Below are 72,089 nucleotides of genomic sequence, written 5' to 3' on the forward strand. Positions count from 1 at the left end.
GGTGAATATAATCCTGTCCTGATCCTCGGCCGTTTACGGTCAAAGATGACACGGGAATTTCGACTCAGTGCTGGAGCAACTTGTGCTTGGCAAAGTGTGATTTTGCTTTTGCAACCGTACTACTGGGAAAGTGAGAAGTATTTTGTGCATCCCGTTTTACAGCCGGGAAGCTAAAACCGGGAACCATTTGCACGAGGGTTAGGTTCTAAATGGCGTGGTCCTGGTAGGTCCCTTTAAATAGTGAACGTCCCCTCAGCGTTTGCTTAGTGTACCGTTTTCTTTAATGCTCGGGTTTTCCAGATCCAAGCCCATGTTTTAAATCTAGTAGTTCATACAGTTCGGACTGATGTTTCCTATCTGGAGCCTTCCACACACGTTATTTCCAGCCTAGAGAGCACCAGGTTGGGAAGGGTGGTTTCGCTTTGGTCGCTCTTCTTCTTGGGCTGGTTTCATACCAGTTTGCTTGCTAAAATGTGGTTGATTAGTTTACTGGGTTCAGCTAAGCAATTGATGTCCATCTGCTTAAAAACTAACTCCCTACAAAATGGATATGAGCTTGCATTTTAAGCTGTAAACGTTACATGCACTAACTCGAAACTGCTGAACGGGGTTTTTAACATTGAAACTTCCAATTCTTGTATCAGTCGGCTGGGAATGGATCTAAGGTTGTATTGGTTGGAAGGCAAACTTGTACAAGTATCTGTTTGTCTTCCATATTAGCAGTCACCAAATGTTCCCATCACTAATGCAGGAGAAGCTCAATGGAATATATTTGTCCTCGAGGAGGAAGGTGAATCTGTGCTAGGAAATCCCCTTTCCAAGTTTGCAGTGAAGTATGAGAATATGAGAATAGCGGCTTTAGTCTACCTGATGGGGCTGTTGCAAAGGTTAGGTTAAGCCTATGGTGGAAAGTGCTTTGAATATTGTTTCTCCAACCTGTTGCCTTCCAGATGCAATGGAATTTCAGCTTCCAAAGTTCCCAGCAAGTCCATGTTGTTGTTTATTCGTTTAGTCGCTTCTGACTCTTCGTGACTTCATGGACCAGCCCACGCCAGAGCTTCCTGTGGGTCGTCAACACCCCCAGCTCCCCCAGGGACGATTCTGTCACCTCTAGAATATCATCCATCCACCTTGCCCTTGGTCGGCCCCTCTTCCTTTTGCCCTCCACTCTCCCTAGCATCAGCATCTTCTCCAGGGTGTCCTGTCTTCTCATTATGTGGCCAAAGTATTTCAGTTTTGCCTTTAATATCATTCCCTCAAGTGAGCAGTCTGGCTTTATTTCCTGGAGGATGGACTGGTTTGATCTTCTTGCAGTCCAAGGCACTCTCAGAATTTTCCTCCAACACCACAGTTCCAAGGCATCGATCTTCCTTCGCTCAGCCTTCCTTATGGTCCAGCTCTCGCAGCCATATGTTACTACGGGGAACACCATTGCTTTAACTATGCGGACCTTTGTTGTCAGTGTGATGTCTCTGCTCTTAACTATTTTATCGAGATTTGTCATTGCTCTTCTCCCAAGGATTAAGCGTCTTCTGATTTCCTGACTGCAGTCAGCATCTGCAGTAATCTTTGCACCTAGGAATACAAAGTCTTTCACTGCTTCTACATTTTCTCCCTCTATTTGCCAGTTATCAATCAAGCTAGTTGCCATAATCTTGGTTTTTTTTGAGGTTTAGCTGCAAGCCAGCTTTTGCACTTCCTTCTTTCACCTTCATCATAAGGCTCCTCGGTTCCTCTTTGCTTTCAGCCATCAAAGTGGTATCATCTGCATATCTGAGATTGTTAATGTTTCTTCCAGCGATTTTAACTCCAGCCTTGGATTCCTCAAGGCCAGCTTGTCGCATGATGTGTTCTGTGTACAAGTTGAATAGGTAGGGTGAGAGTATACAACCCTGCCGTACTCCTTTCCCAATCTTAAACCAGTCCGTTGTTCCATGGTCTGTTCTTACTGTTGCTACTTGGTCGTTATACAGATTCTTCAGGAGGCAGACAAGATGACTTGGTATCCCCATACCGCTAAGGACTTGCCACAATTTGTGATGGTCCACACAGTCAAAGGCTTTAGAATAGTCAATAAAACAGAAATAGATGTTTTTCTGAAACTCCCTGGCTTTTTCCATTATCCAGTGGATATTGGCAATTTGGTCCCTAGTTCCTCTGCCTTTTCTAAACCCAGCTTGTACATCTGGCAATTCTCGCTCCATGAATTGCTGAAGTCTGCCTTGCAGGATCTTGAGCATTACCTTACTGGCATGTGAAATGAGTGCCTCTGTTCGATAGTTTGAACATTCTTTAGTGTTTCCCTTTTTTGGTATGGGGATATAAGTTGATTTTTTCCAATCTGATGGCCATTCGTGTGTTTTCCAAATTTGCTAGCATATAGCATGCATTACCTTGACAGCGTCATCTCGCAAGATTTTGACCAATTCAGCTGGGATGCCGTCATCAATGCTTCTTAAGGCCCATTCAACCTCACTCTTCAGGATGTCTGGCTCTAGCTCACTGACCACACCATCAAAACTATCCCCGATATTGTTATCCTTCCTATACAGGTCTTCTGTATATTCTTGCCACCTTTTCTTGATCTCTTCTTCTTCTGTTAGGTCCTTGCCATCTTTGTTTTTGATCATACCCATTTTGGCCTGGAATTTACCTCCAATGTTTCTAATTTTCTGGAAGAGGTCTCTTGTCCTTCCTATTCTATTGTCTTCTTCCACTTCCGTGCATTGCTTGTTTAAAAATAATTCCTTATCTCTTCTGGCTAACCTCTGGAATTTTGCATTTAATTGGGCATATCTCCCCCTATTACTGTTGCCTTTTGCTTTCCTTCTTTCTTGGGCTACTTCTAGTGTCTCAGCAGACAGCCATTTTGCCTTCTTGGTTTTCTCTTTCTTTGGGATGTATTTGTTGCCTGAACAATGTTGCAAACTTCTGTCCATAGTTCTTCTGGGACGCTATCTACTAAGTCCAGTCCCTTAAATCTATTCTTCACCTCCACTGCATATTCCTTAGGAATATTAGTGAGCTCATATCTAGCCGATTTGTGGGTCTTCCCTAATCTCTTTAGTCGGATCCTAAATTGTACAATAAGAAGTTCGTGATCTGAACTACAGTCAGCTCCAGGTCTTGTTTTTACTGACTGTACAGATGTCCGCCACCTTTGGCTGCAAAGGGTGTAGTCAATCTGATTTCGGTGTTGTCCATCTGGTGAAGTCCATGTATAAAGCCATCTCTTAGGTTGTTGGAAAAGAGTGTTTGTTATGCAGAGTGAGTTGTCTTGGCAAAATTCTACCAGCCTATGTCCTGCTTCATTTTGTTAACCCAGGCCATGCTTACCTGTAATTCCAGGTGTCATTTGACTACCCACCTTAGCATTCCAGTCTCCTGTGATGAAAATAACATCTCTTTTAGGCGTGTTGTCCAGTAGGTGCTGCAGATCCTCATAGAACTGCTCTACTTCAGCTTCTTCAGCATCTGTGGTTGGGGCGTATATTTGGATCACTGTGATGTTAGATGGCTTGCCCTGAATCCGAATTGAGATCATTCTGTCGTTTTTTGGATTGTATCCAAGCACTGCTTTAGCCACTTTACTATTAATTATGAAGGCTACTCCATTTCTTCTGTGGTCCTCTTGTCCACAGTAGTAGATCTGGTGGTCATTTGATGTGAAGTGGCCCATTCCAGTCCATTTCAGTTCACTGATGCCCCAAATGTCTATCTTTAATCTTGACATCTCACCAATAACCACATCCAATTTGCCCTGGCTCATAGATCTTACATTCCAGGTTCCAATGGTGTGTTGATCCTTAGAACATCGGATTCGCCATTCACTACCAGCACCGTCGGCCGCTAGCCGTCCTTTCGGCTTTGAGCTAGCTGCGTCATCACGTCTGGGGCTAGTTGAACTCATCCTCTGTTCCTCCCCAGTAGCATTTTGACCATCTTCCGACCTGGGGGTCTCATCTTCCGATGGTATACTGACATATCTCTGGTTGTACTGATCCATTTAGTTTTCACGGCAAGAATACTGGGGTGGGTTGCCATTACCTTCCCCAGGGATCGCATTTAGTCTGACCTCTCTGTCATGACCTTCCCGTCTTGGGTGGCCCTTCACGGTTTAGCTCATGGCATCACTGAGGCGCTCAAGCTCCAGCACCACGACAAGGTAACGATCCTTTGCTGAAGAGCAAGTCCATAGCAATGCCAAAATCTCTGGAGGGCACTTGCTTAGTTTCCTAGAGATGCCTTAATCCACTGAATTAAGAAATAATGTTTATATTTCACAAATTAAAAATATGTTTATAATATGTGTTTGGAATTGGGGTATTCATCTTGTTTGTTTCTCTCCTGTACAAATGCCTGCAAAATACGAAGAATGTTCCTAAAATTCTGAGTGTCTGCGTATTGTTTTTATTTCAGATTATTCTGGATTTTCCTATGCAGAAATTATATTTGGCTGAAGCAGAGCAGAAGAGAAGGGGCAAAGCCCCCCTCCCTTAAAAAAAAAAAACTGGCTTTCAAATAAGGAACAAAGTCCATTTGCTAAAATATACAGAATGTAGCACAAGTCAGGCCCCATAAGCAACATATTATAAAAATTACATTAAATGTTTGAATTGCTTTTCATTTTTTTCTAAACACTTTCTTACTCTTTTGATTCATGACCTTTGCCAAGTACAGTAACATTTTCTCTGGGAAAAAAATTAATAAAACTTAAGTTGACTGCCTATGGGGCCTGACTTTCACCTTGTATATTGCTGATAACGTCGCTGTGTCTAGGGAAGAAAAGAATGAATCCAGACTGAATCATACTTAGAAGAGGCCCATTGAAGTCAATGGGACTTAAAGGCAATAATGCTTAGCTCAAGTCCCATTACTTTCTTCAGCAGGTCTCTCGAAGTATAATTAAGCCTGGGATCCAATTTACAGGGAATGTGGATTCTTGTACTTATTTTTAATAAAAGTTACTACTTAGATTAAATGTTCCTATGTCCCAAGGATTTCATTCCAGCAGATATATTGTCATATTCTCACATCATCTTCCTCCATGACATTGATGATCTAAAACATGTTTGATAATCTATGATTGACATTTATTTATTATTTCCATTTATATGGCCGCCCATCTCAAATTCATGACTCTGGGCGGCTAACAACACTTAAAAACACAGTTTTTAACTGGAGTTGACAGTTTAACAGGACATGAGCTGTGATGCATTGCTTCTCTTCATGATGCTATCTGAGATTAGACTAGATCAGTGTTTCTCGACCTTGGCAAGTTTAAGATGTGTTACTTCAGCTCCCAGAATTCCCCAGCCAGCATGCCCTCTCTCCTGGGGTCCTGGGGAGGTCTTAAAACCTGGCTTTGGTCCCAGGCATGGAGTTAATATATTCATGCATTTTGGGGGGCCCTGTTGTGATCTGTGTTCCTCTTAAGATCGTTTTAGTTTGGCCTATCGGGCTGCTTTTATGGTGTGATAGTTTTTATGGTTTTGGGGCTTTGCATGCTGCCCAGAGTCCATTGGAGTTGGGCAGCTATTACAAATTTGAATAAATAGAATATTAGGAAAGGCAAGTCAACAGCTGCCCCCCAATGCACACAGAACAGCAAAAAGCATCTTTCTTACCCTCTTTGGAGAGTCTTATAGAAATATTTCAAAGAGAATTTTGGGTAGCTGAGAATGAAGCCAGTGAATGGCCCAGGCTTCTTTTCTGCATTATGATTTGCATGTTTATTTGGGGAATGAAGAATCCTGAATCCCCAAGGAGAGAGAGTGAGTTGAGTTCCACTGACCAAGCAACTGAGCAGCTGTCCAGCCTCTTAGGTGGCTTTCCCCAGCAGAAACAGGCAAGAAAAGCTGACGGCTGGAACACTCTTGGCTTCCTCTGTTGGTGATCCCAGCCAAGAAAGAGGATTGGCATCCTCTGAAAACCCTCATCCTGGCATTTCGGGTGGAGTGGGCAAAAAGTATGCTGCTAGCCTGACACTCCAGCATCAAGTTTGTCTGGATGCTCTGATCCTGAATCACCTGCCATGTTGATCTGAGAGGAGTGAATTGCATGAATCAGACTCAGGGAGAAATGTCACCGAAAAATACTTGCTTCAAAATTAGGTCACGTTTCAACGCAGCGGGGACATAAAAACACCTGGGGTGTCCCTGCCCCGAGGAATGCTGGTTTACGCCTCTCTTAATGGCTTTGCTGGTTAGTTAGTGGAAAGTTAATTGGGGTGCCACCTTTATAGATCCTGGGATTTTTCTAGCTCACTGCGTTCTAAGCATTCTTTGTGGTAAGCATTTTAGTATACTTATTGGGCAATGTCTTCTTGACCAGTCCAAACTGTAGAGCAGACTTGCTTAATCTAGTATCTGCACACGCAGGCTGGAAATTATGGGAATCGTAGTCCAACCTACCAGGTGGACACCTGGTCAGGGAAGGCTGTTCTGCATCAAGTAATTGTCAGCTAGCATCCATGCAGTGAAGTTAACTTTCGTTCAATACTTTGTTGTGCAAATCATTTCAAGGGTAACAGGTCCTCCCTTTGGTCTAGAATAAGCTCCCTAACATCCTCTCGACCTCCTAGCAAACCTCCTTTTCTAGGAGGATACGTGGTGCATTCAAGGAAGGAGAAGAACAAAATGCTTGGAAAAGACAGTCCTTGGAACTTCTTTCCTGGTGATGATGATCATGTCTTTGCTTAGAGGAACTGTGCTTCCGGGGGCAATACACCAAACAACAGAGCAGTGTTTCTCAACCTTGGCAACTTTAAGAAGTGTGGACTTCAACTCCCAGAATTCCCCAGCCAGAATTCTGGGAGTTGAAGTCCACACTTCTTAAAGTTCCCAAGGTTGGGAAACACTGCAGTAGAGAGATGAAAAATATGAAGGAGCAACTTATGTAGTAAATCCTCCAAAGTAGCTCAGGAAGCCTTGATCTACTGTCTTAATCTGGACAGTCTCTTTTGGTAGAATTCTGAGTGCTGTAGTTTGAGACGCAGAATGTCCTAACAGTCAGGAACCACGCTGAGACGAGGAATAAGTCTCTAGTCTTTTATTTCTGCTACGTTAGACAGAAAAACCTAACAAACTGAAGCAGCGTGAGAAAACCCAGACAGATAAACCCCGAAAGTCAAGGTGGGTCTGTTCTGTGTCTCTTTGAATGGCTGCTCAACTCCTCACTGCTACGCATGCATTTTCCCCCCTGCTCACCATCAGTGCTCATGACACAGAAGCTCGAGATCTCAGAACTTCTACGAACGACATTTGTTGCTTGATTGACTGATTTATGGGACTTACAACTTAACCCAATCCCCAAGGACTCTGTGTGGCATACAACCTCAGAGAAAGAGAAAACAAACAAAAATAATGCACCGCTAAATCAGAACAATATCCAAACCAAAAATAACCCTAGAAGCCCAAGATTAAAACCCCAGAGAGGCGCCTACAGTCAGCCAGTGCTCAAAGTGCTTTGAAAGAAGACAGTTTTAACATGCCTGTGGAGCTGCAGCAAGGTGGGCAGTTCAAGTGCAGGTAGTCCTCGTTGAATGACCACTCGTTCAGTGACCGTTGGAAGTTACGATGACGCTGAATGAGGGGGACTTACGACAGATCCTTGTAATTGCGATTGTCACAACGTCCCGGATGTCACATGATTGTGATTTGGGTGCTTGGCAACCGGCTTGCAATTATGACAGTGCAGCATCCCTCAGTCACGTGATCAGCACTTGTGACCTTCCCTGCTGGCTTCCAACAAGCAAAATCAATGGGGAAGCTGGCAGGAGGTCGCAAATAACAATCATGTGAATGTGGGATGCCACGACTGTACAGGACTCGCCTAACAATGGCAACTGGGACGGCTGGAACTGCTGTCATAAGTCAGCGTGGTCACATGACATCACACTTTACGACTGTCGCTTTACAGCTGTGATGGAATTGCCAGTTCCAATTACCAGTGTTAAGTGAGGACTACCTGTACTTCTTGGGGGAAGAGTACAGGTAGTCCTTGTTTAGCGACTGCCTCATTTAGTGACTGTTTGCAGTTACATTAGTGATGACAAAGTAACTTTGCAACCAATCCTCATATTTATGACCATTGCAGGTCTGTAAAGCAAAGGAAAGCTGAAGTAAGATCATAAGCACAGTTACAGTTTCACTTAGCGACTGCTTCACTTAGCAACTGAGTTGCCAGTCCCAATTGTGGTTGCTAAACAAGGACTACCTGTATTCCTTTTGGCCCACAAACCTTTTGATAGTTGGGAACTTTCAGTAGGACCTTTCTTGATCGGAGTTGCCGATTCAATTCTGGCAAGGCATAGCCTGCTGAATCCTGTATGTAGAAGTTTGTAGCAGGGATACCATTTCTAATTACCATACCATTCCAAGAAATGTCATTAGCATTTCCAGAAGATCCTTCTGTATAGACATTGTAATACCTAAGGGCTGGTTCCTATGCTCACAGCTCATCAGAAAGGTGCCTTTGTTCCCCAGATCCATGTCCTACTTTTTCACGCCGTTCCTGAGGGGTTACCAGTGATCCAGGGGCTTTTTGCAAAGCACAGGAAGGAGAGGGGGTATAAGGCTTCTTATGTAACCCCCATCCCATTCCTTGCTCTCAGAATCCAACCCCATCGGTTTCTTTTCTGACACAAGTGTAATCCACAGTTCTCTCTTGTGGTGAATGAAGATGTAATTTCTATAATAGAGCCTTCTCCATCTAGTGCTATTAGAATGATATCAGCTATGTAAAGCTCTTGGTCTCCAGAGGCTGCAGGTATTCATCATTATCCTGAAATTATAAGATACAGGCAGAGCTATATGAGGACTAAACGGAAGCATAAACAATGCCACATTTATCCTCTCTGGCCTGTATGGGTAGAGTTTGGAATTCATGGCAAAGGTGATCAGAAGGTGATCTGACATGATGGACACCTGTCTAGCCATGGATCAGTGATCTGTGAATCAACAGCATGGAATATTCCTGACCAGAGAAGTCAGATGTAACATACAGATAAAAGGACATACTCACACAGTGCATGTACATGGTTAAATGAGGGTAATGATTTTTCGGTTTTTGGGGTTTCAGCATTTCAGGCACTTTGTAAGTAACAAGGCTTCAAGCACTGGTATTTATTTGGATGTCAGTTTGGGGCATGGTCCAGATTTCCTAGGAACACATTGTGGGTTCTTAATAGACATTAAACTTGTAACGGAGTTGTTCTTACCCTTCCACTCATCATTACCAAAAAAATTAGCACATATATTTCCTGCTTCCTTTTACCCGTTTTATTGCGTAATTGCCCTGTTATTTTGTGCAATCGCCCTGTTATTTTATCAGGGGCTCCAGTGACGTCTTTCTTTTATTTACAAGCAAGCCTTGTGCCTTTTCGTATCACTTACCTGTAAGTGAGCACTTACACGTACTGTTTCCAGGGAAATCCTTTAGGGAGGAAAACAGATCCCAAGAATGGCTGTTGAATGTTGTTTGATTGGTTGAACTGTGACTAAAATCTCACTGTGTGAAAGGTTATATGTTGGAGTTATGACATGTGGGGACTTTTTCTGATGATTAGGGAAACCAGTACTGTTCTCAGTGAAAGAGAAGATCTTTCAAAACCTATAGCACTGACGAGTTAAATGCCAACGTGGAGAGTTTTTTTTTTTATTCTATTCTATTTTGAATCTGGTCAAGCTGAGGTTGGATTATATGTAGCTGTGGAGATAACATTATTTTTGAGTACATCCAAAGCCAGAGACAGCATCTTTCAGCTTGGAGACTGGCAGCCATCCAGATTCTACGTGTGGCTAGGCTCCAGATGTCCAGCAAAAGGAGGGCTTGTCCTCCTTTTTGTCCTCATGTCCTCCGTCCCACAGGCATAGCCTTAAAATCAAATATTGTCAGGCTTCTTGAGTGTTTTGGGTTTGTTGTTTTTTTTAAAAAAAAAATTGGACTGTTTTCACAATAGTTGTCATTCAAACTTTAGTGTACTGCGATCGTTGTAAATTGTCTGCTTTTTTTTCCCTTGTCATTTGACAGACTCGACAGCCTATATTTATGACACTTAATTTATTTCTTGATTCCAGCAGTCGGCTTCAATCCAGCCCCTTCAGATTTATGATCATTGTAGTCTGTAGATCACATGACTCATCATAGATTTCTATGGTGAAATTTGAAAAGTGCGTTGTTGATTCTGTGTTATCGCTAGCATATGTTCTTGAAAGTAAAGATTTGTTGGAAAAATATTAAAATTGAAAAACCCATATTTCTGATGCTGGGAAAAGTAATTCCATATGCATGCAGGCCTAAGTACTTCTTTTTTTTTTGCAGTTTTTCACTGTAATTTTTGTCACAGTTGCCAAGAAAGTTAAACAGTTAGTGTGTCTTCCTTTCCCACCATTTGCCCTCCTTTCCGATCGTCCGTGTCCGCCTTTCCCTGTTCAGACATCTGGGAACTCTACCTGTGCTGAACTTGGCTTCACTGGGACGGTGGGTTCATGCATTTAACTTTGCCTAGGTTTTGACTCTGCAGTAGGAAATTCCAGTATGATGTTCCAGTTGCAGAAAGATGGATTCTTTTTTTAAATGGAACAAAGCCCATCAGTGTATAGCTAGAGAACATCCATGAGGAAAACCCAGTGGAGGATATTTAAATATTTTCTGGCTGTGGAGGAATCCTCTGGGCAAGATTTCAGGCAGCCCTCAGAAGCAAATGTGAGACTGAAAAACAATTTTTTGTGTGTGTATTTTGTTTCAGCATATAAAACCATCAGTAATGTGGGCAGCACAAAACTGAGCCTTTTGAGTGTTCAAAAATTAAGTTGGAATGTTTTCTGCTCTCTTTGTGGTTTAGAGAGAAAGAGAAAGTAGGGCTCCCAAAGGCCTTGCTTGGTATCAACTTGACGCAATCTGGTGAACAACATGAGAGTTTTTGAGCAACATCCCCCTTCCCCAGTTTCTCTGTGGCCACGGAAAGACGTGTTCAGCTGTCTCCCTTCCCGTTTCTGGTCCTTGAAGCTTCTTGCAGATGTGTGTTGGTCCTCCTCACATTTTGGACAAAGCTGTTTGGCCGTTCTTAGTCTCCACAGGAGGCTTGAGGCAGAATTGGTAAGCGTGCTTCCCCCTAATCCTGTGTGAGAGTGTTGGCCCAAAGGCTCCCCGCCAGCAGAAAGAAGATAAAAATCTTGGACCAGAAACTGCAGCTATGCACGCCACATTGCCTGGCAGCTTCAGTAGATCAGGTGTCACTTAACCTTGGGAGGAGTTACCCATATTCCCGGTCTCTTGTGTCACTGCCAGTTTTTCGTCCTTTCATCCAGAGATACATGTGATCCTGTTAAGCGAGCCAGGTGAGTCAAGGGGCACCTGGCCTTCAGCTTGAGGAAGGGTAGGCCTAGGTATTAGGTATAGATAGAGCAGTGCTTCTCAACCTCAGCAACTTTAAGCTGTGTGGATTTCAACTCCTAGAATTCCCCAGCCAGCCTGACAGGCTGGGAAATTCTGGGAGGTGAAGTCCACACAGCTTAAAATTGCTGAGGTTGAGAAACACTGAGATAGAATAACAAAAAGGAGAGGGATTTCAGAGAAAGATCCTTTGATCAGGTCTAAAGGTCCCAAGTAGGCAGATAAATTTGTGATGGTTGAGCCATCTTTCTGTCAGAAGCTCCCCTTTTCTCTTGAATTCTCTGTTTCTTTTTCTGATTCCAGCGCCACGTGATTTTAGGACAATTGGACGGTTCTCCAGAAAAGAGGCTGTTTTCTCAGAATTCTCTTCTTTGCGTACTGATAACAAACTTGAAAGCAGTAGATTGGAGAAATCCTGGCTTGACCTACACTTTTAAATATAAAATCTGAAAATAAATGTGTTTCTACAGCCAAGTTGTTCTAATTTTTTTCAAAAAAAAAAAAAAAACCCAGGATCATTATCTACAGAGATAACAAAGGCGTTAGGGGATTTCCAGTGTTCTAATTGTCTAAAATAATGCAATCCTTGTTTTTCCAGGTTTTTAAGGGAGCCTATTGTGAATAGGAAGGTTTCTTCTGATTGTTGACTGGGAAGTGATTTTAGTTGACATGTCAGTTTTGGATTCCTGTAAGTTCCCCTCTCCTTCCCAGCTTTGTACTGAAACTATGTCAAAAATCTGCAGAGAAAAAAAATGTAAATTAGAAACAATGTAAAGGGAAAGCTAACTCTGTGATATCATTGTACAGAACTGTTGTAGAAAATTTTTGAAGTTTCCTATGGCAATTTTTTTAGCCAGCAGTTTGACTTGCTGCAGTGCACCTTGCCAAGAAATTGCTTATGAATAATAAGCACTTCAAACACAAGAAAAACTCTCTGATTCTCATAGTGAAGCAGGCATAGTGAAGCATGAAGCAGTGGTGGTTATGACTTAGGCTGACCATAGGTCCCATTTTGAACGGGACAGTCCTGTTTTTTTAACATTTCCAGATTGTCCTGTCGTTTTAATATAAATGTCCATTTTGTCCCGTTTTCTTAAAGACCTTACTTAAAAATTTGAAAGTTCCCGCAAACCTGTCAGAATGCAGTCTGACTTTGAGTGGAAGGAGGGGGAGCTCAGCAGAAATGGTGGGAAAAAAGCCACAGAGCTCAATCCGGCAGGAAACCTAAAAAGAAAAAAAAAGGATCAGCTGATAGGCGGTGATCAAAGGGTGATCTGACTGGCTCCTGCCTTGAAAGAGCGGGAAGAAAAGAACTTAAAAGCACAGCCAGAGGAGGAACGGCTTGTCGGGGACAACCGTTCACTAGACTCTCCAGCCCAGCCTTGCCTCTCGCAAATGAAGGAATCCGAAGATTCCCAGCCCGAGAAAACCAGAGAAGTTTCTGCCTGTTGATCCAGCCCATTGCCCAGCCCTGCCCCGTTTTGCCATCCCAATGTCCCATTTTTGTCTCAAGGAAATATGGTCAGCCTGTTATGACTCCGATCGTGTTTACAGATCAGTCCAATCTGAGCTGTTGCTTTAGTCTGCAGTAAATGTTTTTGTAGCGCTTCAATTGCTGGGATATCACATTTTCTCAGCACTTGAAGAACATAATACCTATTTGCTAGGAAATTGTTACCCACCTCCCCAGCAATTGCAAATATTGCTAACAGGGCTACAGTGTGTTTTGTGGCAGCTGGACTATCATGGGCACTGATTGGCTAGTGCCCACAATGGGGCATATCATCCCAAACACTCCTGCCTTATAGTCTGTGCTATTTTATGCAGTAGCTCCAGTTTTTCCCCGTGAGAGAAGGTTCCTGCACTAAATTACTGTAAAAGGAAGGGTAGCTAGAATGACAGGCACATTTCAGCCAATGAATGAAGGAAGTCCCAGGATTTCTTTGGGATTACTTGGATCATGAGCCAGTATTGTTCCAACCGGCCATCGCAGCTATTGGTGGAAGAAGTGAGTTTTTCAAGCACGTGAAATAAGCGTAGTAGGGTGAAGACCAAACCAGAGTCTCCCCAGGTTGGTGCTGCTGCAGCAGGATAGCTTAAAGACAAAGAATTGCAGAATTACATCTTCTGCCACATCAGATGTCTTGTTTCCCCTCCCCCCCAGTCAGTAGGTGATAGTTTGATCACCCCAGTGCTTGCTGGCCCTCTGCATGCAAAGTGCTGCTGAAGATATGGGTTCTGGCATTCAAGTAGTAACACTGGAAGACTGAAAGACCAGGTTAGGGACAGGTTGGCATGGAGAAAATCTATCTAGGTGGTCGCAAGGAGTTGACAGCAACTTGATGGCACATAATCAATTCAAGTAGTTGCTACTCTTCGTCATAAGGGATGAGAATCTGTAGCTCTACAACCTTTGCTGAACTGCTGTTCCCAGCAGTTCCAATCAGAATTGCCCATGGTGAAAGATGCTGCGGGGTGTAGTTCTGCAACACCAGGAAAGCCACTGATTCCCCACCCCCTTTGCCTTAGATTTCAATGAACATGTTCTGCTTTAGCATTATTGATACTGTTAGCACTGAAATGTGTTTTTGATTATCTGCTGGAAAAGGGCATGAGCCATGTTAAAGTCCCTTCAACACCAGTGGTTGCTTAAGGACTGGTTGACACGCAGGTCCCCTTCAATTCAGTGGTACTTAAGCATATGTAACTCTGGATCATGCCAAGATGCCATTGCTTTAAATGAGACTTATACCCTGATCGCCCATTGGCCTTCGCCAACCTTTTGCTTTCCAGATGTGTTGGACTTTAGCTCCCCTAGTTTCCAGCCAGATTTGACCTTGGTAACTGGGAATAATAGGAGCTGAAGTTTAGTACATCTGGAAAACAACTTTTGGGAAGAGCTGGTATCGATGCTTGTTTGAAACGCTTACGCTTTCAGTGGACATGCTCCAATTATACAGGGTAGAATTCTGGCCTTAAAATATGCTAGTTTGCATTTTATGATTACTGTAAGTAGTGCACAGTTCTGCTTTTTCCCCTTCTTAAACGTAGAGATATGTAAGTTGCCCATACAAAGTGCTTCCTCTGATGCAATCTTTTAACCAACCATGAAATATTACTTTATTCTGTTTTTAGGTAGAATAAGGGGAAGAGAACAGACAGTAATGGAGTATATGAGTACCGGTAGTGAAAATAAGGAAGATATTAACTTACTGCTGACAGATTTAAATATGTCTGAAGTAATTGACATCATGGAGAACCTTTATCCCAATGGTGACCTGACAGTCTACAAAGACAGCCTCATTGCTCTGCATCCAGAAAAGAACAAAAATGAGGAACGGACTGAATCTCTGCTGTTCAGCCGAAGAGAAGTTTCTTTGCTGTCGTGCGTTAAGTATGGGACTGTGGAAGACTTGCTTGCTTTCTCCAATCAGGTGTCAAACACCGCAAAGCAGTTATGCCGGCACAGGAGACAAGAGTCTGGGATCATATTAAATATGGTAGGTGGTTTTCTAAAACCTCAGCTGCCGTTCTGCATGAATGTATTTCACATGGATCATGGCTCAGAGCTGTGGGTCTTGTGACTTGAATTTGGAGGCTTCACAGTTTAGGCTCAGCTGATGAGACTTTGCTGACCAGCCGTTGCTGACTGCTTGACTGCAGACATTCCTGTATCCTTATCAGGCTGTATAATATCTAAGTATGGGACTTAGATATTATTTGATTCCTGAGTGGTGTAGTGGTGAAGGTGTTGGACTAACACCTCTCTCTCTTCTCCATATGCCCAGAGGGTCATTGCTGTGAGGAAAAGGGAGGGGAAGGAGTCCTAGGGATACCGCCTGAAGCTCCAGGAGAAACGGTGGTATGAAAATTATATAGTACAGGAAAGTGGGTCCTGGGCTGAGCTGTGGTTTCTGGAAGCAACTCTTTAGCTTGGATTTAAGATTCCTTTGCAGCTGTAATGAACAAATCTCAGAGTGCAATGCTGTGATTAGCACCTAGGTGAACTTGGCTTCTCTCAAATAGCTAAGCAGGGTTGGACTTGATTAATACTTGTGAGGGAGGTCACGAGGGAATCCCAGGTTGCAGGCGAGACTGGGAAGTCAAACGAAGGCAACGGCACAGCCCTTCCATTTAGTGCTGAGGAAATAACATGGATGTCTCAATGAAGCTGTCAGGAATTGAGCTTGATGAGGGAGACCTTATTTTATAAGTTGATTAACTTTCTTAAAAAGAGAGTTGCAGGTATGAACATACAGCTAAAATTGAATAGTTTGTCCCTTTCTAGGATGTATAAAGTTATCTCCCTGTGTCACCCTGCATGAAATTAGGTTGAAGCTGCCTTCCACCTATAAATTGTGCATTCCTCAACTTTAAATCTCAGCCGGGGTGCAATTAAAAATCTCAGCCTGTAAAAATACAGGCTGAGACAAAGATCTGAAGTCCGAGCATTAAATGTTTTTAATTGTGTGGTTATGAGGTGTAGTGGCTGCATGCCCATCTGAACACCGAGGACGGCATATTTGTCAGTCCTTACTTATGGCTGCTGTTTTATCAGTCCTTGTTCAAGGTTGCTGTTTTGCGACCATGAGGACTAGAAAGTTAGGTTTTCTTAGCAAAAGCAGATTAAAGCTGGGGTTTCCAGAACTCAGGCTGAAATTAAGATCAGGGGAACGAGAACTTCAAGCTTCTTGTCACCCCTCCTGCAGACAGGTTGCCCTCAGATTTCTTACCAATTTTTGTAACTTCAAGCTTCTTGTCACCCCTCCTGAAGAGAGGTTGCCCTCAGATTTCTTACCAATTTTTGTAGATGAGAAAAAGTGAGGCTAGCTCACAAACCATTGTTTATATTAGCCTCAGCTTAAAACCAAATGGTAGACAACAGTTGTGAGAAACCATTGGATGGAGCTCCTTGGCTTTTTTGTCTTGTTTTCCATCTGTTCAGGACTTTAGACGATGTTTCCCAATCAAATATCATACCAAATGATGTCTTGCTGGCCCATTCGCCATTCTGTTTTTCAACTCTGGCTTTGCTTGTGTGCCAATTCAATCAGGGCCTCAAACATAACTGAACTTCCTTAATAGAGATTAATCTCTGTAGAGGCAATTGAAATCCCACCCACTTTAGAGCATGTGAGGCTGGACTAAATTTAGCGATCTACTTCTCATCCCAGGCATTCTGGTGGTTTTCTCTTGGTCAGTTTTCCTTTGGAGAGTTTTACCTGGCTAAAGAGATTCTTGTAGTTCCAAAGGACCATTCAGGCTTTGCAGTATATGAATAATTAGATCTTCAGTCTTCTCTGCATCATCTATTCAAGGGAGAAAATGGCTGCCCTCCCATCAGCCCCCTGATGCAACCTTGGAAGGTGGAATATGTTGCATTGGCTTACCTTCCATGGCCAAACTCACAACTCTGTAGAGCAACAGGTTAGGAGATAATCCAGAATTAACCAGCAAACCGCCAGGAGGACTCCTTACGTAAGCCTGCTGATTAGGCTGTCGATCAGGCTGTTGTTGCCAGACAATTATGCTTTATGCGAGGCTAATCACCACTTGGAATTGTAAATATTTCCAAGATGAATTGAATGCTTCACATGCTGTTCCCATTTTATTGTTCTATATAAAGATTGCTGTAGTCATGAGACTGCTATGTTCTGGAAAGTAGAACATCAGCAGTGTTCTGTTAGAGGCAGACCTATAGCTTAGGGCTGCTGCTGCTGCCGCCATATAGGTATTGCAAGCGAAGGCCCAGGTTCTGTCCTAGATAAAGGTAAAAACGCTTTGAAATCAAGCTTCAGTTCTGGTAGCTTCATGGAAATATCCATGCATTTTTTCTGGCAGCATTATGGAAGTAGTTCACCCCTGCCTTGCTTTGGGATTCCTTTATTTCCTTCCCAATCCAGCCAACAGCCAAAGGCGTCACAGTGGTCCCCTATCTAGACACACTCCAGAGCTGATCCTGCTTAGCTTCTGAGATCAGCCAAGGTAGGGCTGCTGTTACCTGCCAAGACTCAGGCCCTAGTAATTTCCGGTAGAAAGATCTGGGAGAAAAATGTGAGACCTAAGAAAAGGCATTGCAAGGTAAAGTTGGTGTATATGGGTTAATTCAGGTGTGTGTATTCCAGTTAACACATCCATATTTCAGTATAAGAAGGTTATGAAGGCGTATCCTGATTTCATTTTTTCCTTTATCTTAAATATCTTTAAACAGATCAAACCTAAAAATGGGCGCTATAAGATTGACTCGGACGTGCTCCTATTTCCTTGGAAGCTAACGTACAGAAATATTGGGTCTGACTTCATTCCACGGGGAGCTTTTGGGAAAGTATACTTGGCACAGGATACAGAAACCAAAAAGCGGATGGCTTGCAAACTGGTAAGGTTTCTTAATTATCTTTTGTAGTGCCTGTGATGTGTTGGACCTTCCCTATAAGGCTGTGACAAATGAGACTATGTTTTTCCCTTTATGATAGAGACAAGCACTTTCTAAATGCAGTTATTCCAGCATGCCCACGATAGACTCAAGTATGTGTTTGGAACTCCATCTGAGTAGGGCCTACCCACTTTTCTTCTTTGGGAGAGACTCCATATGTGTATTTTGAAGTGTCACATATGTGAGATGGGCTGCTATATAAATTTAATAAACAAGTTTAATTATGGTAACAATGGTCTGGAGGTAGATAATAGAGCAACTATGCTGAAGCTAATTGAGTCGGATCAGGATAAGATAGGATATCACTTAGATAATCTTGGTTTTGCAAGAGAGAGATCCACGGAGGAAAGATGGGATAGCACTAGAAGAAATGAGTAAACTGAAGCTGTGGATTCCATGGGAAAGGATGGGACATTAAGAGCTTTCTAGGATAAAAAAGGACAGGAAGCTTCTGCATATGTAGACTTGTGTACTGATTTCATGCATATGACTTAAAAGTAAGGACACGTCTACTAACTCTTGGAAAATTCTGGTTGGTATTTTGAGGATCACTGACACCAGATAATATGTCTGTTGTTGTTAGTTGCCGTCGAGTTGCTTATGACTCCTGGCGACCCTATGTATAACAGAACGAAATGCTGTTTGGTTTGCACCATATGCCTGACATATTATACATATTATACGTACAGATAATATGTATAGGACAAGAATAAATCTTGCCTTGGAACTCTTGGCAGCCTAGGAGATTATATAAGTTTCAAAAGGATATGAGTTCTGTAGCTAATCACTCAAGTGTTTTACAGTGGAAATGTGGAAGGGTTTTTATTTCTAACACTTTGCCTGAGTTGCTGTATTAAAGCAACAACTTCAGTCGATAATCCATGATCCTGCTGTCATCCCCCTTCTTCATGCTGGATACTCCATCATTCTCTGGCAAGGTTATTAAGAAGATAGGTGATGCAGTTGTGCTTGGCTTTCTCTGTCCACTGTTAACTACAGAGGAAGATTTCCCCCCACCCATTCTAGGTAAATAAGGCTGGGATAGGTTTGGGGTCAGTTTGCCTACCCAGCACCAAAAAAAATCCCTAGCTTTTCCTTGGGACTCCAGAGAGGAAGGGTGGGGTTGGCCTTTTGAATGCTAATCAGTGCAATGCCTGGAGGCTGTCAGTGCCAAGCAAAACAATGAACTGTTGCTTCCCGGGCTTAACTTTTCGTTTTTGACAGTTGAATGGTTTGCTGGATCTGCTTTCTTGTAGCTTTTTTCAACATAATAACCTTAGCCCTTCCAGCGACTGTGAGAATGTGGGGTAGCACCCCACCAGTGGAGATCATCAAGCTTAGTGCTGCAGGCACCCTAGCAGAACAATCTTTGCTTGGACATCATAGTTTAATCAGCTTATGTTTGGCATCATAGGTCCCAGTGGAACAGTTCAAGCCATCAGATGTTGAAATCCAAGCCTGCTTCCGCCATGAAAATATTGCTGAACTTTATGGAGCCATCTTGTGGGACGAGACAATCCATCTCTTTATGGAAGCAGGAGAAGGAGGCTCTATCTTAGAAAAGGTGGAAAGTTGTGGGCCTTTGAGAGAATTTGAAATCATCTGGCTGACAAAACATATCCTCAAAGGACTTGAGTTTCTTCACTCAAAGGGAGTTATTCATCAGGATATCAAACGTAGGTTTGCATGGTCCTTATATTGTGCAATAGTACTATATCAGCTATATTCAGAATAATCCAAGCCTTTTAAGGTTATTTGGAGTTTACTTACTCAACATCACCTGAATTTCTTCACATTAGCAGACAACAAGGTATACTGAATTTACCTTTTATTAATACCATCATCTGCAGTGAGTCCATACAGAAAAGTTGAGAGCATTTTAAGGACAATGTGTTATGTGTAAATGGAATGAATTGGATACTAGTTGGGCTCCATGCAGTGCAATCCCAGCTATGGCTGCTCTGAAACAAGCCCCATGAAATTCAGTTGGTCTTGTTCATGTAAGTAGGTCTAGGAAGGTTGGGGTGACTGTAGCTCTTACTGGATGCAACAACAACTGGGCCCAGCCAGCGGTCAGAAGCTTGCAGGGGGCCTGCAAGTACCCACTGGTATGTAGGACTGCTGTCAAAGAACATTCTGAACTTTTTCCTTCCCATGCTGTTATGTTGTCTGCTAAAGTAACCCTTGAAAAGAATATGTTGATTCAAACAGTAGGATTAGATACTCTGAGAATGGGGTCACCAATTACTGACATATGTTGTCTGTTTTAATTAGACATTTTCTGGGTTCATGCGTATTGACTTGCCTGACCACAATTTTATACTTGCTTAACCATGATTTTATACCTTACACTTGGCTGGTTTAGATGTTGCAGTAAACACATGTTACAAACATGATTGGCTAGTTTTACACAGAGTGCTAAGCCAAAATCAAACAAACCACATTATGGTGTAGCATAAAGTATGCGGTGGAAGTTTTTCATTCATGACTGACAGATTACAAAAGCAGGAACTCTAAAGTTGGAACCTGTCCCTCCCTGGACACATCTGCGTGTCAGGAATCACTTTCTCTGTCATTTGGCCCTCCTGGTTGAAAGTTATAGACATCTGGCACACCTGGAGGGCATCAAGTTGCTCTGTATCATTAGGTCTAGGAAGATATTTGTAAAGGAGTTTAATTGCAAGAGAGGTTTTTGTTCAAAATTCAGTAATATTTGGCATGGGGGGGGGGGTGATACCTGTCATTGTAGTGTTTATTATCCTAAAGGACTTCATTTCCTGAAATTTATCCAGAAGCTCCAAATGTATGGTTCTGCTCTAGAGTGCTTCAAAGCTATGAGGACATTTCCAGGCCCAGGAAAATGAAAAGTTGCATAAACAAGATTCTCTGCTTTTTCTGCCTCCCTGTCCCTTCCAGGGCTCCTCTCTCTTTAAAGCTATGCTGACACTCAAAAATCCAGTGGGTGATGTTTATCTTGGCATGGAAATGCATCAGGAGAAGTTCCAGCAAAGATAAATGTGGTAGAAATCCCAGCTATGGAAGTCATTTATGAAGTGCTTTAGAGCAAGGAAAAGCTGATTGAGATTCATGACCACCACCACTACAACTTTAATGTCCTTCTATGTTCAAAGATACACACTCCAGACCTTTCTCCACATGCATTTGACCAAGACACAAAGATGCCCTAGCAGCCTCTTTTTTCAGCCATGTCCCCATGATGTTGCCTTCCTGTCATGCCCAGCTCATGAATAAGACAGGCTTAAATTGTTCTGAGCTGTACTGGTCTTAAAGTAGGATTTCCCCCCATAAGCCAAAAGCATCCAGGAGTACCCATCAGATGTGTAAAATCTGCTACACTTTGCCACCCATTACATCCAAGGCAGGGTCAGGTGATGAATAGTGGGTGGGATCAGAATGGGACTTACTGGCTGTTTCAGACTGATGTGGGCATGCTCCTTCCCCTCTTGAGCCAACCCTGCCCCCCCAGCCGTGCCATTCTGCAGGACATAGCAACATTACACTGGTGGTCTATCAGAACTGCAAAACTGCACTAGACTGCCCAGCCAGGGTTAGGGTGAACACTTTGTGACCCTTAGCAGTTTAGCACAACCCCCCTCCCCGTTCCCTGCTGAACCGAGCATGGCAAAATCTGGAATGGCAGTTGTCGCCCATATAAAGGAAGGAAGAAAACTCCTAAGTAAAAGAGCTGCTTCTGACTCAGCTTCCTTTGTGACTCTGCTCTGTTTATTTTTTTTTATTTTGCTCTGTTTCAGCTTGGGTTAGGAAGGAATGGGGTGTAAGAGAGGGACACAGGAAGGAATTTCGACAGAGTCCTGCAGCCAGACCGGCCCTATGCTTGTTGCAGCTCTGCAAATGGCAGAGGTTTTTTCTTCTGGCTGATGACACGCAGAAGAGGGCAGTGAAACTGGAGGAACTGACCAATTGGCTTGATCATCACACTCCGCCATCCAAAATCAGGACCGTGCCATGTAGCAGTGGCTTAGAACAGATGCATTAGGGGCAGGATAGAGATTGACAATATGGATAGAAAATTGCACAACAGTAGACCTTCAGCAAAGGATCGTTACCTTGTCGTGGTGCTGGAGCTTGAGCACCTCAATGATGCCATGAGCTAAACCGTGAAGGGCCACCCAAGACGGGAAGGTCATGACAGAGAGGTCAGACCAAATGCGATCCCTGGGGAAGGTAATGGCAACCCACCCCAGTATTCTTGCCGTGAAAACTAAATGGATCAGTACAACCAGAGATATGTCGGTATACCATCGGAAGATGAGACCCCCAGGTCGGAAGATGGTCAAAGTGCTACTGGGGAGGAACAGAGGATGAGCTCAACTAGCCCCAGACGTGATGACGCAGCTAGCTCAAAGCCGAAAGGACGGCTAGCGGCCGACGGTGCTGGTGGTGAACGGCGAATCCGATGTTCTAAGGATCAACACACCATTGGAACCTGGAATGTAAGATCTATGAGCCAGGGCAAATTGGATGTGGTTATTGGTGAGATGTCAAGATTAAAGATAGACATCCTGGGTGTCAGTGAACTGAAATGGACTGGAATGGGCCACTTCACATCAAATGACCACCAGATCTACTACTGTGGACAAGAGGATCACAGAAGAAATGGAGTAGCCTTCATAATTAATAGTAAAGTGGCTAAAGCAGTGCTTGGATACAACCCAAAAAACGACAGAATGATCTCAATTCGAATTCAGGGCAAGCCATCTAACATCACAGTGATCCAAATATACGCCCCAACCACAAATGCTAAAGAAGCTGAAGTAGAGCAGTTCTATGAGGATCTGCAGCACTTACTGGACAACACGCCTAAAAGAGATGTTATTTTCATCACAGGAGACTGGAATGCTAAGGTGGGCAGTCAAATGACACCTCGAATTACAGGTAAGTATGGCCTGGGAGAACAAAATGAAGCAGGACATAGGCTGATAGAATTTTGCCAAGACAACTCACTCTGCATAACAAACACTCTCTTCCAACAACCTAAGAGACGGCTTTATACATGGACTTCACCAGATGGACAACACTGAAATCAGATTGATTACATCCTTTGCAGCCAAAGGTGGCGGACATCTGTACAGTCGGTAAAAACAAGGCCTGGAGCTGACTGTAGTTCAGATCACGAACTTCTTCTTGCACAATTTAGGATCAGACTAAAGAGATTACGGAAGACCAACAGATCAGCTAGATATGAGCTCACTAATATTCCTAAGGAATATGCAGTGGAGGTGAGGAATCGATTTAAGGGACTGGACTTAGTAGATAGGGTCCCAGAAGAATTATGGACAGAAGTTGGCAGCATTGTTCAGGAGGCGGCAACAAAATACATCCCAAAGAAAGAGAAAACCAAGAAGGCAAAATGGCTGTCTGCTGAGACACTAGAAGTAGCCCAAGAAAGAAGGAAAGCAAAAGGCAACAGTGATAGGGGGAGATATGCCCAATTAAATGCAAAATTCCAGAGGTTAGCCAGAAGAGATAAGGAATTATTTTTAAACAAGCAATGCGCGGAAGTGGAAGAAGACAATAGAATAGGAAGGACAAGAGACCTCTTCCAGAAAATTAGAAACATTGGAGGTAAATTCCAGGCCAAAATGGGTATGATCAAAAACAAAGATGGCAAGAACCTAACAGAAGAAGAAGAGATCAAGAAAAGGTGGCAAGAATATACAGAAGACCTGTATAGGAAGGATAACAATATCGGGGATAGCTTTGACGGTGTGGTCAGTGAGCTAGAGCCAGACATCCTGAAGAGTGAGGTTGAGTGGGCCTTAAGAAGCATTGCTAATAACAAGGCAGCAGGAGACGACGGCATCCCAGCTGAACTGTTCAAAATCTTGCAAGATGATGCTGTCAAGGTAATGCATGCTATATGCCAGCAAATTTGGAAAACACAAGAATGGCCATCAGATTGGAAAAAATCAACTTATATCCCCATACCAAAAAAGGGAAACACTAAAGAATGTTCAAACTATCGAACAGTGGCACTCATTTCACATGCCAGTAAGGTAATGCTCAAGATCCTGCAAGGTAGACTTCAGCAATTCATGGAGCGAGAATTGCCAGATGTACAAGCTGGGTTTAGAAAAGGCAGAGGAACTAGAGACCAAATTGCCAATATCCGCTGGATAATGGAAAAAGCCAGGGAGTTTCAGAAAAACATCTATTTCTGTTTTATTGACTATTCTAAAGCCTTTGACTGTGTGGACCATAACAAATTGTGGCAAGTTCTTAGCGGTATGGGGATACCAAGTCATCTTGTATGCCTCCTGAAGAATCTGTATAACGACCAAGTAGCAACAGTAAGAACAGACCACGGAACAACGGACTGGTTTAAGATCGGGAAAGGAGTACGGCAGGGCTGTATCCTCTCACCCTACCTATTCAACTTGTATGCAGAACACATCATGCGACAAGCTGGCCTTGAGGAATCCAAGGCTGGAGTTAAAATCTCTGGAAGAAACATTAACAATCTCAGATATGCAGATGATACCACTTTGATGGCTGAAAGTGAAGAGGAACTGAGGAGCCTTATGATGAAGGTGAAAGAAGAAAGTGCAAAAGCTGGCTTGCAGCTAAACCTCAAAAAAACCAAGATTATGGCAACCAGCTTGATTGATAACTGGCAAATAGAGGGAGAAAATGTAGAAGCAGTGAAAGACTTTGTATTCCTAGGTGCAAAGATTACTGCAGATGCTGACTGCAGTCAGGAAATCAGAAGACGCTTAATCCTTGGGAGAAGAGCAATGACAAATCTCGATAAAATAGTCAAGAGCAGAGACATCACACTGACAACAAAGGCCCGCATAGTTAAAGCAATGGTGTTCCCTGTAGTAACATATGGCTGCGAGAGCTGGACCATAAGGAAGGCTGAGCGAAGGAAGATCGATGCTTTTGAACTGTGGTGTTGGAGGAAAATTCTGAGAGTGCCTTGGACTGCCAGAAGATCAAACCAGTCCATCCTCCAGGAAATAAAGCCAGACTGCTCACTTGAGGGAATGATATTAAAGGCAAAACTGAAATACTTTGGCCACATAATGAGAAGACAGGACACCCTGGAGAAGATGCTGATGCTAGGGAGAGTGGAAGGCAAAAGGAAGAGGGGCCGACCAAGGGCAAGATGGATGGATGATATTCTAGAGGTGATGGACTCGTCCCTGGGGGAGCTGGGGGTGTTGACGACCGACAGGAAGCTCTGGCGTGGGCTGGTCCATGAAGTCACGAAGAGTCGGAAGCGACTAAACGAATGAACAACAACAACAACAGACCTTTCTACCAGATGAAGGCTGGGCAGGTAGCACTTGAATTCAGCAGTGAGGAAAGATCCTTGGAAGTTGTAATATTCACCATCCTTTTGAGCAAAACTCTACTCCTTGTTACCCCACTTCTACTTCATTTCCGCAGCATATTTTAGGCCAGCCAATTTCCCCCAATTTGGTACCTTCTAGATTTGTCAAATGCAACTGTAGTCCTAAATGCATCTGAAGGACCCTTAGCTGGAAGAGTGTGATAGCAGTGAAATGCTGCTGCTGCTGCTGCTGCTGCTGCTGCTGCTGCTGCTGCTGCTGCTGCTCAGCAGGTGGGAATCAAAAGTCTGAGCTGCTATGTACTTTTGCTTATCTCATAACCTTTCAAAAAGTCCAGCACGAAAGGTCCATCTTCTTATTCTTGTACAATCGGGGAGGGGGTTGCTAAAGAACTACTTCGGGATTTGAATCAGAGATACCAACTACACCACCCATGATGGAGAAGATGCAGGATTTTGATCACTGAATAATTTCTTCTCCTGTTTGACTAGGGAAGCTCTGCTAAAGTAAGCAAGAGTTAGTCCCTTGCCTGCCACAGTGTTTTCCTGATTAAATTGATCTCCCCAAGGTTTAGTTGAAGAGAGAGAATGGGGAGGGGAATGGGAATGATTACAGTTCCCTTTCTCCCCTTTCCTCATCAACTTAGGAATTTCTCCCATCATTGCCACCACTGGGGTTGCTTTGAAACTTAGCAAAAGTTAGATATCTGGAGAGTTATGGCTTGATCCTTGTGAAGTGCTGTGAAGATCTAAAAAATAGGCATTTCAGAATTCAAAATTTTAATTTGCCATAGGACCACAATCCCCACAAAGTCTGGAATGTTGTGAAACTCCTGAAGAGTGGATTGTGTCTACTAGCAACTCAGCTTGTTGCTGGAGGTCCACCAAAGTGTGTTTTGCCAAGAGTCTCTCATGCCTTAGGCTGTTTCTGGGTCCAGCTAGAAGCCTGGGGAGTCTCTTAATTTGGGATTGTCCTTTTCAGCTCCTTGAAAACCCATAATTAGGCTCTCTTGAGGTGTACCCCTTTGTGAGGCAATGACCTAAGGGAAAATGGGACCAAGGTCAGTGCCCCACCTGTACAGAGATATCTCTGCTATTCTGTCCCTTCTGATATATGTTGATGCCCATGTTCTGTGGGCAGAGGCTCCCCTCTGTAATATGCAGCCCCACATCTGTGTCAAGTAGTCCATCTACAGACTTGTCCAAGTTTTGTCCAACTGGGACAAAGCAGCTGTAATGGCTCTTTCTCCATGCAAGCAGTAGTCCCAAGTATGTTTTTGCTTGGTGTTTGACTGTTTAATGATTGCTTTCCTTTTAATCCCTGCCTGTGGGATATTTTCTGTGTTAAGGTGAATGTGAAGATGTTCCCTCCACAGCCTAATCCTCATTTATTCCCTTAATTTCTAGCAAGCAACATTGTTTTCATGTCAACCAAAGCAGTTTTAGTGGATTTTGGACTCAGCGTTCAAATGACGGAAGATATTTATTATCCCAAAGAACTTCGAGGAACAGAGGTAATGATTCTCCATGAGAAGATAGCCTAATTGCTCCCCCATCTGTATCATAGTAATTACAGAAGAATGGGATGAAGCATAGGCCAATGGGAATGCCTGCCATGAACTTCCCCTCATTCTCTGTCCCCTTCTCCAATTTATTGTGCATTAGTAAAACAACCACCACCGTTTGGTTAAACTGCTTTGACGTGCCATCTAGGATTTATCAAGATTGATATTAAGTGAACGTTCTTGTGGGATAGAGTTACACCAGCATCTTATTGTCTAATGGTAAGGGAAACTGGTGAAACACCATTGAAGAGTATTTTAGACCCGGACATATTCTGTAATGATATGTGGGAAAGTCCTTGGGAGATGGGGGGAAGAGATGCTGCCTAGGGAATGGTCAGATAAGAGGGGGGCAAGCCCGGAGCTGCATAATGGGAAGAGTAAGAAACTCAGAAAGGATCCTCCATAACTAATCAGGTTGTAAAAAGAGACAGCAGGAGAGCTGTACTTTCAGAGTTGCAAGATTCTGTTAATGTAGCCTTACAGTAAAGTAAAATTAGCTCATCTGGTCGCGTTTCCTGTCTGGTCTGCCTGGGAAGGCTGAGAGGTTCATACAGAAGCAAGTGGCCCTTAACATTTATTTGTTCATTATTATCCATATGAATCTTTGTTAAATCTTAAATGGGGAAGCATGTTATGATTTCTTGCCCTTTGTTAGTTGCTAGCAATACATCACTGCATCACAATTGGCAGCTATGGTGGACTATACTGGGTTTACCAATAATTCTCCTGTTTCTCTGAGCTCTACCTATCTCAGATTTTGCATGGTTTCTAAGTGAGACCTGCTAAAAGACCAAATTTTTTTTTTTAAAAACCCTTTCCTCTGTGACATACTGCTTTGCCTTGAAGGTGATCAGACTAAGGTTGGCACAGAAGCTAATTTCCTCTTGGGTTCCATTTGCAGATTTACATGAGCCCGGAAGTGATTCTCTGCCGGGGCCACAGTACAAAAGCTGACATCTACAGCCTGGGAGCAACCATCATCCACATGCAAACTGGCATCCCACCATGGGTCAGTCGATATCCTCGTGCAGCCTATCCCTCCTATCTCTACATAGTAAGTTTATTTAATTGATTGTTCAGTAGGCCTGTGGGTTCAGCTACCAGTTGACAGCCTTAAAACTCTTTCTGTAGACTTTTGGGTAGTGCAGTGGTTAGAATAATTGGGAAAAAACACTTCTTGGTTTTGTAAAGGTGATGAGGCTGTTAGAAGCTAGAAATGGAACTGTGTTGGTTTGCTCTCAGCGTCAGCCAGGGTGTGTTCAGTGGCAGAACTGGAAGAAAATCATGGTGTGGTAGGACTTGTTGGAAATCTAGGTTATGCTTGGGGCGTGTGCTTTTTTCCCAGCATTCTAGCTTCTCATTCATTGTGTTTTACGTAAAGGAATCCCCAAACATAAAATCAGGCAAAGCACAAAAATGAGTTGGTAATTGCATCGTTTGTTTGTTGTTTATTATAAGTTTATTACTTCCGAAGTGGCTTACAACAACAACATATGATACATAACATTACAATAAAAAAATAAAAATAAAGGTGGGATAAAAATCAAATAAATAAATCATAAATCATATTACCAACATTTTCAAATATACCAAACAGCAAGTGCAGTTAACCTAAACCATATTACGATCATAAAAATATTGTGCCTTATAATATAAAAAATTGCTAGATTCGTGCCAGGTTCAGGTATATCTCCCACTCTCACCTCAGTCCCCAAGAGGACATTGGAAAAGCCATCATTTTTGCTCCTGGGCACCACATGTGGACCCAGTCCTAGAGGCATTTGCTTAGTCATTTTGGAAATCGTAATGAGAAGGTGAAGTTTTGAAGACCAGGTCAGGCTCCTTGTATTTTCCGTCCTTTGCCTCCCTAAGCCAAAGGGGTTTGGCATCCTGAACTTATTAAATGGACCAGACAGAAATTTGGTCTGAAACCTTCTGCATTTAATATAGGAGTTTCATTCCAGAGAAATGCAACTTTACAATTTGGGTCGCATAATGCATCTGGCACTGGCCAGAACAAGAACAGAGACTGCTACAAAAGGAAGGAGTGAGTTCTTAAGGAGTGCTTTGCCTGAGACTTGGAATCCTAATTTATTTGATAAATAAATAAAATAAATAAGTGCCTGTCCTATTTCTTTGAACACTTTAAAAGAAGATGCAAGGGACTCTAATCAGTGCTTCTACACTTAATATGTTTGTGCTTGTCATCCTTTACTCCCATAGTAATCTAAAGGATGCCTCTCCTCTTCTAGCTGATGGCAGGACATTTGTGTGTATGTGTGTGTATGTGTGTGTTTGGGGTTGGGTGTGGTGGAAAGGATTGTCACTCTGGGTTTCTTGAAATATGCAAGGAGTCAAACTTGAAGGCCTTCAAGATTCCCTCCAAGTGTATGTGTGACTACTTGCTTTTCTGGCCCTAAGCAGGTGGGGAAGGGACAACTTCATTTGTCAGGTGGCACAGGAAAAAGGATTGAGTGATTGTTTCTCAGTAGCACCACTACAATCAAAATTTCTGTGTGGAACCTTCCCCAACTAGTTGATCGGGAATTCCCATGTTTCCATTGTATTAGACATTAGCATAGCCAGTCTATGCCGTCCAGACAATTGAGATGGTGATCTCATAATTATATATCAAGTGATATAAAGTTAACACTCTTATTCACAAGAAACTTTAGTCAGAGGGGAGGTTTTTGGTGTTGGGGGGGGGGAATGGAGGTGTACGTAGTCCTGTGAGGCTTGACTACTGAAATATTGTGAAAACAAAACATTGTGGTTGTGAACCTATGAAGGAAGCTGGAATGCTGCTGTGCTGGCTCTCAGGCCTTTTGCATTCCTGTTGTATAAAACTTGACAAACCTCCCCAAGTTTGTGGAAATAGGAACAATCTGGAGAATGACAATGTTTTGGTGAACTGAGTGGGAGGGAGATAGAAACTGCAAGCTGAGACATTTGCAAGCAAAAGATGAATGTTGAAAAAGCAGCTCTAAGTGGTTGAGCTTAATTGCCTGCCCAGAACTTAAACTTTGCCAGCCAGAGCTATAAAATGCACCAGTACAGTTTCGAATTTGCTGAAAAATCATTCCAAAACTCCGTTGATTAAAATTAGGTCATATTTTCCTGGAGAATTTCTTCTCTACAGGACCAGAAATAGAACATTAAAAATATATTCAACATTCCCTTATAGATTCCTCCCCACCACCACTGCCACCTCACTTTCAAACCAACTTAAGTATTTCCAGACGTAAAGCTGGCAAATTATGCCTTGGGAGGTTGTGTTTTGTTGCAGGACTGGCACCACCAGCCTAAACGGAATGAACTGCGTTTGCTTATTCATGCCCGTCTTCGTTCCCTTTTGCTTCCCAGGCTAGATTGCTCACTTGAGGTTGCTATGCGTTTGTCTTTGTTTGCCTTGGATATTCTGCATTAGGGCTGCAGACCTTTGGTTGAACTTGAAGCTGTTTCGGGGGCGAGTTTCACATTTCAGTGTGAAACTGCCTCCGCTTCCAGCTTTCCCGTGGCTTTTTGTCACAGGAGTTGAATGGCAATTTTCCAACCTGTGAATCAGGGTGAGGAAATTCCTAGGGCGGTAACTTTGTAACACACACATACTCACACCACTCACAGAAATCTTTCCCTGCCTCCTCTTGAGCGTCGTGTTACAACCTCCCTTGTTCAAACATTCTTTTGGTAGATCCATAAGCAAGCCCCACCCCTCGAGGACATTGCTGAGGACTGCAGTGCTAGCATGAGGAGCTTATTGGAAGCTGCCCTGGAGAGGAACCCAAACCAGAGACCGTCGGCTACGGAACTGCTCAAGCACGAAGCCTTGCACCCACCCCGGGAGGAACAGCCTCGGTGTCAGAGTTTGGACTCGGCTCTTTTGGAACGAAAGAGGTTGCTGGAGAAGAACGAGTTGGAACTATCAGAGAATATTTTGGGTACAGTCCTCTCTTGTCTCCCGCTATTTCCAGACAACGTCTGGGCTTATGGCACAAACCCAAGCACTTCCCGCTGAAACCAACTAATAAAAGTGTGCTGGCCAACAAAATTTCATTTAAGTGCAAGGCAGAAAGCTCCCTGACTTCTCAACAGAAATGGCTTTAGATTAAGTGTGTAATTCCTGCAAAATCAATGCAGTGACAAGTTCACATTGGCATCTAGGAATCTCAACAAGTATTTTGGAGCTTCCAGAATGGTGTAATGCAGGTGGTCCTCGGGTTACAACCACTCACTCAGTGACCATTCAAACTTGCAGTGGTGCTGAATGAGGGGGACTTACAACGGGTCCTCGGAGTTCCAGCTGTCGCAGCGTCCCTGCAGTCATGTGATCGCAACCCAGGTGCTTGGATTGTTGTCACAACCCGCAGATTACCTGTAGTGTTCTGCAGAATCTGGAATATTAGATTATTTTTTAAAGAAGCCTGCACAGAGGGGAAATCAGCAATAGAAGACAAACTTGGAACAGTGCTGCATGCATGCATGCAGCTTTTCCAAATCCTAGTATTTTTAAAAATATAGGAGCCAAAGTATAGGACTAATAGCATTCAGGCTTGTAAATGGGTAACTGACAGAAGCAGAATTTCTCTGCTATATCTGATTCCTGCAGTTTTCTTAGAATTTCATTATTTTTTCCATAATTATATTCCTAGCCCTTTAACAGTGCAATTGGAAGTAAATTTCACAGTTCACCAGTGGAATGTTGCTACCTTTCTCCTAGTCAAATGCAAGGACGATATGCTTTTTAATTGAATAATGGTGGACTTCATTCCTGATTTTCCTGTATTAGTTTGTTGAACAATTCCTGTTCTGAGAGGGCTAAGGCAAATCTGCATCAATACACATAAGGCCCATATATTTACTATAGTGCATATAACAACAGCTCTGTCTCATACTTCATACTTGATATCAAACTTCACTAGAAACATGCCCACCCCTAATTGATTTACAAAATGAAATATCTCTTGTGCTTATTGTACGTTTAGTTGATGCCGTAGAGGAATTTAATGAAGAACACATTGAGGCTCACTAAATCAACAAACATCTATTTACTTGATAATGTTTAGCTAACAAGAGAAAGACTGTTGATAATCTTATCTTCCATGTCTTAACACCCTTTCAAGCCATCTTAGTTGTGTACAGTTCCTCTACTTATTTATAAATGAAGGAGGGGATTTCATAGAACCATAGAATCACAGAACTGTGGAAGGGACCACAAAATTACTCCAACCTTCTGCAGCCTGGAGGAAAACCAGTTAAAGCATCCTCAAGAGGTAGTTTTACCTCTTCTTAAAAATCTCCAGAGATGGAGAACCCCCAGTTTTGTTAGATTTCTCTCCACTTTCTCCATCTCCTGCCTAATTTTATATATCTCATATCTTGTCCCATGCCTCAACTGCCTGTTTCATAAACAAGCACAAAATAAAACAAAACTCCAAATGCCTTTCCCCGTGAGAGAGCTGTTCTGGCCTCCTAATCACTTTCTGTCCTTTACTGATTGTACAGTATCAGTTTTGAGGTGAAGCACCCCCAGAATTGTTCAGTGTGGTTGGGCAACTGCTATAATCTACTGTGGTTTCTCTTCCATAAGCAAAACGGACTTGCCCTGGGGAAACCTACTGCCTTATTATGGAGATTGAAAAGAAGCCTGCGTAGAAAACTTAAGCTAAACAAAAAGCATACATAGCTAATTGTTCTGAAACTACTTTCCTCATATATAATATGTCTTTTCCCTTAATTTTTCCTTGTTAGATTCTTCAAGTCTCGGGATTACTGAGGAATCAGATCTGCTCAGGAGACAACGCTCATTATATATAGACCTTGGAGCATTAGCCGGCTACTTTAACATTGTCCGGGGACCAACAACACTAGATTATGAATAGATTTGCGGATCTCTTGTGTTGAACTGAAGAGGGTAATGTGTGTAGAGAGGTGGGGGAGAGAGAGACAGAGAGAAGCATGAGAGCATTAATTGGCTGTGCTTGGATTCCTTGAACTCTAGCAATGTTCAATGAACGTACTGAACAAGTTCCATAGTTATCTCTAACCACCGCCTGCTCCTGGTACACAGTTGTGTTTTTTAATACAGCTGTACTGAGAACAAATCCTCTATTTGGATTCTATCATCTGGCTTAGCTAAAAAGATCTGAACTTTTGCAACCTGGAGTTGAACCTCTACTTGCCCATTGTCATCTTACTAAGTTTTGCTGGATGAAGTGGTAGCAGAACAAAAGGGCATCTTTTTGCAACTGCCCACTAGTTTTGCTGATTGCTTGCTTTGGTTACCAAGAGAGACAGCTCCTTTTTTAATAACATTTTGGGGCTTCTCTTGTATTCCTTGTCATACTTTCTAACTCTCAGTGCTGCTGCAGTGATCTCCTTTCTTTCAGGCTGAGAGCTTGGCAAATTTAAGAATTCTGTACATAAGCTAAGAACTTTTTCAAGAAAACCTTATAGAATTCATGATCACCTAGTTTCCTAATTAATGGGTATTAGTTTATTATGTCTGCTGGCTTTGAAGGGGGAAAAAACGCTATTGTGACTTCAGATGCATCTCCTGTTTAAAGCTTTTAGGTGTGAAGCTGCTAAGACAGGGAATTTTCAGAATGCCTGCTCCCCATGCTGGCTGCAAGGTTACAGATATTTTCCATCATGTAATTCTTTGGCATGAATGGGAACTGTGCCAGATCTTGAGATAAAACTCTGTCATGTGAATTTAAATTAACATAAAGACTTAGTAACTGTAATCATAGGCTGTTTGAATGTTAACATGTTGTATAATGTCTGATGACACATGAAGGTGAGCTTAATTTATGGCTATGGGACTACGTGTTGTTAAAAATAGACATGTAGTTAGGTGTCATGATTATTTTATATTCCTATGGAAAGAAAACCTCTCCTTGGGCTCTTGAAGATGTTGAGTACATTTAAAACATAGTGTTTTGGATGCTAGGAAAACTGGTTCAAGAACATAGCTTTGTACATCCTATGGGATGAATATATAAACTTTTATAAAACGATGCAGTAGTTTATTAAGCATTTTTCTGAAAAAACATACTATGTATGTTATAAATACAGTAATTAACAAAATCATGGTTTAGATTTTATATTTAAACATCTTTGTATGCACAGTGCATTTGTATTAATTCCTTGAAGTCCTGATTCCTGAATCAGCTATTTAAAATAATAAATCTCTGTTAAACATATTTACTGCGTTGGATGAAAGTGACATGAAATTATTGGTTTGTTTTGTTCCATTTCTCTTTTGCTGTCAAACACACCTGTTTATTTCAGACCATTGGGAGGGCAACTCTAGAGTAGACCTGGGCAATTTTTCAGATATCAGGAGCTGCTACTTTGCTTCTGGGCTTTCTGGAGAGTCACAGGAAGGCTTCTTGTGACAAGAAAGGTGGGCACATTCTGTCTGTCTGTCTATCCCTATCCCTCTATCTCTATCTAATTTATCAAATTTACATCCTACTGCAATCATACAAGGCTCTTGGCGGTTCACAATAATAAAGAAAGCACAGTAATCAAACAAAAATCTCACAACTATATTAAAGCAATACATGGTGTCAGAACACAAAAGCCTTCCAGAAAAACTGTTTTGAACTTCTTCAGGAAGGCCAATGTTGGAGACAGGTGGACCTCTGCAGAAAACCAATGCTTCTGGTTTTGGGCCCCCTAATTCCCACAAAATGGGGAACAACCACCTGTTTTCCCCAGCACAATATTAGTGGTTGCAGTGGTCTAATTGGTGGTCATGAGGGTGGGAGCCACTTCAGTCCAGTTCCCCCCTTCCAGGTAAGACCACAAGCTGAAGCTGAGTAAAGCCCCCCTTGGCTACAGCCTCCACTTGCTGATCTAACAGGAGCTGCAAGTCCAGAAGGACCCCCCACCTATTTCAAGGAGGGACAAGGATCCAAAGCCAAAGACATCCTAGAGAGCACCCTATCCACTTCCTTGGAAGTAACAGGACAAAGGAAGCCCAGATAATTTGGCAAGAGTCAATATACAACATCAGAGCAAATTTGAGTAACTTCCCAGCAAAGTGTCAAGCACAATGGTCACAGTGGCCAGGTGGTAAATGAGCAGCAGTCAATCACATCTGGAGCAGGAAGTAATATGAGAATTAGAATCCATTGGAGAGACTATATTGGAAAGTACTGCATGTGCCAGGATTTCATCATATAACACCCAGGGAGAGGACATTGCCAGTGCCCTGCCAATGCAGTTCATAAACTTGAAAAGAACCTTAGACATCATTTGGTCCAACATTCTTCTTGGTGCCTGATCTACTTGACCAGTGTTTCTCAACCTTGGCAACTTGTTTTAAAATGTGTGGACTTTAACTTCAGCTGGCTGGGGAATCCTGGGAGTTGAAGTCCACACATCTTAAAAGTTGTCAAGATTGAGAAACACTGTACTAGACCATCTTTGGTTGCCATCCATCCAGCTTCTGATTGAAGACCTCCAGCAAGGTTAGAGTGGACTATTGTTTTATTCGGATTCAAGTAAAGGTATCACTCAGGATCGGGTTGTATTTGGGTAGCAGCCTTCCATTCACTCTGTCCACTTGTGTCTCCATAGTGCCTCTATTTTTAGCTGTGAAATATGCAAAGTAGGCAATTGCTTTGCTGTAGTGCTCCCTGCTTACCAATAGTTCTATAATAAAAAATAAATTGCTAATACTTCGTTGCTGCTACTGCTGCTAATACTCTAAATTCATAGCAGCACTTGATAATCTCAGTTATTTTTTCTTGAGATAACCTATATAAATTACAATTAGAGGTTAGGTGTCATAGATCTCCTATGTGAAAATGGCTAGAAATCATACTATCAGTTTGGGGCAAATATAATTAGAAGGGTTGTGCAGGTTTTTTTTTTAAATATAGTCTTACAACCTTTGGCTGTCCATCCTTTATTCATAGCTCATGTGATATGTGAAGCCAGCCAATTATGACTTATTAAACAAGCAATTACTTATTGCTTCTAGAGTTAGAGGCCACAGGTGGTCATAGCGTGAACTTACAGTACAGTGCAGAATCTAACTGGTCACAAAGATTACACATGAAAGAAAATTACATTATCTGCTGAAGACCAACATGTATTCATGAGAAGTAGACTGTTACCACATCAGATAATAAACACCCTTCACCAACAAAACAAAGGACATAATAATTTCATAACAATCATAAGAGTAATTAACCTAGTTGAAATAAGCCCATTTATATTTGACAAACTACAGTCATCATGGGTTGGTCATGTTACTTGGGTATTAAGGAGTTGTGGTTCCACAGATCCAGAGAACATTGTTCTAGCTAGAATCTTCTTAGACATCCCGGGAATTGTAGTCTCAAGAGATCTGGAAAATGCCCACTTAGGAAATGCGATGGGATTTTTTGAAATAATAAGCCAAGAAAAGACATATTTCTAATCAAAATACCAGGGACTATAATCTTCCTAAGGTTATTTGATAGGTTGATGTTGAAAATGCAGCATTAATTCATAGCTGGCCAAGATGAAAAGGGTAGCAAAGTAGGAACTAGGCATGAGTCTTCTCATGGATTTGCCATCATGCTGCTGCCAATATTATATAGCATTTTCCAGACAAAAGCCACATATTTTGATAATGCTTTTCTTACAAAGTCTGTGACAGCCTAGAACTTCTGCATATTTGATCTCCTCATCTCAGTCTGCCACCCTTCTCTATTCATATAACTTTATTTTTTAAAAAAAATTTTGAGCAAACAAGCAAGTATTATGTTGACTAGTGGTACAGAGAGTAAGGAAGATGACCTTGATGGAACTATGCCATCAACTGTTACCTAGGCAAAAGGGCCTGAAGCATTTTTGTCCAGAACTACGAGATAACATTCAGAAGCAGCTCAGGCAGACGCCTCCCTAATTCACTGAAGAGTAAGAAGGAGGAGAAGGTATAGTACAATCAGACTTGCAAGATTCTGTTATTGTAGCCAATCTCAATAAATCTGATTTCCTGGTCTGGTCTTTTGATGGATTAATTTCAACTTCAAAGAAGCAAAATCTGTATCCACTGATGTGCCATTACCAGGTATTCTAACTCTTTATTTCACAAGTTATAAGTATCAGTAATTTTGACCTTAAAGATATTTTTCAATTTCTGATATAATTTCAAAGTTGGTTTAATTTAAGATGCAGACTCAATAAAAATGATAGCATCTCAGGCTTCTATGACCTCATGCTAAACTTAAGCAAGTGATTTTCCCCATATTTGTTGTCAGAAACAGTGTTATTTGCTAAAAATTGCACAGCTTGTACACACTGCCTAAAAAAGTGGCTGGATTTAACACTGAGATAAAAATTCAACCCATCAAACCAGTTCCTCATTTAAACCAATCATTTGATGTTTCTGTTGCAAATGTAAATTTGTGAAGACATTTGGCCAACAGTGATACACTGGGGATGGACCTCTTTGTCCAGTTGCACATGTATGTCAAGACACATGTTGAAATAGCAGCAAGCAAACACCAAATCTATGTATAATCCTGACTTTAATGGAAATGGCCAAATGGTATTTATTTCTAAATTAAATTTATAGGCTGTCTAACTCACAGAGACTCTGGGTGGCATACACAATCATAGATCTTGTTTATAAACAAATGTAAGGTAAACTGATTTAGTATGTGGCAAGCAAGATCGGCATTTTTCTTTTTATTTGGTCTGCCAAGCATTTGGGTCTGTCAAATTGCCTTTTGCACCTTCATTCATCCATAAGTTTATTATATGTTGACTAGCAAATAGCAGTATGATCTGAAAATATCACCTGTGTCACAAAATTCAGATTTGGGTAGAAGGCCGTGGCCATAGAACACATTAGATTTTTCATTCATTCATTTTTAAAAGCATGAGCTTAAACCAATCACTTTTATCCTGAAAGAAATGTGGCAGCAATGTTGTAATTTAGAGTGTGCTTCAGATCTGGAGTGAATTCCTACACTAACCAGCTTCCTACTTCAGATTGGAGTCCAGCATTTTTGTGGCAAAGGGCAGCTGGAATAAGGTGGAGGAACAATTCCGCCCCCATTATAGATATACAATTTGACTGTCTACAAATACAAACTTAGGAATAATTACTATCATTTAAATGGAAATACAATACCTATCATTGTAGAGAAAAGACAGCTCAGTGGTACAACAATGCCTTGCATGCATAGTTAAAGTATGGATTTTGCTGCCATCAGATTTGATGAGGATCACCAATTTAGTGGATTTAAAAGGAACTAGACAAATGCAAGGATAATGAGACTGTCAATAGCTACTAGTTTTGATAGCTGCATAGTACTGCCTGAGTCTAAATTCCAGCTATTAAGGAGCATCAGTGGAAGAGGGTTATCATCCTCATGTTAAGCTTGTAAGCTTTTTTAACACATCAAATTCTCTATTATATGATGCAAAATACCTCATTCGATGGGCCATCCATTACTTGAGGCCATTCTTAGTCCTTTCTTAAGTAAATGTGGATTAGGCCATGATAAAACCAAGACTAAATATGGATTAGACATTATGAAACCAAACGATAAATGAAAGCTTTGCTATAGGGTGCATTTTTATGAACTGCTCTACAATATGTTCCACTTTTCCAAGTGGTGATAGACCTACTAGGATGGACATCTGCTGTAAATTGGCCTTACTTTTGTAACATTTGATTTGTCATACATAAGTATGCATGGGTGGAGGCAAGTGGTAGTTCTGAAGTCTCATCTAGCATGGGGTACTCTCCAAATGAGTCAAGGCTATAACTCCTAATATTCTCAGTTTGTTGAAATCCCTAGATTAGGAAAGCTGCTTAAATTCAGCTAGCTGAATTCAGCTATCTTTCAACATCTCTGTGTCTTAAAATTCAGCTAGCTCTCAACACCTCTGTGTCTCCCCAAACTGCCATTTCTTTCATACTCATACCTTAGGAGTCACTCTTAACTGAGATAATATGACAGTAAAGGCTGAGTCACCCTCCCCAAATGGTACTCCTCATCCACAGGACAACTCTCTGCTTACCTTAGCCATGAGCTCCTGTTGAGTATTACTAAGCAATTACCGTAGAAAAGAATAGGGCTGGCACAATTAGCACAGCATTCATAACAATATTTTCAATGTTCATACTGGCAAGGACCAGTCTGGAGCCACATGAAAGATCTTTTAAGTTCTAATACATTGGAGCTTTGCAAAATCAAGATGTCTGGATCTTAATTTTTTTCCTTCTCTCCTTCACTCTCTTGTCTGCTTCCTTCTCTTCTACACCCTGTTCCTGAAGTCATCTGGGACTGCAAGATTTTTGGGGGCCATTCTGGTATGTGTGGCTCATTCCAAGAGTGGTTTGTTACTTTCCACCCACACACAAAGAGCCAAGAATCTTGTGGCATCATAAAGACTAACAAATTTTGTGGACTACATCACCAGATCCGTGAACTGTCCCAAGCGGCAAGTATATATCCCTAATTGGGTGATAGTGGATACTGATGAAATGAGTTGCAGTCCATGAAAGCATGTGGCAGATTACTTAGTTAGCAATAGGTGCCACAGACTTATTGTTTTAGCTACAACAGACCAATAGGACTGTCCTTCTGGACACATAAAACAAACACAGGAGCCACCTATATACCTTTCCATGCAACTTCCAAAAAGTTGACCGTAGCTACAAATCAGCAGTGCTCTAGTTTAGATGGTGGCATTTGTTGGAAATGTCATACTGAAGTGTATTAACTGACTCTAACCTCAGTATAAAAACATACAAAGCAAGCAGGGATCTAGTAATGTGCACTGAACACCACCAGCCACAGTACAGCAGTCATCCTCCAAGATACATCCAGTTGACTCTAATATACATTATAGGACAGGAAGTATGTAGTTCCCAACAGTGATGGCTTCTTTTGATTTATGTATTTGTTTACCACTTTATATACCTGCCCATCTCACAGTTACAACTCTTCCCTTCTCTTTTCTTGGGTTGATAGCTGTGATTAATGTGATCTGAAAATATAAGCAACTAGTTCTTTATTTTGAGTTTGAGTTTGATTGATAAAGTTTATTTGGCAACTAGTATATTGGCCAAATGTTTGGTTCTAGTTAGCAACTAGCATTCCCAATGGGCCATTTTGTAGGGTCACAGCAACCCATAATTTGGGATTCTGTGGTTGAAGCAAATCCCACCATAGGCCCTCTGTTTTTCTCCCCTTGCTATGAGAGAAAAAAATTGCACTTTTATGAACACCTCTCTCTCAATACAGTAGCTTAGGTGACCTCCAGGTATTTTGGACTTCCTTTTCCATCATCCCTGGCTGTTGGCTTGGGGCATTGGGAGTTGTAGTCTAAAAACCTAGATGACTTCAGACTGCAGAAGGCTGGTTCAGTATCACAAGAGGACAATTCATTTCTCATCTTCACTTCTAGTGGTTTTCCTATCCTGAAATTAAGGTATAGATGGCTGCAACAGTCACATTAGAGATTCCCAATTTTTATTTTCCTTTTTACTACAACCCCCTGTGAATTTGACCAGGGTCACTATGCAAGGGGGAAGGAGCTGATCATGCTGTTTTCTGAAGACACCCCCACATCCTTCCCTAAGCTGCCATTACTTAAGGGAAAACCTAAGTATTCCTCCCCATGTTGTGTTCCTCTAGTCCCAATCCTCTCTTCACCATCATAGTTTTTAGGAATAAAAGAAAAGTAAGTGGATATGCATTCATACCTCAGATATCATCAATGTGTAATAGAAATTTGTGTAAGGAATGCAGGTGGAGGGTTTGGAAACCATGGGTGCCTAAGAAGGCGGAATATAGCCCAGTTTCTAGCTGCTAACTGCTGACTTTGTGACTGTTGTAAAATGTCCTTTAGAAAATCATTTTTATTTCTGTTTATTTATTTTGTTAATTTAAAAAAATCTTATTCACATGGATTTGCTCATGATCAGACTTGGCAGAGTCGTGTACGAGATAGGTGTGAGGTTTGAGCCCGTTTCTGACTCTGAAAACGAAACTTATCTGGAGGGGCTTGGAGAATCTAAACCAGGAAGTGACTCAGCAGAGTGGGAGAATTTGCAGACGTGGATTGGTCAAACTCCGGAGAGGGATTTGAATCCTCCAATCAGCACTCGGGACAGGAGGCAGAGAAGCATGTGAATCAGAAGGCAGCCCGATTGGCTGCAGGAGAGAAAAGCACAGAAAGGATTGTTTTAAAAGGCAGGCGCGTGAGGAGCAAGCTGCCGGAGACGACCGATCCTTCGAGCTCACAGCCTCTGCAGAAGAGTCCTTACCGGAATCAGAAGCCTTGTCTGTAGCCAGCGTGGAACCAGTGCCAGCGCCTTCTGCCACCGCAGATCCACCTTCTGCACAAGCCTCTCCAGTTGAGCCTCTCCTTGCCGTACCTGCTGAGCACAGCCTCGCGTTCAGCTCCAAGCCTCAGTGCATTGCTCCAGCGCGATCCAGGTGTGCTCCCAGATTCAAGCCTTGCCTAGACTCTCCAGTCCAGTCCAGCCTTGTTGCCAGACCTCAGTGTTGCCTAGACTCTCCAGTTCAGCCAGCTTAGCTTCCAGAGGCAAGCCTTACCTAGAGGTTCCAGTCCAGTCTTGCCTAGCCTCCACGTGTCAGCCTGATCCTATCTGCGTGCCAGTCCACAGATCCTTGCCTCCAGCTTCTGCTTTGCCACGCACTCTAACTTCACCAAGTCTGACAGCTTCAATCAGAGAGCTAGCTGAATTCTGCCTTGCTGTTCTGCCACAGTCTGACCCTGCAGCCATGCCTGTTCATCCGTCATTGCCTGGGTGGTCTTGATTGAAATTGCTTTGCTTATTTATTCACCAGGACTTTTACTGTTGTAAATAGTTGTTTTAAATAAAGAGTTTGATAACAATTCTGTCTGGCGGCCTCATAGTCTGAACAGGACAACGGGCAGCAGAGAAATTCGATGAACAAACAAACAAATAAATTCCTTTCATTTGGCTAGCAAAGAGGGTTCTCCGGCCAAATCCTTAATGTGCAACAACCTGATCTGCTTTTCCTTGTGATTATTCCAGAATGTTGCTCTTGAGCTTGGGAAAATTTTGAGCTAGGTTGTTTCTGGGTCACCCAGGGGACAGTTGTGCAAACCGCCCTCAGCTTCAGAGCAACATGGCCAGCTGAGTATGTGAAGGAAGTGTGGAAATGTTGCGGAACATGTGGCCAATAAGTCTTGAGTGGCATCTGTACATGTTGATGCTGCTCTGTAGTTGCTTTACTGCTCGCCAGGTTGGCATTTCTCTTCCATCTTTCCAAATCGTGACTCAAAAGATGAGATGAGAATTGAGAAATAGTGGAGCAAACTCATGTGAATTTCAGCCTGTCTAAGGAGGAGACACAGAATACCATGGTCCTATACTAGGCTAATTAAATGTGTTTCTTAGCCTGCTAACTGGGTTCCTCTGTCTTAACAAAGAATGTTGTATACCTGCACAAGAACTATTTTGGTGTTTTCCCTTTGTCAAGGGAATACGTCCTCTGGGATAACATGGTGGAGATTCATGCAGGGAGAGATTTCTGCCTCAGGTGGCTGCTCTGTTATAAAATAGTCACAATGCAATTCCTTATGATGTTGAGGATGCTGCAGACCCATGACCCTTGCTGAGAATGATGCACCATAACTCTCACAACCTGCTTTATCGGAATCTGATTCAACAAGGAACCTAGGGAGGGATTCCAGGAACTCATAGCTCAGCTCCTGGCTCCCTGGAGTGGGAAATTATGGAGACTATAGTAAAGAGGACTAGTATCATCATGTTGGCTACCATGGACATGCTCAGAATACTGGCAGGCACACTGCCTGTCACACCAGCCTGTTTCTTCTTTCTATGTGTTGAGCAACAGGGCAGCTGAAGGAGACTCGGTTGCATTCCCGTGATTATGACCAAAAGCTGTAGAAATGCCCATGGTCAGGTAGACAAACAAACTAAACTTTTGTGACAGGTTCACTTATATATATAAAGAGCCACAAGTCTCTTGCTTGAGTTTGCCACAAAAGGTGAACACGGTCACCTTTCTGAAAACTACTTTTGGGTTGTCTGAGCCATCATTTTTTTTTTCCTTCATGAGATCAACAATGTAGGTAAAGCATGGCGCGAATCATGGGGTGAAAAAAGAAAAGAAATATTTTTGAGCATTGCACAAAGGACATAAGAGAAGCAGGTCTTTTGTTTGGGATTGTCCACCATGATGTGGAGGCCTAAGAGGCCTCCCTGATCCAATGTTTATCAGCATAACCTGTTATACCACCTCAGATCCCCTCTCGGTGGTGCTAGCCTTGCCAAAATTGGCTTGGATTGCAAAGTGTTATCTGTGGAGCTGCCTTTGAAAACCAGTTAGTTGAAACTACAGTTAATTGAAAACAGGGCCACTAGGCTTCCAACCAGAGCTAGACTTCTAACCAATCACATTAGACTAGCACTTTGCCTGCTCACTTGCTGCCAGTCCATTTTCAATCCCAATTTAATACGCTGATATGAAGCCCAGAAAACCTTGGGGGGAGATCATCTGAACGAGGAGACCCTCTTCTCATATCGACTGACCCAGATCCACCCCCCCCCCCAAAAAGAGGCAAGACAGATGAGAAAGAGCCTTTTAAGGGAAGGTGCCCAATTTATGGAGTGTCCTCCCCAAAGAGACTCATCTGGTGCCTACACTGCATCTTTGCTACCAGATGATCCCTCTCCCTCAGCTTTTCCCTCCCATGCTTTTTAAAACTATTTTGGTGCTTCTAGAAGGTCACTGTTTTGAATGTTTCTTTATTATTGTGATTTTTAAGTTACGTTGCTATTTGTTTTTATTTATTATACTATCCCTATTGTGCTGTTTTCTGTGCTTGGTTTGTATACTTTTCCCATTTTAATAATATATTTTAATAGCTTTGTACATTGCCCAGAGATTTGCATTTTGAGATAATCTCAAAGGACAAGAAAAGAAGAGGACAACACCATCAAATTGGACAGGCTCAATTATAGCCACAATGGGTGCACCACTGGAAGATCTGAAGGGCCAGGTTGGGGACTGATCATCCTGGAGAAGTTTAACTATGTGGTCTCTAATAGTCAACATCAACCTGAAGGCACATAATCAAATTTAAAAAAAATACAATACACATACAACAGTGCCCTCTCAAATGAGGAACAGGGTTTTAGGATCATTAGATTAAGGGTCTAAAATTAGATAGCTCTCCCACAGAAGTAACTGCTTGGATGGTTGTTTGTATTCTTAGATCAGTTCTGGTCCAATAAACATTTTATAATCTTTTGGTGGTGCAACCAATTCTTTTTGCCTGTCCAGGGGAGATTCTCTTCCAGCCTGGTGCTTCTCATGAGATAAGATTTGTGTTATCCTAAAATTAGCTTTGCATCTATCTTACTTGATGTTCATTCTTGAGACCTGACTCATAACTTGGTTTTTAAAATTGGTTCCTCATAACATTGGCCAGTTCACAGCACATACAAGAGTGAATTAGCACAGTTCCCATCAGTGACGCAGCACAGCCATTCCAAATGCACGTGAAAGGCAGCTGCCTAACCAGCCTTTCCACTTCTCTAGGGTCAGGAAAAACAGAAGCTCTGTTGGTGTCCAACACTAGGTGTTGTCTAAAGGGTGATGTTTTCTGTTTTAGTAACTCATGGCCAGAAACAAGTACATCAATCTAAGATTACAAAGTTGGAAATGTTTCAACCATTTAGGAACAAGTTGGGAAAATAAAGTTTGTATGCAAGGTGGAAATGAAAGAGAAAGATGCAAAATTCAGTCCAAAGGTAACTTTAGAGGTTTAATGTCTTTGGACTTTATGCATCTGAACAGTTTCTGGCAAAAGTTGCATTGAGAGCATATAGATTTGCCTGCAAGTGATCAAGTGGGCAAATCTACAACAGTGTAATGCCTGCAATGCATTAAAAACAAGCCAATAATTTAATTAGATATTGTGTAGCTCAGGAGCAACACCAATGGCTCTGATCTGCAATCTATACTGTTTATGGAACTGTTAATATGTTTTCTACTACAGATTAAGGTTACTATGGTAACTAATCATTTTGGCCAAGAGGTTGAATTTAATTGTCCTCTTTTCAGATGTTAATTTTTGCATCTGGGGAGAAGAACTTGCAGCTCTTTGACAATTCTTCCCAAGTCCATGGTCATGGTATGACCCAACATTAATCTATTTAGGAGGAAGGTAAATTACCTGCTGTCGTCCATACTTTGGGTATCTTAATTGATGTATAGCTCTTTGGGATGAGCTGTCCTGGAATGTAGATGATGAGCCTAATGTGCTGATCTGAGTACATTGATTGGATTATTTCCTTGGGATTATTTGGGTGCAATATTCAATGCTCCGATTCTGATATTTATAAAGCCTTAAAAAGCATACATTAATGTCCTCGTAACATCTTTTTTTCAAGCTTTTGCTCAGCTTGTACTTCATTTTTGTGTATTTTATACTGTAGCGCTCAAAAAAATGCCATCCTGGAGCACCCTCTTTAGTTTCCTCTAAGGATTTCAGGAGAGTGGTAATTAACACCTTGCTTCTCAGGGCAAAACTCTTCAGAGTGAATTAATACAAAGATCCAGGATGCCCACAGGGATTGGTGAAGTCACTGTGCTTTCTTTGTGGCGCGTCTTTCTGTCACCCAGGTGTGCAGAGAAACAATCGTGTTCGGACTGCAAAGTGGATTGTTAGCATCTGCCCCGGACTTGGAAACTGTGATATTACTTCTATGCAGATATCAGGTCAATGTTGCCATTTTTTGACATTGCACACAGAGAATACATTTTATAGAACTCACAGGGGTTGCATACAATTCACCTAAACCAATATTGTCTTTGAGTTTAATATTCATTTTACTATATACCTGTCATGAGTACTGATGGCGAGCAGGAGGGGGCCCCTATCCAGGGGGGAAAACGCATGCGTAGTACTGAGGAGTTAAGCAGTCATTCAAAGAGACACAGATCAGACCTGCCTTAACCTTTGGGGTTTATCTGTCTGGGTTTTCCCACGCTTCTTCAGTTTGTTAGGATTTTCTGTCTAATGTAGCAGTAATAAAGCATTAGAGACCTATTCCTTGTCTCAACGTGGTTCCTGGCTGTTAGGACAATATGGGAACATGACAATACCCCTCTATTCCATTTTATCGTATACTATTTTACCTTATCTTTTATTCTTATTTTACCCTATCTTACTATATTTTATCTATTTTATCTCATTCTAGCCTATTTTATCCCATTATATTGTATCTTACTTCATTTTGTCTTATTGTATTTTATTGCAGTTGATGTTTTGATATGGTCAAATAGACTAATCAATAAAGTATAATCAATCAAATGTAGTATGAACCTCTTTGAGTAGTGTTGGGCTCCAAAGGCAGAGTACCAATGAAGGATAAATAATTCATTAAAAAATTAAACCCAGATGGACTTTTTTGCCACAGTTAATGCATGATTTTCTGCAACAGCTAAAGCAGAGTTTCAATACCCTTATCTACAAATGTTTGACAAATGTGACACATTGAAGGTCCTCACTGACAAGTTCATATGAGAACAGAAACCAAGAGTTGGCTAAAAACATTTTAAAAAGTATTTTTCTCTGCTTGAAGAACAATAATCTACTGCTCAGCAAATTAATGATCAAACTTCCTCTTAGGTTAAACTGCATTCTAGATTATTATAAAAAGTTAGGGTCTTAGTCTAAATAAGGGTCTGAATTTATAAAATGTTGTTTTTATAATATGCAGTTAACAGCATGGGGGTACTTTGTTGGTCAAATGAATCAATGTTGCACCCAGAAACGCACATAAAAAAGAGTGAGGGGCTTTGATGACATGGTTGTGGCTGCCATCTTGATTGGACCTCATTCCTACAGGCATCCCTGCCTGTGTGCTATATAGATTACACATATAAAATTAAAAGGAAACTGAAGTCTGGACTGTAAGCCACTAGGAGACTATGCTGCCTGCCTCCCTAAAAAGAACTAAATTGGTTTTAGCCATCAGAGAAAAGGAAACACTTCAATGAACTTGATTTCTCTTTATAACCAGAAAGTGCTCCAACTGATATCTTGAACTTTCAGTATTAAGTGGAAGCATTCTGGCACTACTTGCTGATGTAATGTCTAAAGCAATGTTTCTCAACCTTGACAACTTTAAGATGCCTAGACTTCAACTCGCAGGATTCCCCAGATAGCATGCTGCCTGGAGAATTCTGGGAGTTGAAGTCCAGACATCTTAACGTTGGTAAGGTTGAGAAACACTGGTCTAAGGAGTCTTCTCTCTCTCTTTCTACCTTTCCAAAAGAAAAGACACGTACATCACTGTACCTCTACATCAAGAAAGCCCAAACTCTTGGCCTCTGCTTTCCTGCCCTGCATGTGACCTCCTCAGAAACATTGACTAACCAAATGTCATGCTGTACTACAGTAGATGAAGCTTGATCTAATAGGCTCTGCATATGTTCTTAATTCTGATTCTCCTTTCCTCATACAATAAACTCCACAATTTGTTGTCATGGTAGGACTTAGTAGTGGGGACCACTTTTGGTTAGCAAAGGAGTTATTGACTAGTAGAACCAACTGTTTCCAGCAAATGTAGAAAGACATCTAGCAAAAAAGCTGGAGTTTATGGCCTGCCATCTTTTTCGAATTTGATCTTTCAGTAGATAACATTTCCCGATCTTTAAAAAAAAAAATCTGTACCATTCAGGATAGCTACTGTCACAAAGTGGGTGTTGAGATGAGTTGACACTTAGCTATTGCACATGAAGATGCTAAAGCACGTTTGCATATGTTTTAACTTCTCAGAACAGACCATCATACAGGTCAGCCTTTCAATTGGCACCATCTAGATCTGTTGGGATTATAATTTCCAACTAGCACGGTCCAGACAAATGGGAGGCACTAGGTCTGGGAAACCTGATATACCTGGTTTCCCTGGTATGTTAATCTTGAATCCTGCTGTATTCACAAGGACCCCAAAGCAAAATGCTTTAGGTTCCCACTTATATCCTACTCGATTCCTTATCTGGATTAATTTAAGAGTATTAGAGTTACGCAAAAGAGATAACATTTTGATTCTCCTGTGGCGTCATAGTTCATGAATGGATAACATGTAAAGTTCTGTCCATGGAAAACCTGAAAAACCTCCTTGTGAAGTAAGTTGTATGCAGCTTGCAAAAATCGCGTTTACAGACTGATCTCTTTCAGTAGTTTTGTTTGCAAGATATGGCTCACTCAGTGATCCTACCTTAGCCAGTTCACCCAGGTTCATGTGTCATCAGCACACGATCCATGATGATGGGATCACTCGGCCAGTGACCATCTTTTACTCCACCCAGCCACCAAATAGGAGGCTGGATAATTATTACTTCCCTCTCATTTCCTGCCTTTTATTTGTTTTTCTCCCTTTCCAGAGGGGTGGGGAGAGAGAGATGGAGGAATATGACTGAAGATAGTGCTCCCCTTGACTGTTTGGAGGGCTGTTGGGAACGCAGCCTCCTTGCCACTGGCAGACTGAGGCATTCATAGAGATTCTGACATTGCCAATAAACACCCCTGTTCTTTTTGCCGGATATAAAGCTCCCCGCTTTTCAAACAAGGCAGAGGTTGTTGGACTGAGGCTGGAAAACAAGTGGTGCATACCATCTCCCCAAACAGCCCCTGATTGATACATGGTTGGAATCTCCAGGACACTGAAAAGCAGAGGGACCATCTGTTTAAAGAGACTTTTATCTCTGTAGAGATGAGTAAAATCTAGCCAGAAACTTTTATTTATATATATACAGTATATATATATACAGTGTGTGTGTGTGTGTATGTATATATATATACATGTGTGTGTGTGTATACATACACATACTGTATTTCTACATTCCTTAAGTCTTCTATTTGTTATTCCTCTGCCCAAACTTAGCAATTTGATTTATTTGTTTGTTTGTTTGTTTGTCTTATACGGCCTCCCATCTCACATACATGACTCTGGGTGGTGCACAACTTTAAAATAAATAAAAATATATACAGTTACTAAAATGAACTTTAAAAAATAAAATATACAAAAAAATAAAAACACACCACAGCAGGAGAATCATAAAAGGCCTTTCATATAAACAGGGGATGATCTCTGTCACACACCCAGGGCCCCAGGCTTGGTCACACAGAGCCAGGTCTTCAAGGCCTTCTGGAAGGCCAGCGGGGGGTGGGGTGGGGTGGCAGGGGCTTATCTTAGGAGAGATGATGTTCCAGAGGATGGGTGCCACAGCAGAAAAGACTCTTCTTTGAGGCCCACCAGCCAACACTCCTTGGCCAACAGTACCCACAAACTTGCCTTTCCTACCAGATTGGATAGGATGGGTAGAAACAACTGGGAATAAATGGTCCTGTAAGTAACACAGCCCTAAGCTATGTAGGGCAGTGTTTCTCAACCTCAGCAGCTTTAAGATATGTGGACTTCAACTTACAGAATTTCCCCAGCCAGCATGCTTTAAAGGTAATGATGGACACTTCAGATTTTTATGCATACATACAGTTGTGAATTAGGATATTTTATTTCTTTCAGAACTCTTGTGTTCTATAATTTTAAACTGAAATGCACTGTTGAAAAAAAAATGAAAAATGGAACAGCCACAGAAACAAGACGCTTATAGACATCTCAGTTTTCTGAGTTGCATTTAGGACATTATTCCAGCTGTGGATGTTGGAAGGAAGAACTAACCATTCTGAAACTAATTCAGACCACTTGGGTGTGTGTGGAGGTGTGCGTGCATGAATTTGTCTGGCCCCAAATAAACCCAGTCCTGTTTGGGGCAAATTACCCTATGAATAGTGGAGAATATCTGTAGCTCAAGGTTGGAATGTTGGGATTTTGGTGTTCGCTGAGCATGGTTTTCGGTTTTCTTCTTGCAAACTTTTCATTACCAAACTAGGTAACATTGTCCGTGGTTTGCCAGGGAGGCCGATCAGAGACAGCCCCACAAACTACAACATGTAGGACAAGCTGCCATGCAAACCCCACTCCTTCGTGTCAAAGCCATGATGACGTTACCTAAGTTGGGAATGGAATGTTTGCAAGAAGAAAACAGGCTCAACAAAGACCAAAATTCCAACAAAACTTATCTTCTCTAGTGAGGTGTCTGCAGGGGAGTCAAGGAGGATCAAAGTGATGCAAGCAGCATAGCGCTGTCACCATGCAAGTCCTGTCCCTTTTCTACATGTATCACAATGTCACCTGCACACCTTAAAGGGTGGAGCTCATGGCATAATCCTGCAGTGCTGCTTTGGTCATTCTGATGAAAGCAGCAAGTGTGAGTAGATGCTACTACCTCTCTAGATTAATTGACCGAGACAATTAACACTGGAGTTGATGCAACAGGTTTCCAGGGCTATTGGGATCAAATGAGGACAACACATTTCCATCTTGCATTCTCTGATATGGCTTATTTTCTAAAGATGATTTATTTGTCACTTTTTAAAAAAAAATGGTACTTTTGATTGCAGCAACTTGAATTCATTGGTGCATTGGACTGCAGCAAACTTCATTCTGATTTTTTTTTTACCTGCTCAATTTTGTTCAGCAACAATGAGTCAGAAGAACTGAGAGTGCAGCTATGTGGAAAAGCAGGTTTAATTGTGTTTACGGCATGTGACAAAAACATTTGCCAGCCTTGGGAATCAACAGCCTGAAAATCAATCAAGTAACTTCCTCTGTGATGAATTTACTCTAAAATATGCCATAATAGGCATTCCTCCCACTGGTCAATTTTACTGCCCAGCACTCCCATCTTTCGACAAGAGTGACACCTATCTTTTCAAAGCAGGTGTAATTGCATCCTATATTGCATACACTCCTGGAAAAGCAGCATAGGCTGCTTGTAGAGTAAGTTACAAAGAGCTTCAGCAGGTGGCCACACTTGGCTTATCTTGGCTGGCCCTGGAAGTTAAGCAGCTTCAGGCATGGTGAGTATTTGGATGGGAGATCTCCAAGGAATATTAGAGCTATAGACTAGACTGCGAGGTTGAGAAAAATACTGGAATGTGATAGTGGTCAACCACTTCTGTCCTGCTGCTGAAATCATTACATGATTGTATCCATGTAATTGTTAAGAAACAAGTTTGACTTAAAGACATCTTTAACCTTCTTGTAAATGGTCGATTCTTAAACTGCTTCCCACTCACCATATGACTACTGCAATGTAATAGCATGAGTGTGTAACCTTTGCCCCATGGGCTGTCTGTGATCTTCTCAGGTCAGCACTGGATGGGGATGATACAGTTTCTTTACTACAGAATGCTTAGACTATTATGTGTGCAAGCAACAATCCCCTCCCCACCCCCGCAAAAAAAAAAGGAAAGAAAAGCAATGTCTTGTGTGAAGTTAGGCAGTACTGAAGGTTTAGAAGCTTTCTGGGATAAGCACGCCTGAGGATTGTGCACCATCTAGTGACGGCGAGTGCACTTTTGAGTGACTAAACCATTTTACCTCCAATTTGTGAAATGCCAAGTATGGTTGTATCAAGGAGTTTGGCTGTTGTACGCAGGGCTGCTTCACTGAGTTGATACGCAGCATATCAACTGAATCTAGCAGCCAACGGCGCTTTCGGCAACACTTGCTAAAACATGGCAATGTATCTCCCTGCTTCTCTCCTCTCTCACTGTCCTTCACAGGCCAGACTGGCAGCATGTCCTCCGGCAACTGAGGTGGTGGGTCCCCCCCCCCGAACTGTAGTCCCCACACCAATATACAAGGCTTGACCAGTGGGACTGCTGCCTACATCTGCCCCACAACAGTCTTGGCTAGCACCCGGGTCAGCTCATCAACGCAGCTACACTCACAAGTCAAGCCTGAGCTGCTGCCTCACATTTTTCTTGCTCCTTCTGCTGACCCATGCCAGCCCCACAGCAGCCAAGCCAGGCTACACAAACCCATGTGCCCCACCCCTGAAAGAGTTGGTCCACAATTTCCTAAAGTGACTTAGTGGAATGCTGGATGTTCTGGCTCTGGCCTCTGGCAGAAATAGTTTTTTGGCCCAGCAGGAGCTTGCTTTTCTGAATGCCTATGCTATGAATAGGGACGCGGTGGCGCTGCGGGTTAAACCGCTGAGCTGTCGATCGGAAGGTCGGCGGTTCGAAACCGCGCGGCGGGGTGAGCTCCCGTTGTTAATCCCAGCTCCTGCACACCAAGCAGTTCGAAAACATGCAAATGTGAGTAGATTAATTGGTACCGCTTCGGCGGGAAGGTAACGGCGTTCCGTGAGTCATGCTGGCCACATGACCCGGAAGTGTCCTATGGACAACGCCGGCTCCAAGGCTTAGAAACGGAGATGAGCACCGCCCCCTAGAGTCGGACTCGACTGGACTTTACGTCAAGGGAAACCTTTACCTTTACCTTTATGCTATGAATAAGAAGCCCTTACAGGTTATCCAGAGGAGGGAATGGGGAGAGAGAAAATAGCATAGTATTTCCTTGGGCTCTCAGTGGGATAAGCCATGATTTGCTTGATGATGATCAAATAAACTGCAATTGACTGGGATTATGCAATGCCCAAAGCTATAAACCATGGTTCTCCAATCAAATGGCTGGGTTCATGCACATGCTAGAGCTAAGCCAAATAAACCATAGTACCTTTAGTGTAATGTATGAATTAGGCTATAGGCAAAAAGGAAAATAAAAATATATCTTTACCATTCAAAGACTCTCTAACTGCAATATCTGCATCTGTGTATGCATAAGTGATGTTTCCTGGATGTACTTAGCCCATCCTTAGGATATGTATGATGTGGTCTTCAGGAGTATATGTTCCCATGCGATGCTTAAATACAAACTCACACATGTTCTTTGTATTAACCATCGTTATTATGGAATCAAAAGTGTGTGGTGGGAGGGACATTTGCAACACAAATACACGCTGCCTTTTGGACTGCCTGCATTTCATTAGCCTTCCCCTGAATGTGCTAAAGGTCCCCTGTGCAAGCACCGAGTCATGTCTGGCCCTTTGGGGGGATGCTGCTTTTGCAACACGTATTTTAATTTTTTTACTTTCCAGTAGATGGCAGCTGGACACAGAATATTGTTCTGATCTGAGAGAGTCAGAAATGCAAAGGAAGCTGAGGCAGATATAACATATTTTGTTGAAGCTGAGTAATTCTTCCTTTGAAATTTGCTGAACAGTCATTTTTATTAAATACTGTTTGGATAAAAGTAGTAATAGACTTACTTCTTGTACCAATAGTGACTTAAGCAGGACAGCTGTAGCTATGAATGAAGGCAAACATAAAAGATCAGGCACTTGTCTATTTGAAAATGACTGCTAAGGTAGATTCCCACTGAAATCTAAAGTCAATGATCTTGGTTAGTCAAGCCTGGTAAAACACAAAAGTCAGTCTCCAAAACATCAAGAGGGCACTAAAACACGCACTGAACTTTTGGGAAAAATGAAAAATAATCCTCCAGTAAATCCAATCCAAGACTCTAAAAATATCTTTAGACAAAAGCAAACAATTCATCGTCTTCTAGAAGTATGACTAGTCATCAAGAACCTTTCCTCACTGCTGAGCTGAAGCACTAATTACTACCCTTGAGTTGGCAGAAAACTACACCAACCTGCAACGTGTTGCCCCCATTGTGGATCCTTCTCTTACCTCTGCCCTGCCCCAAGGAACTGCAGTTCCCAACTTCCCTTCAGGATAATGGGTCACAAAACCCAGCAGATTTTGCATACCTTGAGGCCGCTCTTGAACGGTGTTGAAATAAGGAGGAAAATATTCCTTTAACACTGGTACAGCTTAGGATGACTTCAAGACTGTCTGATTTATCTTGGGCAAGGGATAAGACAACATCAATATCATGGAGCACCGCAGAAGAAAGAGGTTCCCAGGGCATGTTTGTATCTTGGTTAGCTGCAAGTGAGAAAGCCCATAAATGATGTGGGAGGGGGTATATATGTCCATATGGGATGTTTGCTGATCTGTAAAACTTCGTTGTTAGTGTTGTTGCTTTAAATCAGTCTCCCCCATCTGATGCTCTGCAGTTGTGTTGGGACTACAGCTCCCAGAATTCCATGGTGTTTAGATGTGATGGATAAGCTTAGGGAAGGCTGATCTAAAGCAAGGAGCAGTTTCTGTGGTTAGAGGCATGTTTTAAATCAGAGAGTGGCACTTCAGTATCTTCCAGATGTTTTGGAAGTCAACTCCTTTAAGCTCCAACCAGCTTGACCCAGAGGACAATTGTAGTCCACATTTGTAGAGCACCAAATTGTTTATCCCTTTTAAAGTAAATAGAAGTTTATGGAAATTTGAGAGGAAAAGTTATCAATTTTTCATCTACACACCAGGAATTTTTAATAGTACCAATGTGGTAGTATTACATAGTAAATAATACATAGATTTCCTTTGAATCAAGCGTGACTCGTGATGACCACCAGATCGGTGGGGCATGAATATAAAATAGCTCGTAGACCACCCCAAATTCTGCTCTGAGAGTTAGATCTGCTATTGAAGTTCCATCTATTGAAGCCTAATGGTTGTTGACAGATACTTCTGGTCCACCACTTTTGCCATTTATCTCATACTGAAATACCAGGCTGCTGAGAAAAGAGGAGAAAGCTTGCAGCTGAGAACAGATGCTCTTCTTTTCCTGCCATAAATGATTTCTATCCAACCAACTTGTGATATCAGTATGGACTAGGAGATCTTTGGATTTGTTTCTGCATGCCATGAATGGCAATTTCATCACAAGTTCAGATTGTACCATATTTATTTATTACTCATATTTGGCCATCGCCCATCTCCCCCAGAAGAGAAGTAGGGAAATGTTTGTTCACATTATTATCTGTCACTCTTTAGGTTGCTATAGCACAGCAATACCACCCACGTTACCTTTTCTCTGGACTATATTCAAAACATAATAAATAAATTCAATAAATTCAAATGAATATAAAAAATAATAAATTTTTTATTTAAATAAAATGAGAAAAATAGAGAAGTCAATGAAATTCAAGATATACTGTAAGAACTTTGTGAACCTCCAAGAAAAGCTGTGGCTGGGAACTGCTCAGAGATAACAATAATTGAGAAAATAAAAGAACTTTTTACAGGAGAAAACTACCAGGGTGGCTGGAAAATTAGACGCAAAACAAAACAAAACAGAGAGCAGGACATGGGGCAATCCAAGCAGCAGTTAATGCAAGAATAAAGCAGACAGAGCGGAAGATGATGTTCTCCGAATGAGAAACACAGGCCATTTCTACATTTTGTACTGCTTTAAAGCATTATCCACTGTTCCTTACGACACTGCAAAACAGGGCCATCATAAATTGTCTGTCTGCATCACCAACCCCTATCCTGCCTCCATTGCATTTGTTGCATCTCCTGCCAAACTGCACTGTTGGTATAAGCCTGCTTACTGGTTTTGTCCTCCGGCTTTGTCCCCATCATCCTTTGGCAGGTCACCGGCTAACAAGACAACAGCCACAAATGAGGGCACTGCAGCAGGAGGGAGAAGGTCTCTACACAATGCCATGATTTCAGGACTCCCATTTGGGGTTCTCTAGGTTGGCTTGTCTGTCAGTTTTCTCATACTGCATTTGGGGACAAGTTAAAAATGATGCAAAGCGGGGGGGGGGACATGGAAAGATGGGTCTCAAAATATGGAAAGATGAAAGATGGAAAGTTGGGTCTCAATATTATATGAAATGTTCAAATTGACTGAGCAGCAGCAAACGGATCCTAATTTTGATAGGTGTAATTATGGTTATGCTAGGCGCTGTAGAGTAACTGGAACCGATTAGCCATTGCAAACACTTCTTCTTTTAGGGAGGAAGATGAAAGACTGAAACTGGCAAGTATAGAGATTCTGGCAAATGATGACCAAATCCCAGTTCAACATTTTCAGGATGAAAATGTCTCTCCTGCAGCCCAGCCCCAAAAGGCCGTGGAGCTAAAGTGACCAATAGGGGCTGGGCAGATCCGACCCCTCTGGCTTCAGAAGCCACCCTGCCAGTGCGTCTTGCTGGATAACATCCCCAGCAGAACCCATGCTGTGACAAGAGGGGAAATTAAAATTGGAACAGGTAAACGCAACGTCAAGCTGCTTCAGCCAGAGGCTGAGCATGAGAGCCAGGCAATGTCGCAAGGGCACAGCATTCATATGGTAACTGGGGCATATTGGTGCTGTGGGTAGAGGGAAGTGAGGGTGAGCTGTATGCCAGATTATACCCTAGACTGGGTTCATCCTTCATCCTAAACCAGGGATGGATGACCTATGGCTGATGGACTGCAGAGGACTCCTAGATCAGAACCTTCCTCCCAATGTTCTGCTGCTGCCAGAATTCAGCAGCAAAGCCATTTAATTTTGGTGATGTCTTTTGCACTCCCTGAAAGCATCAATCATACCTTAAATCAGTATTTCTCAACCTCAGCCACTTTAAGATTCGTGGACTTCCACTCCCAGAATTCCCCAACCAGCATGGGACTTCCAGAATTCTGGGAGTTGAAGTCCACTCATCTTAAAGTGGCTGAGGTTGAGAAACACTGCCTTAAATCTATAAAAAGCCACCCACTTGTGATAGTGCATCAGCAAATGCTGCCTCCCTGCGGCCTTCAGTGGCCCAAAAAATACAAACAAAGGATAGTGTGGCATCTAAATGGACATATCTGCACTAAACAATAGTTTGCTTAAGCTTGGTTTGTTGAATAACCCAACAGTAGCAGGATTTTCACAACCATCTAAACCAGTGTTTCTCAACCTTGGCAACTTTAAGTTGTGTGGACTTCCACTCCCAGAATTCCCCAGCCAGCATGCTTTCTTTTTTCTTTCTCAAGGTTGAGAAACATTGATCTAAACTGTGAAGCAGGTTTTACAAATCTCAGTGACTCAGTTCCCACAAATCTGTTAAAGCAAAACCAGAAAACTTTTTTATGGTTCAGAGTGAGATTGTCACTGTCTGACATTTGTACCCTTCTCCACCATTGGATATAAAGCTTTTCTTTTCTTTTTCTTCCTTGTATTCTCAAGAACGCTGAGTTACAGCAATAAAAAGAACCTGGCAACAAAGATCATACCAAATGATGATGGAATCTGGCTGAGAAATGCCAAGATTGGGGAATTTCCTAGAGATAGAGAATGGATGCCACATTGCATATTTTGGGGTAGGGGTAGTAAAGGTTGGGCTCTGGAATCAGCCAAAGGCTATAAGAGGGGGCCCTTTTATAACAGTCACTATAATGCCAAATCCACCCTGAAATATTAATGGGAGTAATTTAAACATATTTCCTGCAATTGGTAATATTTATTTTGATATACGTTCAGAATATTTATGTAATTTTTTCCCCTGTTCAGCACATAAGCAGCTTTTGGCAATGGGGTGCTATCTTCCAAGCCATACCAAACTGCTGTTATGATTGGCTGAGTTTTAATAAATGATTTGTCATGACAGATCCTAGCCAAGGGCTGGGATCGGAGATGAGTGCCAGGTGGACTGCAATGTCCAGGGTTCCAGAATGGAAATACTGACACCTTGTTGTAGACGGCTTGACCTTGTTTGACTTCCAAATGACCCCATACAAATGTTCAGCTGTGGAACTCTGAATTTTTTTTTAACCTAAAGCAGTGTTTCTCAACCGTAGCAACTATAAGATATGTAGACTTCAACTCTTGCTGGCTGGAGAATTCTGGGAGTTGAAGTCCACACGTCTTAAAGTTGCCAAGGTTGAAAAACAGTGACCTAAGGGGCTCTTTGATACCAGGAAACTGTTCTGCTTTCAGGTTCAGATGTTATATGCTGGGACTGGAAACTTGGGGCCTCCAAGGGACTGTTGCGCCCCAAACTCTAATAGTGCAAGCTAGCAAAGCCAATGGTGGGATGCTGGGCACTGTAATTCAGCTACTGTTTGCCCTGATTGAGGGCAACATCACTGCATGATGGTTTGATTGTTTCAGTCTCACATCTTGTTTTTTCCTTCCAAGATTGGCTTTATCAGGTTGTTCTTTGTATAACTGGGAGCTCAACACACATAAAAAAGCAGCAGGGCTTTGATTGCATGGTTGCAGCTACCTTCTTGACTTTTTTGACCTCCCGCTGTAGATGTCTTTTGATACAATCATTTCTTAACTGAACAAAGAAGTGCTACCAATAACACCATCCGTGTACAAATGTGAATGGTAAAGAGGGACCATACAAAAGAAATGAAGTAGAATCTCAGTTAACCGGAACTCAAGCGACCGGCACTCTCAAGCAACTGGCAAAAAAATGAAGAAATAATATGTTAAATAAAATTTAAATAAAATCAATTTTTAGCAGAAAGGTAAGTTTAAACTTGGCATGCCGCGCCGTGCCGCGCCGATCCCCCCCCAGCAGAAAGGCAAGTCCAAACCCACCTTTTAAAAGGTAAGCCCAAACCGACCCCTCCGCTAGAAAGGGACCGGATTGGCACGGCGCAGTGCTCCAAGCCCAAGCCCAAACCCACCCGCCAGAAAGGACTGGTGCAGCGCGGTGCACCAAGCCCAAACCCACCCGTCTGCCAGAAAGGGATCAGCTGATCCTTCTCTAGCAGAAAGGCAAGTCCAAACTTGGCACACCTATTTTTAATAGTAATCCTCAAGCAACCGGAAACTACATTTATCCGGCATCTACAAATCCCCATGGGTGCCGGTTAACCGAGATACTACTGTACTCTTAGATATCATTGTAAGATGCAAGGAATTCTGTCCTCTGGAGTAGTCCCAGAGCTCTAGGCTGAGCAAATTCCTGACCCAGAAAATTAAAAGAAAAAAAAATGATCTTGGTAGTTATTTTCAAATAATAAGGTTATATTTTGGGCAGACTGTGACAATCTGAAATTACCCATCCTGTATCTTTGGGACAAAATTTAAGTATTGGGAAATAAATGGTAAACATATACTGTACAATTAAACATAAAATGTATCTCCTGTTGTGCTGAATAGGGCTCCTAGCAATTACTAGTCTCAACAGCAACGACGTATCTCCAGAATCAAAGCCATCCTACCCTAACAATAGATGACTGGAGCAACAATGGAAATGAGTTATCTTCCAACCATGTATCTGGCTGTCCTCTGTGTGTCCCCGAATGCTGGATGACATAGGCCTTGGATCCATCAGGGTCCATCCTTCTTGTATTGTTTTGGAGACTTTCACCTGGGTGTGAGAAAAGGATTGTGGTGTCAGAAATAAGCAATTTTTGTCAGCTATGCTTAGTTTGCAATAGCCATTTCACTCATGTGAATTTCTTACCACTTGATTCTATAGTTATCATCTGATAAACATTCCCCTTCCAATTGTCATCCAATTCTGAAAGGCTACAATGTCCATAATTCTTACCCACCATGGGCATTGGCTGTGCATGATGGCCCAACATCTCCAGAAACTTCTGATACAAAGATTTGTATCATGGAATATATGAACTCAATGCTTATACTGCTTGGGAAATTCCATTGCCATCTGTGTGACTTAAGTGCCAAGGAAAACATAAGAATAAGGTAAATTTCATATTATTATTAACATGGGTTTGGAACAACAGATTTACTTGACAGAAAGATGTTTCGCTACTACATGTACAGAATTAAAAAGATTGCCTAGATTTGATTCTTTGGGGGAAAAAAATCCTGGCAAAACAACAAAAACAACAACAACAATAATCTGAAAGCAATTTGGTTACAGATATATATGTCTGGAATATGTAAACAGTGGCAGAGGGCCATAAATACCACAGCAATAGCAGTCATGTGAATCTTAATGCCAGTATAAATATTGCACAATTCATCCTGATCAGACTGAGTGTATTTTTTAGGAAGATCCCAAAAAAGCCTTTTAATAGCAGAGCAACCATCCCTCACCCAGGCATTGTTAGCTTTCTTTAAGAGATTACAGTCAGAGCCAGACTTCTGGGGGAGGTATGGCGAACTGAAGATGGCTGTGTGAAGGTGGAGCCGATGACCACGGCAAAAACCAAGGAACTGGTGAGTAGATGAGTTCCTTGGAAGTTCTCTAGATAAGGAGAAGATGGGAGATTGCCCACATGTGCTCCAGACAGAAGCTCCCCATGAGGAGACCGCAGGACAGCAGTTCCTTGCGGGTTTGAGCACCAGGAGATGAAGGGATCGGCCATCTTGCTCATAACCATGATGGAGACTTTTAAAGACATTAAGTTTGCAAACCTCACTCTCTAATCACTTTCAGAAATTGCTCATTAACTACTTCTAAGCTATTAGAGACCTTCGGAATGACAAGTTTGAAAAGTCTTCCTTGGGTGAGTTTATCAACTCTGAACAAAAGAAAAATTAATTATAACCTTGAGAACTTGAAGAATTTGAAATAAACAGCAAAAAGCTAAATAAGATTTTGATCTGAGAAACTTATAAACAGATTAAGGGTCCAGATAAAGTTTAAAAAACACTGGTCTAACAATACAGAGCTAATATCATTTGGGCCATAGGAATGAATCAAACATTTTTCAAAAACCATCTGGAAATCTTGCCGTTCCCTATTTTGCTGTAGGGGAAAAATAAAAACAAAATTAAAATTCTGCAGGAAGAGAAAAGGATTTGGTGTGATGTACCAAGCTGTTTAGATGTGATGAACAATCCATCAGCGGCCTGAATTGTGTTGTCATAGTAATACCTTAACAAAGGATGCATTATGCAATAAACAGCTGCAGCAGTTAAAAAAAGTTACAAGCTTATCATACCAAAGACTTTATCATCTCTGTATGTTGACAGAATCAAAGCAGGTTGGTAGAAATTGAAGTATGTGCCCTGTTGAAGATATTTATGTCAAAACAAGGGATCCATTATCTAATACACTGTTTCTCTCAACCTTGGCAACTTTAAGATGTGGACTTCAACTCCCAGAATTCCCCAACCAGCATGGCTGGCTGGGGAATTCTGGGAATTGAAGTCCCCACATCTTAAAGCTGCTGAGGTTGAGAAACACTGGTTTAGAGTGTTGCAACAAATGTAGCCTGAGGTTTGCAGTTCTAAGGGGCTCTCTGAGGTTATCCAAACTCGCTAACAAACCTATAATAATTATCCAAGCTTGCTTAACATTTCTGCTGGTTGTTGTTCTTCTTTCCTTCTCCTTTGCCACTGTACCATTGCTTCCTGTTTCCATGTCTTGGTATCCCTGAGTTAGCCTTCCTTGTGCATTCCAAATCCTGTTATATCGGGGTGGACACTCTGGGCCAATGCCATCCCCCCAGCCTGCTGCCATTTCTGTGAGTGGGAATGCCCCTGTCCTTGACCGCACAAACAAAAGCTTTGTCCATATATGTGTATGGGTATGTATGGTGTGTGTGCATGGACAAAATGAGTTGGGAACTTAAGATACGCCTTCTACAGTTCTAATAGAGATCAGTGGGCAATGATTAGTGAAGTAAGTTTTATAACTGCAACTACAACTGCAAGGACATTTATTTACAGGAAATGCATTATAGTGATAGGCAAAGCATCTAGCTAGCACCTAACTAACTACATTGAATCAAGAGAAGAGTCAAAGTCCAAGTGCACAGAATAAATCCGTAACACTTTATCTATACTGTACTCCCACCTTGTGGTCAGTAAATCATGATGTGTTGAAGAGTCAGTCTGAATGGATTTGGGCCTCCAGCAGAACCTTGGTTATTTTTAGCCTTGGCTAGTGTTTTGTTGCTTAGTGTGTTGTGAGAATCCACCCTGTTTGGTTAGTTTATGGTCAAGGGGATAGTGAAACCCCCCAAAATGTTTTCATTCAATAACCAAGTTAACTGTGATACTGTACATGAATTCAGTCAGTAGACCAGTGTAGAATGAATGTGTGAAGTTAGGGGCCAGGTTCGGGTCCAACATCTCAGCCACAGCACTTTCGTATGTTCATCCAAAGACTGAAATTGTAATTGTCCATGTATAACTTGTATGCTCTTATAGTTATGGAACCTGTGAAATGCAAGGCCACCCCTTGTGCAGAAAGAGCCAACATATGTCCAAGTTGTAAACTTGCCTGGCCTTTAGGAGACCAAGTAGAAGTTAGTCAACAGTGTGGTCCCTCAGGTTTCTTGTGTTCTTTCTGCATGAAGTTATAATAAGAAGGATTTATGCCAACAAATTTGACATGATGTCATGTACCTGTCCAAAACAACGGGTTCTATTTTCCTTATATAATGGCTGCAAATGGCAAATCCTTAACTTGAGGCAGTTTTGAGGAAATGGAATGTTAAAAAAGTTAAGATGGTGGCCATGATCATGTGATCCAAGCCCTGCTCCTTTTTATATACAACATACTTGCAACAGATATAGAAAAAGACTTCCATCATGCAATCATGGCCACCATCTTGACTTTTTAAACACAGATGTCCCTGTCCTTGATCTCACAAAAGGAAGCTTTGTCCATATATGTGTATGGGTGTATATGAGTGGGTAACTTATGGTATGTCCTCTACAGTCCTAACAGAGATCAACACAAAGTACTACAATATATTTACAGGCAGTATTCCCCTCCGCATTATACATAAAATTGATATAAAGGCTTATGTTGAAAATTCCCATGGCCTTTTTCATAGGCCTAAATGGGTTGTTTTTTTCTTTTTCGTTTTGAGCCTTTAAGTCAGTCTTGACTCCTGGTGATTTCATGGACTGGTCCCTGCAGTTTTCCAGACAAGATTTTCCTAGCAAGGAGTTGTTTGCCCTTGCCTTCATTTTCCTAGGGCTGAAAGACTGACTGGCCCAAGGTCATCTAGCTGGCTTCCCTAACTAAGGCAGCACTCAAGTTTCCCCACTCCTAGTCCTTTAATCACTAGACCAGGACTTTCTAGAAATGTTTGTCAGACAATATCAGAATGTTTCTAATTGTGATTTATTTATACAGATCCAGCCCATTCTGAACGGGCTCCTCGTTAATGACTTTTGATCTTAAGTTTTGTTTCGGTAACTGAAAATGGTAATCATGATTTGGTGAAGGAGGAGGAGGAGGAATAAAACTTGCAGTTTGCAGTTAACTCTTAAAATAATGTGGATGATCGGGCCTTCCCAACTACTGTAAGTTCAAATATGCTGTTCTGAATAATTCTCTCTTCTTCCTCCCACCTGCCACTTAACTACATGTCCTCTGTGCCTGCCAATTCAGTTGGATATCTCATTCTTCACCCACCCTTCTTTCTTTCTTGGGCTGATGTTAATCCTTCTACTCAAATGCTTATTCATACACACCGTTTTTCAATTGCCACAAGTCTTGGATTGGTTTTTGGTGCACTGGACCAGTCCCATCATTGGTAAAACAAGGGTTTTGCAACCTGTAACCCTGGCAGGGACTTCAGTGCTCCAACTTGGCTGATTCCACCCCCTGGTGTTGAAAAAATCTCTGCTTAGACCAGGAATAGCACATTGATCTGCTGTTTCTAGAAACAGCCAGCAGGTGAATTGGTTCTCTCTTAGCTCACTAAACTACAGTAAAGCTGTTCCTGCAATACAGAATAGAGTGGTCAGGTTCAGCTTCTTTTTCTCACTTTTGTAAATTCAATTTTGCATAATTCACTTTGTGAAATTTATTGTACTTAGCCTATTTTTTTAAAAAAAACTTGTACTAAAATTTGCCTGTATTTTTGCCTGTATTTCTCAAACATACACATGTTCATTTCAATTTTCCCTAAGATACACAATTTTCTCTGATAGAATGCATTTTTATACATTATTTTCATCGATAAATGCATATTTAGGCAAAGTGTTCCCCAAAATATTTTTAAGTGCTAAATTGCATTGCAGAATTTAAAGAAGGGCAGATTTTGAAGCTTCAAAAATGCAAAGCTTGGGAGTTCACATTTAAATGTGATTTGAATTAAACCAATTTCCTTTCCATGACTAATTTAGAGAAATGGCAACCTATATCCAAGATCTCGGTCCTGTTGCCTGTGTCCTGCATGGCCAGCTAGAAATACAATTTGTGTTAAAACTGTTCAGGCCCTGAATCAACAAGGGGCAGAAGTGAGGGTGGATCAGACTGTGGCTCATGGCAACAATTTTAGAAACATTTTAGAATTACAAATCCATTCTTTTGTCTATACAGCCTGTCTGCCTTTTGTAATCCATCATCTCTCAACTGGCTGCAGAAGTGCTGGTTTGGAACTATCGCACGAAGGGTTTGTTGTGTGCTCTTCCAAAGGCTGGACTCAATGCAAATTTTCAGACACCAGAAAAGAAGCTAGCAGCCCGAAACCATTAAAGCACAATTAGAATTAAAATGACTAGAAAGCCTTTGGAGCAATGCAGGGGAAAAACTGTCTGTGTGTGTGTCTGTGTGTTAGTGTTTATGTAAGCTCAGTGTTGCCAGAGACAAAATGAATCTCATTTAAGAAACTGTCTTTGTAGGAAACATAATACCAGCTAACTTCTAACATAAGTCGTTTTCTGCAGAGGTGCCAGTTCTGCCTTTGCTTAGGGCTACTGGAAATAAAACAATATGTGGTAATGGAAGGGGATCTTATCTAGCACCATCAAGTATGGATTAAGGGGCTCAATGTTCTAGTGATCTGTACTTGGGGTTGCAGATTTCTATGATCCATATGTTGTGTTCTTTATTTGATCCCGCATGAGCAGAGCCTTGCTTCTGCAGGCTTGAAGTCTGTCATAGTTTCTGCTTCTTAAGCTGCTGGGAAGCCTATAGTTGAAATATGGCCAGAAGTGGACTGTGAATCACAGCCCAAACCATCAAGTGCCTTTTAGGTGCACACAGAATAGCCTATGCAGATCGAGGCTGCTCTGTTCTCTCCTTGATTATTCACATGCTTGCTTATAAGCAAGGGTGTCTGCAAGGTCCGGCAAAAAAGTCAAGATGGGAGCCATGACTGTGCTTTTTATGACAATTGTCATGACCTCGTTGCAAGGCACAAAGAGCCTCACAACGTGGATCATGAGCATTAAGGTAAAGGAGGAAGAAGATAATCAAACCAGGGATTAGCACAAGCACCCAAAGACACCCACACCCATAATCCCATAAACAACTGAAAGGAGAGACGTCAGAGGAGTGAAGATAAGGAGCACATGGTGCCCCGGAGGACACAACCGTTGCAGGGAGACAAAGAGGACACCGGGGGAAAACGCCCAAGCAGCCATCAAGGGTCCCATCAAGAGGGATCGGGGCATTGAAGGGTAGGGAAGCCCGGGGCAATACAGGAGGGTATAAAAGGGGCACCCCCACACTACCTACCCCGTTCCCATTTTTCTTTCTGTCAGCTATCATTCCAATAAACCAGAAATCCTTAATACCCATTAAGTGAGTCTGTGTCTTATTGCGAAGCGAGGCTGGCCCTGACATAAAAACGGGAACCCCAAAAAATTTTTTTTTCCACCTGGTACCTATCCAACAAGTTTGTGAGGGACCCAGCCAGGCATGGAGAACCAGGAACCGAGGAGGCGCAACCCTTCGGCGCCCGGCGACGAAGCCCCGCTCTCGCAGGGTGGGATGCAGCTGAGGTCCGGGCGATGCAACGCCCCGGTAAGTATGGGACCCAGCTGGGGGGAAGCAGTGGGGGAGGGACCCACCCCGGCACCCCGGAGCCCGCGAGGCACCGGGGGCGAGACGAGGGGACCCTCTCCAAGCCCGCAGGCAACCCCGGAGGAAGCGCGAGACGAACCGCCACCTTGGGCGCTCGAAGGCGAGGGCGCGCCTGGCACAGCGGCGGGAACGAGGGACGATCCGTCCTCTACCACGGCCAATGGCGAGGGCGAGCGGAGCGGCGAAAACCTCGGCGGGAAGCCGGGGACGGCGGAGAGGCTCGACGCGTTGGAGGAAGGGATGCAGGCGGTGCGGCAGATGCTCCAACAGCTGACGGCGGCGCAGGGACTCTGCGACGGAGGCGGCGCAGAGGCACCCCCGGACGGAAGGCGGCAGGGCGAGCGGGGCGGCGGTGACGGCGGAACCCGACCCAAGGAGCCCAACCGACGACCGGAGGCGCACCGGGAGGCGAGACGGGGAGGAGACCCAGCGGATGGCGGCGACCACGGCGGGACCCGACCCCAGGAGGCCACCCAACGAGCGGAGGCGCGCCCGGACGTGAGACGGTGGGACAACCTCGGCGGCGGCGGCGTCCGGCCCCAGGAGCCCACCCCACGACGGGAGATGCGCCAGGCTGAGAGGCGGAGGGACGACCCGGCGGGCGGCGACGGCAACGGCGGAGCCTGGATCCAGGAGCCCGACCGAGGGAGAACACCCCGCCCTCCCCCCCGAGCGACGGGACGACGACCTTGCGAGGAGGCCCAGAGAGAGGCACCAATGCCGCAAGAGAACCGGAGACACCCCGACCCGCAGCAGCTCCCGCAGAGCCCGAGGCACGACGCAGAGGGGGCCAGGAGCCAGACCAGGACACCCGCCAAAGACTTTGGCATAAAGTTCGATGGGGACCCCTCGAAACTTTCTTTTTTTTTGACCAACGCGAGGTACTACCTCGAAGAATGGGGTCCCTGCTTCAGAACTGAGCGGGGAAAAATCAATGCCCTGGCCATAAAATTAAAAGGGCGGGCCGCCGATTGGTACGTCCAATTGTGCCAATCAGGCGCCCGGGCGCTGCAGGACAGCACGGAATTCCTGCAGGCACTAGAAAGGCACTTCAGGGACCCCCTGGAGCAAGAAAAGGCAAAAAGGGCACTAGAGACACTTAGACAAAGCCCGCGCTCCGTGGCTGAGTATGCCATGGAGTTCCAAGCCCTAGCCGGAAAAGTGGACACTTGGTCTCAATCGACACTGATTGAGAAATTCAAACACGGACTCAACTTAAACGTCCTACGGTGGGCGCTTGGCCGCGACAACCCCAGCTCCCTCACGGGGTGGATCCAGCTGGCAGCGGAAGCGGAGAACGCTCACGACACGTTCCTCCACGCAAGGAGGGAAATGCAACAGATGGAGACAGCGAGACCCCCACGCACCAGCGCAAGGCAGGTGAGGGCGAGACCCCAACCCTGGAAGGAGGAACGGGACAGACGCTTCGCTAAAGGGCAATGTTTCACGTGCGGCAGGGAAGATCACAAAGCAGCCGCATGCCCCAAAACGACGCCCAGAGAGAGCCCAAGGAGGGCACAAACAGCACCAACCCCAGCGCCAAGAAAGCGACCAGCAGCAAAGGGGGAGTACCGACGCAGACACGGCCCCTACAGTTCAGAGGAGGAGGAAAGCAACCCCGATGAGGCGGCGGGAAACGACAACCACCTGGCCTAAGGGGCGCCGAAGGACAGGTGGAGGACACTGACAGGCGCTTCGACAAAGGGGTGAGTGAGGAATGCCCCACCCTCTACGTCCGTGTCACCCTCACCCATCGAAATAACACTGAAAAGGTCTGGGCACTCATTGATTCGGGTTGCTCCAAAAGCCTCATGCACCCTGACCTGGCAGCCGCACTCGACCTCCGCTGCTATCCACTTCAGCACCACCTGGTGTTCTCGCAGCTTGATGGATCTGCAGCGGGAGGGGGCCCGGTCACCCACTACACCGGAGAAACCGCGCTACGGCTCGGCAGCCACGAGGAAAAATTGGCTTTCATCGTGGCACCGGTGGGGCAACCCCGACTCATACTGGGGATCCCATGGCTCGTGCAGCAAAACCCAGTCATCAACTGGAGAACCAGAGAGATTAAGTTTGCTGACGGGCGTTACCAAGCACCTTCAGGGAACAGGGTTCCCCGAGCAGCCATGGGGGGGGCGACGACGACTGTGGAACACAGAGAGACAGCACTGCCAGAGGGACTACCAACCAAATACGGGGATTTCGCCGACGTTTTCGGTGAGAAAGAGGCGGACAAACTCCCCCCCCACAGAAAGACGGACTGCACCATTGAACTGGTCCCGGGGGTACCCCTACCCAAACCAAAAATATATGCTATGACCCAGCGAGAGCTAGCTGCATTAAGGGACTTCATAGACAAAAATCTGGCGAGAGGTTTTATCGAGCCAGCAAACTCTCCAGTGGGAGCGCCAGTCCTCTTTCGCGAGAAAAAGGACGGGTCATTGCGGCTCTGTACAGACTACCGCGGATTAAACGCAGCAAGCATTTCAAATAAATACCCCTTACCCTTAATAAAGGACATCCTGTCCCACCTGGTAAAGGGAAAGGTATTCTCCAAACTGGATATAAGGGAAGCCTACTATCGCATACGGATACGGGAGGGGGATGAGTGGAAGACTGCTTTCAATTGCCCATTGGGGGCGTTTCAATATAAAGTACTCCCATTCGGATTGGCAGGAGCACCGGGGGTATTCATGCAGTTAATTAATGAGGTCCTGCGTGACCACCTTTTTAAGGGGGTTTTGGTTTACCTGGATGATGTATTGATCTACACAGAAACAGAACGTGAGCACGAACGCTTGGTAAAGGACGTGCTCAAGAAACTTCGCAAGGCAGAGCTGTTTGTAAAGCTCTCCAAGTGCGAGTTTCACAAAAAACAAATTGACTACCTAGGGTATAGGATTTCTGCTAAAGGGATAGAAATGGACCCCAGCAAGGTCCAAGCCATCCTGGCGTGGGAACGCCCACGCATGAGGAGACAGCTGCAAAGCCTCCTGGGATTCACTAATTTCTACAGGGGGTTCACGCCCAGGCTGGCAGAGACTATTTTGCCCCTAACTAACCTGCTAAAGACTAAGGGCTTGGGGGACACGCACAAATCGAGGAACCCGGGGGCGCTACTGAATTGGACAGCTGACTGTCAAACGGCTTTCGAGAGACTGAAAACCCTCTTCACAGCTGAGCCAGTGTTACAACACCCCGACCCCACCAAGCCTTTTGTGGTGCAGGCAGATGCCTCCGACTTTTCCATCGGAGCCATCCTGCTCCAAAAGGACTCCGACAACCACCTAAAGCCCTGCGCCTACCTTTCCCACAAATTCTCCGAAACGGAGCGGAGATTGCACGTATGGGAAAAGGAGGCGTTTGCAGTGAAGACAGCCTTGGAAACGTGGCGACATCTGCTGGAGGGGGCCTCCTGCCCCTTCGAGGTCTGGACGGACCACAAGAACCTGGAGGCACTCAGCACACCGAAACAGCTCAGCCCGAAGCAGGTGCGATGGGCTCAGTTTTTCAGCCGGTTCAATTTCACGCTGAAATTCATACCGGGCAAGAAAAACTTCTTGGCAGACGCCCTTTCCCGACGGCCACAGGACGACACGCAAGCCTCCGACATCGTAGGAACAGTATGGACCGAGAAACAGCTCGGCTGCCCAGCTGTCACGCGGAGCCAGACAAGGAATCAGCGCACGCCAGCACGAACGGCGGGGAGCGATCGGAGCCGACGCTCAATTTCACCGAACTGGCAACAAAGACTCACACAAGCACTACAGCAAGATACATGGTTGCAGAATAACCAACAACATGTATCTTTCAAAGACAACATCGCCTGGAAAGAGAAAGCCTTGTACGTGCCCGATTCACTGCGGGGGGAAATCTTACACAGAGCGCACGATGACAAATCTGCAGGGCATTTTGGGTTTGTAAAAACCCTCCACCTAACGAGGAGGCAATTTTGGTGGCCAAACCTCAGAAAGGACGTAAAAGACTACGTAGGCAACTGCCCCATATGTGCCACCACCAAACGTAAAGGAGGGAAACCCCACGGGCTGCTACAGGCGGTAGCCAGCCCCTCCCGGCCATGGGAAGAAATTTCCATGGATTTTATTGTGGACCTCCCACCCAGCCAGAGAAAAACTGTGATATGGGTGGTAAAAGACTATTTCTCGAAACAAGCACACTTCATCCCGTGCGCAATTATCCCCTCCGCACAACAGTTGGCACGTTTATTCCTAACACACATATACAGGATCCACGGCGCCCCCTACAGGTTGGTGACCGACAGAGGCACACAATTCACGTCAAAGTTTTGGCGGGAATTTTTAAAACTAATCGGAACCAAGCAAGCACTGTCCACTGCGTGGCATCCAAACACGGACGGATCCACAGAGATCCTAAACTCAACACTTGAACAGTTCCTGAGGGCATTCATAAATTATCAACAGGACAACTGGGTAGACCTACTACCTTTTGCAGAGGTGGCCTATAATAACGCGGTACACCAGAGCACTGGCCACACCCCTTTTAAGGTGGTCTATGGAAGGGACTTTGTACCGATACCAGAATTGCCGCAACCTGAAACCCTGCCCTGCTCACCAGACGATTGGGCGGCACAGCTGGCAACAACCTGGCCAATCATCCAAACGGCCCTAGCAGACGCACAAACAACGTACAAAAAATATGCGGACAACCACAGGGCGGAGGCACCGAACTACAAAGTGGGAGATAGGGTCTACCTCTCCACTAAGTTCATAAAAACCTCGCAACCCTCGAAGAAATTGGCACCGAAATTCATTGGACCTTTTAAAATCATACAGGTAATCAACCCAGTTACTTTCAAACTAGAACTGCCTTACAATTTGAGACGGGTCCACCCAGTGTTTCACTGTGCACTACTGAAGCCAACGAGCACATCCAAATGGCATACGGAAGAACCTCCACCCCCACCCATAATGATAGACAACCAACAACATTTTGAAGTAAAAGAAATACTGGACTCAAGAAAGCAAAGAGGAACACTACAATACCTCGTGAGATGGAAACATTTCTCACACCCAGAGTGGGTCCAGGCACGACACGTCATGGCTAGACAACTAACAAGACAGTTCCATGAGGCATACCCGGAGAAACCAGCACCATAGAACATCTTTGGGGGGGCAGCATGTCATGACCTCGTTGCAAGGCACAAAGAGCCTCACAACGTGGATCATGAGCATTAAGGTAAAGGAGGAAGAAGATAATCAAACCAGGGATTAGCACAAGCACCCAAAGACACCCACACCCATAATCCCATAAACAACTGAAAGGAGAGACGTCAGAGGAGTGAAGATAAGGAGCACATGGTGCCCCGGAGGACACAACCGTTGCAGGGAGACAAAGAGGACACCGGGGGAAAACGCCCAAGCAGCCATCAAGGGTCCCATCAAGAGGGATCGGGGCATTGAAGGGTAGGGAAGCCCGGGGCAATACAGGAGGGTATAAAAGGGGCACCCCCACACTACCTACCCCGTTCCCGTTTTTCTTTCTGTCAGCTATCATTCCAATAAACCAGAAATCCTTAATACCCATTAAGTGAGTCTGTGTCTTATTGCGAAGCGAGGCTGGCCCTGACAACAATGCACATAAAAAAACAAGCAAAGCTTTGATTGCTCTTTTGCAGCCAACATTTGACTTTTTTGACCACACCCGATGGACACCCCTGCCTGTAAGACTTCGCAATCTTATAAAAGAGAGAGTGCTTTCTGTAAAGCAATGAGAAATTATTCAAGGCTTAAAATAACAACAAATTAAAGAAAAATCACAACAACCTAACTTTCTTTATATTATGGGCTTTCCATAGCACATATTATACATCTAACCAGATACTTCAGAAGTGTTTGAAGTTGAATAATGATTTTCATGATTGGTCCAGATTCTTTGAAACTAAAATTGCAGTCCACGTTACCATTACTTGGAATTAAATCCACTGAGTTAAGTTCCTATGTTCATATAACATGCTTTACCAGGTTAGTTGAAGACTTTGTCTGCACATGCATAAATATGTTAAATCTGGTTAGATTGGTTAGTTTTAACATTTGCTTTTTTATGGTTTAGCATGTTGTGTGAACCTTGCTTGTTTGGTTGATTTATGGCTCAATATATTGAATTCAGACTGTAGATGCAACAATTAAGAGGTACTGCTTAGAACTGCAGTGTAAGTGATCAATTAGGGAATAAGTCCCAGATCCCATAATGATCTCTTACTTTTGGGTAAGTATGCATACTGTTGGACTGTAAAGGATCTTTTTCTTTAGCAAGGCTAACCAGGAAGGTCTTTGTTGCTGAAAACTTACAAGTGGCCTAAGCAAAGCCACCCTCTCTCAATTCCTCAGTAGGAAAAGGCACCTTGTCCTACGTCTTTACATTGACCTGTCCTACACCATTACTGTTGTAAGGATTCAGTAAAACATTGTAGAGAAAGTATTTGAACAGAACTCTGTATAAAGATGTATATTCTCCCAGGGAGCCTACATTTTAGAAAGATTAGGAAATAGGTACAGTTTGCAAGCAAGCTACCACCAAGTTAAATTAGATTTGTTTCCATGAAATAAGAAAAGGATCCAACTGCATGGCTCCTCTGTTTCTATAATTTACAGCAGGAAAGACAACCTGCTGTCTTCTATTTAGGTTGGACTACAGTTGCCATAATACTTCGCTATTGGCCATGAAGGTGGGGCCAATGGGAGGTGATCTAGATAGCCTACCTCTGAAGCAAAGTGTTGCTTTTAAATTCATGTTCTCCATTCAGAAGGTTGTCCTAATTCCTGTAG

At 43.1% G+C, this 72,089-nt stretch overlaps 1 protein-coding gene across 1 annotated transcript; it reads left to right on the plus strand.

Annotated features, from left to right (window-relative positions):
* The first annotated feature begins 11,927 nt into the window (after positions 1-11,927).
* On the plus strand, positions 11,928-33,933 carry MAP3K8 (mitogen-activated protein kinase kinase kinase 8). The gene is made up of 8 exons (XM_063303473.1): positions 11,928-12,085; positions 14,533-14,897; positions 17,609-17,773; positions 19,245-19,506; positions 26,574-26,680; positions 27,633-27,785; positions 30,423-30,669; positions 32,480-33,933. The coding sequence occupies exons 1-8, from the start codon at positions 12,067-12,069 to the stop codon at positions 32,608-32,610; spliced, it is 1,449 nt and encodes a 482-aa protein (XP_063159543.1). The 5' UTR covers positions 11,928-12,066; the 3' UTR covers positions 32,611-33,933.
* Positions 33,934-72,089: the final 38,156 nt, after the last annotated feature.

The sequence above is a fragment of the Candoia aspera genome, chromosome 4, assembly GCF_035149785.1.
Source record: "Candoia aspera isolate rCanAsp1 chromosome 4, rCanAsp1.hap2, whole genome shotgun sequence".
Taxonomy (NCBI): Eukaryota; Metazoa; Chordata; class Lepidosauria; order Squamata; family Boidae; genus Candoia; species Candoia aspera.

Excerpts from the sequence above, each read along its gene's own strand:
- MAP3K8 (XM_063303473.1), top strand. Across the intron at positions 19,507-26,573 it reads TATTCATCAGGATATCAAAC|CAAGCAACATTGTTTTCATG; the intron begins GTAGGTTTGCAT and ends CTTAATTTCTAG. Across the intron at positions 27,786-30,422 it reads ATCCCTCCTATCTCTACATA|ATCCATAAGCAAGCCCCACC; the intron begins GTAAGTTTATTT and ends TTCTTTTGGTAG.